Here is a 72,089-nt window from a genome sequence, read left to right as displayed (position 1 = left end):
TCCAGTTTCTGAGTCTTTTCCTCTCTCTCGACTCAAAAGACCACTGCCTGCTCCATTCAGGGGCTACGTAATTATATACTATGGGCTTGTTTTAATTCTCTTATATGTTATCTCTTGAGATTAGAAAACTTATCTTACTCATTTTGCATAAGCAAAGTACCCAGTGCTGTGTTAGGTGTTTTGAAGGTGCTCAGTAGACATCTGTTGAAGGAATGAGTAAGTGAGCGAGTAAATGACTGAGTAAACAATCAGAGAATGATTGGAGTGACCGTCAGGTGGGACCCTCCCCCGCCCTCACTACCCTGAGAGTTGGACCCTCAGCAGCCTCTGTGGCACTTGGATCTCCTGGGAAAGGTAGAGAGGGCCCTGGTGTAGACCAGTGACCATGCCTGTCATGGAAGACTCACTGGGATGGGTCCGCCTGGAGGCCTCACCGACCACTGCCCCTCAAGTCTCACCCTGTTATCACTCCCATTTCACCAATGGGGAAATTGAGGCTCAGAGATGGAAGTGAGTCCCTGAGGGTCACATGCAATCTGTACCTGCCTGGGGACTCAGACTGGGGTGAGGCTGACCCCACGGGTCTGTCCACCCATCTCATGTACACGCCATGTGTGAGCCCCAGGGATTCAAATGAGCAGGACACACCTCTGACCTCTAGGAGCTCACAGGAGCCTGGTGAACTGTGGCTGGAGACCAGCCCTAGGACACCATTGAAACCCCGGGCCCCACGTGCCCAACAGAACAGAGGCTAGATGGGATGGGGAGGGGTGGGAACATAAAGGAAAGCCACAAGGAAGCCAGAGGAAGCAAGCAACCCCTTTCTCTGCACAGCAAAATCTATAGGGTCCCTAGACCTTCTGAACTTCCTGTAAGACAGCTGGGATGAGGACAATGAAGCCTTATTTACAGGACAGCACACAGAGTCAGAGAGTGAAGAGAATATGGAGACCAGTGTGAATCTTCTTTCCCAGCCTTCTTTCCCACTAACCATTTCTCTTTTCACTGTCCTACAGGGAAATCCAGGGCTTCCCTGGTGGCTCAGATGGTAAAGAATCTGCCTGCAATGCAGAACACCTGGGTTTGATCCCTGGGTCGGAAAGATCCCCTAGAGAAGGGGATGGCAACCCACTCCCGTATTCTCCACTGGAGAACTACATGGACAGAGGAGCAGCCTGGTGGGCTACAGTCCATGGGGTTGCAAAGAAATCAGATACAATTGAGTGACTAACACACACACACACAGGGAAATCCTGTTCCAGAGGGTCAGCTCTTGGTTTTCAAACATACCCTTCTTTATTTGGCTGCCCAACCTTTGCCTGGGCCATTCCCCATGCCTGGACACTCTTCCCATCTAAACTTTCCAAGCCCCAGCTTTGTAGGACACAGCCCTGATCTTAACTTCCTCTCAAAACCTCTCCAGGTCTCCTCCAATCTGAATAAACCCCTCCGCTCACCCCAAAGAATCTCTCCCTATATCATGCTCTGATTTAATACTTCTTTATTATTTTTAAAATTATTTTTTAATTGAAGTACAGTTGATACACAACATTGTGTTAGTTACTGCTGTAGAGCAAAGTGATTCAGATACACACACACACACACACACACACACACACACACACTCTTCCCACATGGTGTTAGTGGTAAAGAACCCACCTGCCGATGCAGGAGACATAAGACACTTGGGTTCAACCCCTGGGTTGGGAAGATCCCCTGGAGGAGGGCCCCACTCCAGTATTCTTGCCTGGAGAATTCCACAGACAGAGGAGCCTGGCAGGCTGCGGCCCACAGGGTCACAGAGAGTTGTACACGACTGAGGCGACTTGGCACACACATACATACATATACACACATACATATGTGAGTATATGTATTTAGTTGTTGTTTAGTCACAAAGTTGTGTCCTACTCCTTTGTGACCCAATGGACTGTAGCCTGCCAGTCTCCTCTGTTGATGGGATTCACCAGGCAAGAATACTGGAGTGGGTTGCCATTTCCTCCTCTAGGTATCTTCTCGACCCAAGGATTGATCCCACATCTCCTGCACTGACAGGTGGATTGTGTACCATTGAGCATATATATATATTCTTTTCCATTATAGTTTACCATAGGATATTGAATATAGTTCCCTGTGCTACACCACAGGACTTTGTTATTATCTATTCTGTACATAAAAACTTAACATCTGCTGTCCCCAACCTCCAACTCCATCTCTCTCCAACCCTCGCCTTGGCAAACACCAGTCTGTGCTCTATGTCCATGATTCTGTTTCTGGTTTTCTAGATAAGTTCATTCAAATTTCTTTAAATGATAACACAAGTGCAGGGCCCAATGTCTGGCTCAGACCACACTCTCCGGAGTGAAATGGTGTTCTGCAAGTTTGGGCAGAATGAAGGTATGAATGAGTGGTGGGCCTTTCGCTGTCGTAGAGAGGATTCATTTCAGTGAGATGGCCTACAAAGTCTCCAGCATGGAGAGGGGCCCCGAGCAGGGGCCTGTAATAGGCTCAGTGTCATGAAGTGGTTGGAAGCAACGCGGTCTCCTAGACCACACCCGGCCAGCAGAGCTAGACTTCCTGATCGGAACAAATGCCAACACAGAGGCTCCCGTGGGCCTGGTGCCAGAGAGCTGCCCGCTGATTTCCAGAAGAAGCAAAGTCTGGCCCTGCACAGCCACCCTTCATCCTGACAGCTCCCGTCCCCACCTCCCCAGCTTCCTAGGCCCACAGTTTGGGGAAGAAAAATGAATAAAAGTCAGGTTCAACCAGATGGTCAAGCTGTTTCTTTATTCACCACTTGTGGAGTCCTGGGGCTGGGCTCAGGAGGTGTGGCTGCGAAGCAGGCCAGGGTGGCTCATGGTGAAGAGTGGAGGCCCTGGGTCTAGACGGATTGCTGGCCTCACGGGTACCAGCTGCTGTGACCCTGGGCAAGGCCATCTCCCTCTCCAAGGCTCAAATTCCTCACTTTACAAAGCACAAACAATACATTGCCATATGCTAGTCTGCAGACAAATACTGACTTGGGACATATAAGATAAAGAGAAAAAGGATGACAATGAATATTATATATTCGTATCATATATGATATATTCATATATGATATACATATAATATATATACATATACTATATATATTCTCTATATATCAACAATACATATGTATATCCATATCTATAGATCTCTATATATTTATTATGTAGGCAAATATACAGACACAGTGACATGGTAGTATTTATCACCACGTTAGGTTTTCAGTTGTCCTCCTTTAAGAAGAATTTTAGCCTTTATTCTGAGATTATATCTCTCCTTTACTATTTTTTGTTTTGTAGTTGAAACGGCTAAGGGTTTTCGTTCTTCATTCCCTCCGCCTGAAATCCCTAATCCACCCACCTGTCCACCCACAGGCTCACTCCCTCACCAGCTTCAGAACTTTACTCAAGCGTGTCCTCCTCAAGGAAAGCTTCCCTGACCTCTATTGAAAGAACACCCGGTCCCCTTCCCTGACCTGCTTTTCCTCCATGGTACTTAGCACCACCAGACCTAATATTTATTTCCTGGTTTGGTCCATTGTCTGACTTTTCCCAGGAGGACAGGGATTTTTGTCCATTTCATTCACAGCTGTATCCCAGAACCTGAAATACACAGTCGACCCAATAAATACTTGTCAGATGAATAAACAATTAAATGAATATTTGTTTTTTTAATGTGTTTCCTTAACAAAATTAAAAATGAGCAACTCACTTCTTTTTCAGATCCTGAAATCAGGAGAGGATTTTACAGATCTGTGAAACCGTTAAATCACTGAGCAAATGTATATGAAAGTTTTGGTAAAATTCTAACTGGTAATAACAATTCCACGCATCCTCCTGTGCCCCTCCCCCATCTTCTCCCCTCCTTTCCTCCTCGGTCCTTATCTGTCCTCACCAGAACTGTCCCCAGCCCTGCAGAACTCACAGGAACTCTCTGGCCTCTCAATTTGCCTAACTCATTTAGTTTCTTTAAAAACCCTGATTATAGGCCTGGCTTGGGAGAACCAGACTGTCAACAGGCTTTTAATGAAGGCTGTTCTGCCTGGGAGACTCAGGCACCTGTGTGGGCAAGACTGTGCTTATGCTTCCAGGCCACAGATGAAATCAATGAAAGGTGTTAGTTTATCTGCTTCTCAGTCCTGATCCTGCTGTTTCCCGAGCCCAGGTGCTCAGTGCTGAGAAGATGCCGGCCTCCGGCAGGAAGACCTAGGGAAACTGCTGGCTGACACCCTCTGGCCTGAGAAAGGGCGGGGCGGCTTCAGGACCTTGGACGAGATCCAGAAGGAAGCTCAGAGACTAAACAGATTGACTAAGTCAGTGTGTCGCTGAGCAGACTAAGGTCCGGAGAGTCTGGGACTGACTCAAGATCACACTTGGAGGGACTTCCCTGCTGGTCCAGTAGTTAAGAATCTCCTTCCAACACAGGGGACGCGGGTTTGATCCCTGGTCGGGGAACTAAGATCCCACACGCCAGGGGGTCTCCTGAGTCCCCTCACTGCAGCTAGAGAGAAGCCTGTGCACCACAACGAAGGGTGCGCGTGGGCAAACTAAGACCCGATGCACCAGAATTTAATTAAAGAGAGCCATCTCACTTGGAAAGAAGGAAACCAAAAACCTGATGTCTTTTTCCTGACTCCCTGTCCAGCACCCTCTGACTAGAACAAAAGGGACTTTAGCCCTGGGCCCTGCAGTTCAGAGGAGCCCACTTGGGCCTTCTTCCTTCCCCGCAAGTGAGGAGTCTCAGGGAACAGAGGAATGTGCCCATTTGGAGCCTACAGACCTCCCCTCCAGGTGGAACTTTGGGTTTCTAGGACTTTGGGATTCCCACTGAAGTGTCCGAACTCACTTCCCAGGGCTACGTAGGCATCTCCCCATTCTGTCTTCCCTTGGGTGGCCAGTGTGTGCCGCTTGCTAAGTGAGGGTGGAGGGGCATGTGGGGGCTGCTTCCCAGAAGCCGCTCACAGAGCCAGAAAACTCAGAGGATGGGAGGGCAGCTGGGATAAAACTGCAGAGTTAGGCCCAACTCCAGGTCACTAGGAAGCCCTGCACGTTGGGCCTTAAAACACACTGTAGTTGGCGGTTTCTTCACTTGATCTATGACTTTTGAAATAAGTAGACTATGGTTTATGACCAGATCTGGGATGAACCCACTGTCTGGAGTGTCACTGCTTCTCGGGACCCCCAGTGCGCCCTGCCTGAAGGAGACCCTCAGGCCTCAGGGAGGAGGGAGCAGGGAGTGAGCCTGTCACCTCCTCCCCCCTCACTCAGGCGGTTTGCCTCTTGGGCCCCTTCATTTCATATTTTCAGCTGAGGAAGCTCAGGCTCACAAGGCTTTGGTCAAGGTCACACAGCCAGGAACAGATGGCCAAGGGGCTCTCGCCCTTCCCAAACAAACAGCAAGTTAATTTTGAAATGACAGAAGGAGGGGACAGAAAGAGATGTATCTGCCCCACCCCACCCATCCGAAAGGCCCCTCCAGCATATGCAGGTTTTGCTGGCTGGGCATCTGCCTGGCTGCTTGACCTGGCCAGCTGGGGTGGGTAGGGGCTGTGTGCCGCCCCTCCTGACTACTGCTACGGTCCAATCATCTACCATGCTGCGATTTCTCAGGAAGAAGCTTGATTTAAGGGGGTGACAATGCAGGAAATAAAAGCTGGCACCAGATGTGCCAATGGATATGACACTGGAAAGGGGTTTCCTGGGAAGTTAGGCTTCCCTGTATCTTTCCCTGGGAGCCCCCAAATCTTTGCTAAGTTAATTTCCTATGGAAGGGAGACTTCTACTCTGCCAGAGCTTCTGTTTACTTGTTTCTGATGAAATGACCTGAACCAGAGTTCTCTATCAGACCTGACCCTCCCCTATTTAGAATATCTGAACAGTGGTCGCATCTGTTGCTTCAATTTCCTCTCTTTCCATCTCCCCTCCCGGTGCCCTGGGCTCCACTAACAGCTTCCTAAGCAACTTTTGCTTTTGCCCATGCTGCTTGCCCTGGGATGCCCTTTCCCTCCTTTCTCCAGCCGGCTGGAAAGTCCTTCTTTGGGAGCCAGCTCAGTCCCCATCCCCTGGGCCTGGTCCCTCCCAGTCGCCCCAGTTGTCTCCTCCATGCCTCCCCTGTACTCCCCAAGCCCCCTGTGCTTCCTTCCATAAAAGGACTCTACACTGAAGGCTGACGGCTACCTGTCTGTCCCCACTAGAGAAACTAGTGAACAACTTGGGGCAGGGACTAGACATTTTTCTTTCTTTGTCTCACTGCACAACTCAGGTCTGGAAGGCAGTAGGAGCTCAGGAAAGGTCAGCTGAGGGTGGGAGCCCTGGCTTTGCAAGGGTGTGTTCCTAGCGTGACCTTATCTGCTATTTACCTACGGAGGACTGATCAGAATAGCTATTATTATTCCCATTTATCACTCCGGAGGCTGAGAAGCACTGGACCATGCTCCTCTCTGGGGGCCCGGGTGTCTGCAAAGCAATCCTGGTTTTTCTCCTGCTTGGCTGGGGGCAGGGGAGCCACACAGCCCTGGCCACGTGCTTCCCAACCAAAGAGCAAAGTGGCCATTGACCGTTTTCTCAACAGTTGCCAGACTTTGCCCCAGGGCAAGGAGGATGGAAGGGTGAAATGGGAGAGCTGATGTGAGGAGGCCAGAGACCCTCCCTCTCCTAGGGACTGGCAGAGGCCCAGGCAGGGGGCATTTCAAGACGGGAGCTGGGTCCAGCCCCAGGGACACACCAGTGCAGGGCTGGGGAGAGAGGAAAGGTCGGTTGCAAAACCCCATGTGTGGCAGCCTGACTGCTGAGTCAGGCTCCTGAGGCCAGTCAGGGACCAAAGTCGGGGCTGCAAAGTCAGAGCCATCCTGTTGGCCTTGAGCCTGTTGATTCCCTGATCTTCCACGTCTAATCCTTCCTTGGGCCCGACTAATCTCCTTTAGTAGAGCACAGCTGTTGTTTTGGGGTTTTTTTCTCCAGCATACCCCACTCTTTGGGTGACAACATCCTGGTGTTCTGTGGACACCCTCTTCCCCACCGCTCTCAAGCTGAAAAAAGTCAGATTCTCTCCTCCCCGCTCAACACCAAAGCTGGTCACATGGCCCAGGCTTAGCCAATCAGAACGTGTTCTCTTGCCCTTGACAGGCTCCAGGATAAGAATGTGGTAATGCAATAACCAATGAGCCTCAGTTCCAAGATAGTCGCATGTTGCATAAAAAAAATGCTTTATTTTCAACAGGAATTGCTAGCTCTCTGGAGCAACTAGAGACTCTGCATGCCTGGTGGTTGCCTGAGAATAAGGTCACCCCAGAGATAAGCGAGGCTGAGAGGTGCAAGCAGGACACCCAGTCTTAGAGTCATTTGTGAAACTCAAAACGTACCTCTCGCTTTCAGCTACGTGGACTAATACTTGCCTCTTTGCTTATACATGTTTTAAAGTTGGGTCTTTGTCATTTGCAAATAAATAACCCAAATACCTCCTACTAATAATTATAACAGAGTAATGCTGCTGCTCAGAGAAGGCAATGGCACCCCACTACAGTACTCTTGCCTGGAAAATCCCATGGATGGAGAAGCCTGGTAGGCTGCAGTCCATGGGGTCGCTAAGAGTCAGACACGACTGAGCGACTTTCTTTTCACTTTTCACTTTCACGCATTGGAGAAGGAAATGGCAACCCACTCCAATGTTCTTGCCTGCAGAATCCCAGGGACGGGGGAGCCTGGTGGGCTGCCGTCTACGGGGTTGCACAGAGTCGGACATGACTGAAGCAACTTCCAACTCTTAGCGACCCCATGGACTGCAGCCTACCAGGCTCCTCTGTCCATGGGATTTTCCAGGCAAGAGTACTGGAGTGGGGTGCCATCACCTTCTCCGATAACAGAGTAATAGTAGTAATTAAATAACTGCTATTTACATGCACATCCTACTTGTTATAGCGAACCTGCAAATTGATGCTCTCTTTGGCCTGCTGAAGAGACCGAGGGTCACGGAGATAAGGGACAGTTAGCAAGTGGCAGGGCTAAAATTCAGTCTTCCACAGTCTGACTCCAAAGTGTGTGCTCTTTGACCACAGCCTCATCCTGCTTCGTTTAACTCTAGGCAGACCTAATTTCTCCCACAACAGTAGCAGATTTCGAGGGTAGAAACTTTTTGGTCCTTTGGAAGCACAGAACCATGAGCAGTCAGACTGTCGATTATCCTGGACTTCGGGACACTTTTTAGAGGCACTGGCTCTACTTATTTAACTTATATGCAGAGTACATCATGAGAAACGCTAGACTGGAAGAAACACAAGCTGGAATCAAGATTGCCGGGAGAAATATCAATAACCTCAGATATGTAGATGACACCACCCTTATGGCAGAAAGTGAAGAGGAACTCAAAAGCCTCTTGATGAAAGTGAAAGTGGAGAGTGAAAAACTTGGCTTAAAGCTCAACATTCAGAAACCGAAGATCATGGCATCCGGTCCCATCACTTCGTAGGAAATAGATGGGGAAACAGTTGAAACAGTGTCAGACTTCATTTTTCTGGGCTCCAAAATCACTGTAGATGGTGACTGGCAGCCATGAAATTAAAAGATGCTTACTTCTTGGAAGGAAAGTTATGACCAACCTAGATAGCCTATTGAAAAGCAGAGACATTACTTTGCCAACAAAGGTCCATCTAGTCAAGGCTATGGTTTTTCCAGTGGTCATGTATGGATGTGAGAGTTGTACTGTGAAGAAGTCTGAGCGCCGAAGAATTGATGCTTTTGAACTGTGGTGTTGGAGAAGACTCTTGAGAGTCCCTTGGACTGCAAGGATATCCAACCAGTCCATTCTGAAGGAGATCAGCCCTGGGATTTCTTTGGAAGGAATGATGCTAAAGCTGAAACTCCAGTACTTTGGCCACCTCATGCGAAGAGTTGACTCATTGGAAAATACCCTGATGCTGGGAGGGATTGGGGGCAGGAGGAGAAGGGGACGACAGAGGATGAGATGGCTGGATGGCATCACTGACTCGATGGACGTGAATCTGGGTGCACTCTGGGAGGTGGTGATGGACAGGGAGGCCTGGCGTGCTGCGATTCATGGGATCGCAAAGAGTCGGACACGACTGAGCGACTGAACTGAACTGGCTCTACTTTTAGTGTATCATTTTTCTTTCCCCCAAGACCCATACGCAGTTTTGCTGCCATGCTCTGATTGCTCAGTCTCTGATTGCACCAGTCTTCCCTGGTGGCTCAGATGGTAAAGCGTCTGCCTGCAATGTGGGAGACCCAGGTTCGATCCCTGGGTTGGGAAGATCCCCTGGAGAAGGAAATGGCAACCCACTCCAGTACTCTTGCCTGGAAAATTCCATGGACCAAGGAGCCTGGTAGGCTACAGTCCATGGAGTCGCAAAGAGTCGGACACGACTGAGCGACTTCACTTTCACTTTTCTGATTGCTCAGGCTTGGGTTGCCTAACAAGCCCTGGGCAGTCACTGTGGTCAGTTGTGCTGGTTGGGTTGCCTTGGATCGTCTGTTCTGTTCTGGGTCTTAGTTTCACCCAAACCATATGGGCAGAAAGTGGGGAGATGATTCCAGGGCATATCAAAGCACTGTTACCAGGAGAGATAGCTGCTCCTTCTCACCCTGTGCCCTAGACCTCAGCCATCAAAGCAGCAATCATTTATTAATATTTGCTTTCGCAGGGTGCCAGCCCTACACTGAGACCAGAAGGACAAAGAGGGGTGAGCACATCCAAATGGTGAGGGGTTTGCTGTCTGAGAATAAAAGTATCACGGATGAACCATCAAAATGCTGTAGGATGAGGTGATAGCCAAGGAAGCAGAGAGCACCCTTGAACAAATCATTTTCCTTGGGGATGGGAGAGGGGGCATGGGAGAAGCCATACTGAGGAGGTAACATGTGAGCTAGGCTTCAAAGGGTGTGGTCGCTTTTATCAAGAAGGAGTGGTGGGGAACAGTATTTCTGGCAGAGGGGAACAGCATGTGCAGAGGTACAGAGACATGAGAAATCTGGTATATTCTGGAAAGAGTATAGTTGGATAATAATGCAAAACAAAGAAGGGGAAGAGCGGCTTTTTAGCCTGAAGAATAAAGGGGGAAAAAAGCATAAAAACAATCACTATTAGAGTTTAGAGTGAACTTTCTTGGCCTTTTACCTAAGCTTCACTTAGCCCAAAAGGAAATTGGTACTTTCCCAATCCACAGCTTCCCTTGGGAGAGGAAGGGTTAATTCAAACAAGATGAAGAAATGCCTGGGGAGCTGAGCGTGGAAGGGAGACACCAAGATAGCCTGGAACCTGTGCAAGGGAAAGGGGGCTGCGAAGCAGGGGGCAGGCCACAGAAGGGACAGGTCAGTTGCTGAATTCAATAAAAACTTCCATGCTGAGCCCTCTCCTGGACCTTGCAAAATACAGAGATCAGTAAGACAGGGCTCACAGGCTGGCTAGAGAAACACACAAGAGGCAGCAAAGACAATAGGCTGAGTTCTATGGCTTGGGAGGTCCAGCAGGTGTCTATGGGGGCACCAGAAGCACCTACTCCAGGCCAGAGGCACGGAAACGTCCTCTTAGAGGAAGTGACGCTGCACCTTCCCCTAAGTTGGATTTTAAAGAATAATAGAAGTTTGCTGCCTAGAGACCGAGGGGCTCTTATCATTCCCTTATCCCCCCTCTTATTAAAACTGCGCACGGTAGCTACTTGGCTAACATCTGTCCTTCTTGCTGAATTCCATGGCAGCAGAGACTTTCCTTGTCTGGTTCACTGAGTTCTCTCCTAGACCTAAATGAGCGCCTGGCATAGAGTAGGGGCTCAATAATGTGTGTGTGTGCAGGAGCAAGCAGCCTGTGCAAAGCCTCAGCAGAGGGTACAGACAGAGGCAGCAGCAAAAAGTATGATTTGGGATAAGGCAGGTGCGACAGGCAGAGTCCAGGGCGGAAATGGCCTCGATTGCCTATTTGAGCAGTTTGGAGTTTAGCCTTTAAATGGGGAGAGACATGATCAGATTTGTATTCACCCACTTAGAAGCTCCAGTTTGATCCCTGGGTTGGGAAGATTCTCCTGGAAAAGGGAATGGCTACCACTTCGGAATTCTTGCCTGGAGAATTCCATTGACAGAGGAACCTGATGGACTACAGTCCACTGGGCCGCAGACAGTCAGACCTGGCTGAGCAACTAAGACTACTGCTGCTATTTATCTGACAAAGACGTATGGATTACCTACTATATACCCAGTACTGTGTTCGACCCTAGGGATATGACAGCAAGACAAGCTCCTTCCTCACAGGAGCCAAGATTCTTGTGGGAAAACAGAAAACATGTAAACTATTAAGAAATAGTATATCCTCAGCTAGTGTTGAAATGCTAGGTAGGAAATTGAAATGCTAGGTAGGAAAATTAATATGGGTAAGAGGCTAGAAATCACTAAGAGTGGGCAGTTTCAGAGCCAGATGAGGAACACGTCAGATACAATTATATTTACTGCAAGGAGCAAAAGACCTGGTGTGTAGGAGTTTATTTATATCTCACAACAGGAAGTTCAAGAGGTAAGCACTCCGGGGCTGGATGGGGACTCAGGGATGACGTCAAGAAAACATGTTCCTCCACCTTCTTGTTCTATGCTATGAGCTTTATCTCTGATGTTTTAATTTGCCTTAATGAAAAGTCATGCATTACATATTTACTTCAAGTTCATAATTAAAGACACAATGCTTTGCTGACATAAATTTCTCCATCCAGAAAAATTCAGAAAAGTCTGATGCTCACAAAAATGACTGATAGGAGTTTGGGGCAGTGGGAAATTGGAAAAAGGGCCAAAGCCACATCTGTATTGATATGGTAGATGATGGGATGACAGCAGTGTGTGTACAAAGTATTCAGTTCCTATCCTGGGCAAATTCAGTGGAAGCGGGTCTTCAAAACCAGAAATGGCCGTGAGTGTGTGAGCCCTGTCTCCCCGCATCTCGCACAAAGCAATGTTTTAGTGAAAGTGTCAGGCTTCCTAAATGTAATAGAATTGGAGATATGGGACAAGCTGACCGCGGCTGACTCTTGGTTTTGGGGAAGAAGGATGTGAGGAGCAAAGTCTGGAAGCAATAATCCTGGGAGAGATGGGGAAGGCTGGCCTGGGCAGGTGACAGGAATGGAGATGTGGGAGCAGCTTTGAGAACTATGAGGTAGAAAGCTGACCCTGTGGCAGTTCAGGGAGAGATGAAGGAAGGGCGACTGAGAGGAGGGGCCCAGAGGCAGCTGCAGGAATCAGTGAGCCATTCCCAAGCCCCAGCTTTCTTGGGCCCCCCTTGGATTGCCGCTTGTAAGAGGCGAATTCCAAGATGGCTTCCTGAATGCTAAGGAGTTCCTGGGGTCAACCTGTCCTTCTTTGATTCGTGGAGCCAGCCAGTCATGAGACTCAAATACTGACTGGGTACTGGGCATTCATTAGTGTCTTGGTAACCAATGACAAATCTGTTAAAAACAAAAACAAAAACATGGTAGCAGATATTTAAGGAACTTGGGGGAATGCAGGCCAAGGAACCCAGCCCTTGGGCCCAGTTACTGGACTCTTGACTTGGTTACTGTTTAGGGGAGATTTTGTTGAGAGGTGGTAAAAACTGCTTTAAAAAACCTGGGGCTGGGAATTCCCTGCAGTCCAGTGATTAGGGCTCCTCCATCTTACTGCCTAGGGCCGGGTTCGATCCCTGATCAGGGAACTAAGATCCCACAAGTCATGTGGTACAGCCAAAAAAATAAAAACGAAACAAAAACCTGAAAGAAACAATACCCTTAGGGCCATGAATATCATCTCCTAAACAAGGAAGGGAGGGTATTGGTCTTAGAAAGCTTCCTTCCTCATAGATTAAGACCTTTATTTTTCTTTAATGTAACTAGCTAGACTGGTTTCAGGTAAACAAACAGTCCACCCTGCCTAGGCCAGGCCCTAAAAACAAAACAGAAGAAATTCCTTCCCTCAGAATTCTGGTAGTAGGAGACACCCAAAGCCCTAAATAAACAAGTTGTCTGTATATGGTTTACTAGTGGTTTCCTTTTGTTTTCCTATGTTAAGCAGTGTTCTTGGAGCTAAATCTATCCTTTGTTGCATAATTCACTTATAAGTCATGTTGGGTTTTTTCCTTCTTCAATCATATAGTCAAAAGGAGATTTTGGTCCAGACGTGTGCCTGTCAACCAGCAATAGGAAAAGTTCTGGCTAGCTGTGGTCCCAAAGTTTCTCATTCTTGAATTTGGGAGAATTCAAAATGGAATCACTGAAGCCCCAGACTGAACTGTCCAAGGATCAGTCAACTGACAAACAAGAGCCAGGTTTCCCAGTTCACAGGCTGAGGTGGTGTAACTCACCATCACCCAATGCTGAGACTGCCTGTTCTACGCTCCAGACCAAGCTGCTGGCCCAGGGGTTGATACACAAGCTCGTGGTAAAGGCATTGTTAAGTATACAGCTCTTGCTAGGCCACATAGAATTTCCACATTTGTCACCTCACTCCACACAGACTTACTAAATTTAGTAAATGAAGTTACAAATTACCCAGTTAAATCTGAATGCAATATTTGGAACATACTTATACTTAAAAAAGTCTGTCTATTTGAAGTTTGATTTTAATTGAGTGTCTTAGTGCATTAGCGCTGCTATAACAAAATACCACAGACCAGGTGGCTTAAAAAACACACATTTATTTCTCAGGGTTCTGGAGGCTAAGAAGTCCAAGATCAAGGCACTAGCAGATTCAGAGTCTGGAGAGAGCCCTTCTGCGGATTTACAGATGGGTCCTTGTACGGGAGGAAGGATGAGGGAGCTCCGTGGGGTCTCTTGCATCACCACTCAGGCATTCAGGAAGCCTCTGATCGTGTGACCTATGTACCTCCCAGTGGTCCCACTTCCTAATACCATCACCTAGGGCAGTAGGATTTAGCAAAGGAGTTTTGGTGAGATATAGGATTTAGTCCATAGCACTGGGTGCTCTGTATTTTGTCTGGCAACCCTAACCCCACACTCTTCAGAGGCAGGCAGTATCAGTGTCCCTGTCTGATCGCTGAGGCTCACAAAGAAAATTGCCTAAGGTCAATCAACCAAGGTGGTGGCGGAACCTGGCCCCTGGGTTCACCCCTGGGTGTCATCTTTAAGGCATCAAGGATGTGCTGGGGTGGAGTGTGGGTATCTTGGGGCCAGAAGGGATGAACAATGCAAGCTAAGGCCATAGAGGGACCAACCAGCATGAGCTGTGGATCCTGTGGTCTTCACATTAGAGGGCAGAGAAGAGAGCGTTTCTGTTCTTAGCTGTAACTGATTTTCGGTTTTAGTTTACTGTACCAGGACCTGGGCACCCCAGCCAATAAGGCTGGAAACGCAGGAAGCCATCTGGAGCTGTGTGCTGAGTCATAGGGCCCAGAAAAAAACAAGAACATCATGATGGCAGAGGAGGAGGTGGGGAGCAACCTCCCTGGAGATCACGAATGGCCACCAGAAATAGAAACCGCTCCCTCTGAAGCATCTGTTAAAAGGGCCAAGATCACCATGCAACTGGAATCGCCTTTCTATTAAACACCGACTGAATGCAGAGCTCTGTTCTGTGAGAATGTCAAAAAGTCAGATGGTTAGTGAAAATTTCTAGCTTTTTTTGAGGGGTGGGGTGGGGTATTGGTTCTTTTTTTTTTTTTTTTTCAAATCCAGTCTCATCTTCTTCTGTTACTACCTGTGAGCCCTTGGGTGGTATACTTAAATTTTCTGATACCATTTCATCTTTAGGAATAACAATCCTCATCTCACTAAGATAGTGTGAGGGTTTCAATGAAATCACATTTTTAAAAAGTGTCTTGCCTAGGTCTAGCACACAGTAGATGGTCCCAAAAGAGTAGATTTTGCTGTCAGAGAGACATAAAAATATCTGCCTTTGGGGTTGGTGTGGGGATTAAATCAGATAATGTGGGGAGGGGAAACACTGGATACAGGTCTCAGGGAGAAGTCAGCTAAAGATGAGATGCCTTTTTCCTTGTTTTGCCCCTAGATCCTGAGATGGCTGGTTCTGGTCCCCCTGGATGCTGTTTAGTAAGGCTAAATACAAACACAGTGAAGGCTTATATATGTTCATTCCATCCACAAATGTCTCCTTTAACATTGTGCATATCACTGGTTCAGCCTCTGTGGAGGTAGAGACAAAATGAAGATGAATTCCTATTTGTCCATCGATTTCAGCAATTGTTTCGTGGTCAGGCACTCTGTGAAGAACTTTATGCGGATTGGATTTTCAGAGCAACTCTTTCAGATAGGTACTATTATAATCCCACTTTACAGATGGGAAAACTGAGGCTCAGAAGGATTCAATACATTGTCCAAAGGCACAGAGCTAGTAGGAAGCAGAGTCAAGGCTCAGTCCCAGGCCTGACTATCCCTACTATGGACCAGTTCCCAGAGGGAGAAAAATACTCAGTTGGAGATTTCAACTTATCCAGGCACAAAGGTGTCTACACAGCACAGTGAGATGAAATGTCAGAGGAGAGGTTGGTCATCAGAGTGACTGACAGCAGTTCTGGGCTGGAAGGGGCTCCCTGGGGGGCTTCCGAGAAGGTGGGGGTGGGGAGCAGCCCTAGACCGTGGGGAAGCAGATGGAAGAGAGTGTAGTGAAGGCAGGTGAGCAAAGGCACACGAGACTTGGTCAGGTGTGGGCAGGGATCAGCGACAGGCCAGCTGGCTGAGCCCAGGGCCTGTTTTAGACACAAAAGGAGGAATATCCAGTTGGGACAGAATTTGGCTGGGGCAGGCTGTCATCAGTTTCCAGAATGATAAACCCCTCAGGCCCAGCTGAAGCGACTTCTAGTCTTAAAGCATCACTGCCTAGAGGATCCCCACAAATCACATGCCGGCCCTGTCAGTGCTCGAAGGTGTACCCGTCACTGGAAATGAAGGGGCTTTCTGTAGGCAGCAGACATCACCTGTCTCGCCGAGTGACCTCAACCTTAAGTAAGCAGATAGTGACATTTCCTTTGTGTTCAGAGGATTCCATTAAGAAGGCCAAATGCTAAGGGTCATCAAAGCAAACTCAGAGATGGTACAACTGTTCTTCGAGCCAATCTGGCAATATATATCAAGAGGATAAACACGATCCCCGCTTTGATGCCACGATTTTACTGCTAGAAATTAATCCTAGGGAAATGGTCATGGAGGGATGCAAAACTCTGTGTGTACAAGGATGGTTGCTATAGTATCTCTTGCAAATACAAGTATCAGAAATGTCCCCCCTCCAACCCCAAAAAAGGAAACAGATCTGTGGTTAGCAAAGGGAGAAGGGGAGTGGGGGAGGGGTGGATTGGGATTAGGAAATGCAAGCTGTTATATATAAGATGGATAAACAATAAGGTCCTACAGGGTACTAAATTCAATATCCTGTGATAAAACATAATGGAAAAGGACATGAAAAAGAATGTATATGATTGTATAACTGAATCATTTGGCTATACAGCAGAAATTAATACATTGTAAATCAATTATACTTCAATAAAATAAATCAAATAAAAAAGAAATGTCCCAACTAGTCAATAACAGGGACTTAATTGAAAATGATGATATATCCATTCAATGGACTACCACACTACCATTAAAAGTCATTGTTTAGTTGCTAAGTCGTGTCCAACTCTTTTACAACCCTATGGACTGTAGCCTGCCAGGCTCCTCTGTCCATATGGGATTTCCCAGGTGAGAATACTAGAATGTGTTTCCATTTCCTTCTCCAGGGGATCTTCCTGACCCAGGGATCGAACCCAGGTCTTCTGTTTGGCAGGAGGATTTCTTACCACTGAGCCACCTGGAAAAAGTCATTGTGGTCACACCATATTAAGTGAAAACATCAAGTTGCAAACCATTAATATAGTATGATCTCAGCTTGAAAGTACATTAATAAAATCCACCCCCCCCTTTTTTTTTTAATTCCACAGACATTTATTGAGCACCTGTCAAGTAGCAGGAGCAGTCCTAGGCATGGAATACAGCAGTGACTATAACCCACGGGATGCCTGCCTCTGGGAGAGGGGTGACCACAAAGAACCAGTGAACACAAGGCTGCAGATGGTGGTCAGCACGGTGGGAGGGCAGCAGGGGAGCGGCAGAGGCTTGGCCAGGAGGGCTGTTCCCCAGTTAAGGAGGAGGCCCCAATACCCAAGGGGTCTGTGGGGAGGCACTTGGGGCCTCCTCACCTGCTGCTCGGCGCCCCCTGTGCCAGCCCATTTCTGTCCAACTCGCGCAGGCCTCAGGGAGCAACCCAAGGCCATGACTTCAGCCCAAAGAAGACAGCAGTGGGAGGGGGACCCTTGTTAATCCCCAGCCCCCACCCACCTACCCCAGCAGATAGGTGGGGCTGACCTTTTAGGCCTTGGGACTTTGGTGTGCAGCTAAAGGCACTTGAAGCTGCCTCTGGGGTTTGGGGGTCCCCAGAGGTCCCGGTGATGGCATGGTGGGGGGCCTAGGCACCAGAACCCAGTCTCCCCTGCAGAGGAGGGGCAGAGCCACATCCTGGACCGCAGCAGCCTGGCTGTCAGGAGAGTCAGTAGTCACCACATTGCGAGAAGCTATGGTGTACATGGAGGGCTGGCGCCCACAGACACGGTCAACAGCGCTCCAGCTTCGGGCTCTTGTACAGGCTGTTGTACAAGAGCACGCCGAACACCTGCACACAGGCGATGCCCAGGCCCATGGCCCCGCTGATCCTCAAGTTCTCCTGGATGAGGGTCTCCAGCTTGGTGATACAGCTGCCCCCACTCTGTAGACGTTGGAGGCGTGGTCCCACCGCCCATGGCCAGCAACCATGGTCTTGCAGCAGCTCTCGGGGACCACATGTCCACCTGCCTGGCCCAAGCGGATGCACTCACTGTCCTGCCAGTCCCGCTCCCTGTCCTGCCAGGCCTGCCAGTTGTTGCTGCCACAACAGAGGAACTCCTGCTGCAACTTGTCCACGGCGCTGCTCATGCCCTCGTGGCCCGGCTGGTGGTACCCCTTGGTCATGGTGTCCTTCAGGTTCTCCTTGAGCTCTGCGTTCAGCCACTGAGAGTAGACATAGACTCTTGCAATGATCTCCAGCAGAGTTAAGAAGGATGGAGGACAGACATAGCAGATTCCTCTGTTCCTTGAAGGTGGCACAGCAGCCCAGAACCCCAGTTACAGTGACGACAGCGCCCACCACCACCAGGATGCAGGCTGTGGCCAGGCAGGTGCCCCAAGCCAGCAGCTGATGCAGTCACGCCTGAGGGCCAGCGTCCAGATGCCCACAGCCGTGAAGGCCAGACCAGCCAGCCAGAAGCAGCAGCTGCAAGTGAAGAGCAGGCACTTGAGGCAGACGGTGCCCCATGTAGTTGTCGACTTCTCCCCGAACTCGCCCATCCTGGAGCCGGGGGGCGGGCTGGTGGGGAGGGCTCCTCTGTAAGGCAGGAAGACAGAAGTGCCCGCCTGAGGAAGCTCCACTAGAAGGCCAGGGACACGTCACAGGTCTGGCTCAACCAGCCCCGCGTCGGAGTCCGGCTGGCGGCGGGCTGGGGGGTCCGCGACTCTGAGCTCAGAGAATACGCAGCCGGCGCAGGCCCGGCCCGCGGCCAAGGAGGCCGCGATGCGGGTCGAGCAGAGCTCAGCGCATGGGCGGGACACCCACTCGGGCGGGCCCCCGGGGTCCACCCAAGGCGGCAGAGGCCAGGCGGGCTGTGGCCGGGGGTGCCCACAGCCCCACTGCGGCCCACGCCCTCTCCATTCACTTTTTAAGTAGCTAAGGTGCTGTGTCCCAGACAATATTCTGAACATTTCGGTGATGGAGGGCAACGAGGTGAGTGTATTATTTGGGAGGCAGTCAGATGACATACCCGGAGAAGGCAGTGGCACCCGACTCCAGTACTCTTGCCTGGAAAATCCCATGGATGGAGCAGCCTGGTAGGCTGCAGTCCATGGGGTCGCTGAGGGTCGGACAGACTGAGTGACTTCACTTTCACTTTTCACTTTCGTGCATTGGAGAAGGAAATGGCAACCCACTCCAGTGTTCTTGCCTGGAGAATCCCAGGGACGGGGGAGCCTGGTGGGCTGCCGTCTCTGGGGTGGCACAGAGTCGGACACGACTGAAGCGACTTAGCAGCAGCAGCAGCAGCAGCAGCAGATGACATACATATAGAATATGTTCAGGAATAAGCAAGGTAATTCTGAGAGTAGTACAGTGCCATAAAGAAGATGTAAGATGGGCTCGTTCAGAGGGAGGGACAGGTAGGGATGATCCGAGGAACTGACGGTTTGATTGCCTCCTGCATTGAAAAACATCTGGTCATGAGGATCTGGGGAGGAGCATTTCCAGCAGAGTGCCGAAGGCTTTAAGGACAACGCAACTGGAGTATTAGAAAAGAAAATAAAGGAAGAGAAGTAGTGCGTGAGCAGGGAGAAAAGAGGTGGGGAGAGTCAGGCACAGGCAGGATAACTAGTCTGAAAGCCAAGGTGAGGCGTTTACAGGGAGTTTGGATTTTATTCTTAGTGCAATGGGACCCTGCTGGATTTTGTCAGGCAATGATTATATTCACATTTACATTTTTGTAGCCAGAAGGAAATACATCAGTGGATTAATAGAGATCATCAAGGGGTGGAGGGGTAATGAACAATTTTTTCTTTGTTTCTGTGTGTTTTCCTGTAACGCCCAGACTTTGACAACTAGAAACAAACAATAATTTATCTTTTTAAAACCATGCACCAGAGAGCAATGCAAGCTAATGGCCACCATTTACGTGGAGCCATTTACAGGAAGAAAAGTCTTTTGCCCATCATCCCATTGCATTTTTGCAATAACCCCATGAGTTAAGTCAGACCATTTGGAAGGCGCAGAGACTCTAGCAGAAAATGTCAGAACTGAGACCAGAATAAAGTTTCTACAGCCTTTGCCCAGGTTGGCTGATTCTGCCACACAGTGAGGTCTCTGGGGCCCTTAGGTCTGCCTTAGATTCATCCAGATACCCAGAGGCCCAGGAAGAAGTCATGAGATTACTGCCCCGTACCCCTGTCTGAGGGAGAGTAGGGAGGGAACAATGCCCCCAATTGTACATGGCTAGTGCAAGAGCACGTGTGTGCAAGAAGAGGGGTCTTGCCCATAGGGTAGATGCTCCATAAACATTTGTTAATTAGTGAAATGACTTGCTTTCAGGAAAATGCTGCCTACTCTTGGGAGGTGGTTTAGCTGACTTCACAATTCATTAGCTGTGTGATCTCAGGTTAATTATTCTACCTTCCAAGCCCAGAGTCGTCATCTGTAAGATGAAGATAAAGCCTGTACTCATTCACCTCTGTGAAGTGTGATAGTTGGGGGCAGGCTCTAGAACCAGACTGCCTGGGCTTGAATCTGCTTCTACCCTCTTCTGGTTATGTCCTTGTGGAGATGCTTAGCCTCTCAAGACCTCAGTTTTCTCATCTGTAAAATGTGAGTAATAATACTTGTCTCCTAGCACTGATGTTAGGATTAAATGAATGGATGAGAACTTTGAAGAGGTCGTAGCACATAGTATGTGCTCCTTGAATGTCAGATAATATTAGCATTAGCATTATAGGGAGTTTGCATCAAGGGAGAAGCTTTCGGAAGCACAGAACTTAACACGGTGCCAATAAGGCTGCTACTGCCTTTCCACCCCATGCCTGCCATGATCACTGTTCCAGTGATTTTTCATAGGAATCATATAAATTCACCAGCCACCTTTTTGTTTAGAAAGGAGACCGCTTTCTAAAGGGGTCACCAGGAGGTCCTTTGCCAAGTTAAACAATAGATCTACTCTCTCTCATCTCAGGAGGTTTATCTGTTCAAGGTCATGGGAAGAAACCTCTGACATTTTTCCAGGGTCTCTGTCTCTAATTCATTTAAGGAGCCACTTTTTACATTTCAGGCTTGACATTTGCTGAATGACATGAATGGAGACTGCTCAGGTGAGCAGCCTGGGATCACATGACCTTTGACCTCTGCCCCTGTTTTCAAGCTTCAGTTGTTTGAAGACCACCAATAATTGTGCAACAGCTGTATACCCCTGGTCTACTGGGTCTCCTCTTCCCTCAGTATTTTTCTTGAATTTGTCTCACATTTAAAGCTCAAAATATGTTGATTCTAAAGGGAAGCATACTCATTACTATAAATGGAAAGCCACAAATAGAAGCTACTCATAAAAAGAAATATTATGCAAATGAAGCAGTATTACTGAATTCTAGAGGAACAGGGTCGCCCATTGAAGACTCTAGGCTCATGAAGCCTTTTAGATATTCATTAAATGGGATATCTAGAGAGGTGTGACAGAGGTTAGTGCCCCATTGAGTGTCTTCGTGGTGTAATAAGGATTGAGAAAGACTTTAAAGAGGGAAAAACTCTCTAGCCACCTGATTCTATCTTTTTATTTCTGCATCTGTTCACCTCCTAGAACTTTCTCCTGTCTGCTAGGGGCTCCCTTCTATGCTGTTCAGTTCTTTATTCAGAAAGGTAAGGAGTGAACAGCCCATTCTCTGCTTCTCGCTTGTTAGGTCTTTTTAGGAAGATTCTTAGCCCTCTCTGAAATGCCACTGCCATGCTCTTGCTTAGTTGTATCTGATTCTTTGTGATTCCATGGACTGGAGCCTGCCAGGCTCCCCTGTTCATGGAGTTTTTTAAGCAAGAATACTGGAGTGGATTGCCATTTTCTACTCCAGGGGATGTTTTTGACCCAGGGATCAAACCCGCATCTCCTGAGTGTCCTGCATTAGCAGGCAGATTCTTTACCATTGCATGACCTGGGAAGCCCCTCTCTGAAATGAGGGAGCTGGATTAGAAACATTCTTCTCTGATGATTTTCAGACCCCCAAAGTGTGCTTGGCTGCCCATCCATGTTTTTCACCTGCGGACAGAGCAGGAATGAAACCCACCCCAAGGATGGTCTCGTGGAATAGTTCAGGTCTCTGGATCTCCATGAGAAGCAAAGAAGTAGGATTCACCACATAGCCACGAATGAATGTATGTTTCCAGAGGGGTGCATTTTCTGCATGCTGAACTGAGCAGATGGCTGTGTTTGAATGAAAAAGGAAATACACCTTAGGAAGAAGTGACAAAACGACTTCAGGTTTCATCCCCTCATTAAGCAGCCCCTGCAAAAGTTTCCTTCATTAGAGATCCTGGGGTAAATGCTGCTGAGGCATCGCTCCTAAATGATTCCTCTTTCCAGGTCTCCTCCCTGCTTCTAAATTGCTTGGAATCTGTCGCACCTGTGTGTATTCAGATTCTTTAGCCTGACGTGTGAGCCCCTCCTCAGTCTGGTTCTAATCTGCACTTGCAGTTCTGGCTGCTGGAATGCCCCTTCCTTGAATCTCCTGCTTTGGGCAACCTGGTTCCCTGGCACAGAGTAGGTGTGAAAAAAATGTAATTGAAGAAAAGAATCTGTCTCATGCTGGGATGCCTCTACAGTCCCTTTCAACATGTAGTTCTTGAGTGTCAGGGACGAATGGTGATTGAAAGCTTCCTATATGCCTGCCGTGGTGGGATGACCACTGTCTCAATTTGCTGAGGATTTTCCTGATTCTGGCACTGGCAGACCAAGAACCAGGAAGCCCATGTGACAAAGGCAAATCAGGATGGTCGGTCACCCTGTGTGTTAAGACTGCACGTGCTCTCTCTCCGTGGGACCTCCGGCACAGTGGGGGAGGAGATAGTAAACAAATTATCCCACAAAGTCATTACAAGCTGTGGTGAGTACAAAAAGAAGGCAGCCCCAGGACTTCCCTGGTGGCTCAGTGGTAAAGAACCCACCTGCTGGTGCAGGGGACATGGGTTCGATACCTTGTCCAGGAAGATCCCACGTGCTGCAGGGCAACCTAGCCCACGATCCACAACTACTGAGCCTGGGTGCCTAGAGAAGTCCCTGCAGTGAGGAGTCCGCACACAGCAATGAAGAGGGGCTCCCTGCTTGCTACAACCAGAGAAAGCCCATGCACAGCAACGAAGACCCAGCACAGCCAGAACTAAATTAAGAAGAAGGCAGGTGTGAGCTGAGTGATGTGGGTACGAAAAGAAAAACACAGGGTCCCAGACCTGGAGAAGCTCCTGGTTGCAGCTAGGAGAGAGAAGGATACACAGCTTGTTTAATGTCAAGTACCGAGTGTAATGGATCAGAAATACACACTCCCTTTTCCCTCTTCACAATGCACCATTTCTATTTTAGTTGCGGTTTCAAGCATCAGAAACTCACTGGTAAATTAAATAGATATACATCAATCAAAAGGGCATTACAAGGAAAAGCTGAAAAACTAGGAGGCCTTGGAAGAGAGAGAAATGATGGTCTCTTAGGGAGCTGAGAGAGTAAAAAAATATGCCAGAACAAAAGAACATGCCTTGTTCCATTTCCATTAGAAAAGCTGACTCAAGTCATCCTCTGCCCGTGGGTTTCTCTGCCCAATATTCTAACTCCAGTAAGAAAGAATTTGATAGCCAAGCCTGGGTCTCATGCCAACCCCTTGGCTAGGCTAGGGCGGCTACCATGATTAGAAATCCACCAAAATAGTTTGTGATGGGGCCCTGGGGAGCGGGGTGGTTGCTAATGGCAACGGAAAAGCCAGGATGCTGGAAAGGTGAGGGCCTCAGTCACCTGTTTCCCTCTTCATGAGGCGGTCCAGACACTGCCTGCCCGAGGCCTTCCGGTACTGTGCTCACTGCCTTCCAAGGAGCTCTGCTGGCCTTGTGTCCAGAATATCCCGTTCTATTCTGTGACCATGGACAGCCCCATGCTGATGTCTGCCTTCAGCTGATGGCACCCTGGCTATGCCCACCTTACAGTGTGCACTAGGTCCTTGGGCATGGCCTGCACGTTTCCTGGCACAGAGGCATGCTACTGAGGACTTTCCAGAGAGTTATAAAAGAGCCCATTGCCCTGATGATCCCACCCGCCTTCCCCCCGGGCCACTGCCCTTGAGCCAAACCAGTCTTCTTTCGGCTTCTCATGCACTCAGCCTGCTTTGCTATCCCTTCTGCCCATTTGTCTGCTTTGCTGACCTCGTAGCTCAGCAGTTCTGCATCGGGGAGATTTTGTCCTCCAGGAACATCTGGTGACATCTGGGGACAGTGTTAGCTGTCACACTAGAGAGCAGGCTGCCACCAGCATCTTACGGGTCGAGGCCAGTGATGCTACTAAATGCCTCATAAAGCACAGAACAGACCCCTGACAGACCCCCCGACAGAGAGCCATCAGGCCACGCACACCCCTCAGGCTGAGGTGGAGGAGTCCAGGGCCGAGGCTGAACGCCCACGTCTCTGCTCAGAAGTTCTCCTCGCCAAGAGGCCTTCTCTCCCCATCCCCGTGTCTCTCTCTCGCCCCCTTTTGTATTTTCCTAAAATGACTGTGTCTGTGTATTCAGTTGCTTATTTGGGGCCTGTCTCCTGTACAGAAGGGTCAGGCCTAGGAGACTGGGCCCCCGTGGGCCTTGTTTCCAGCCTGGAAAGCAGCACCCGGCTCCCTGTGGGCTGCTCCACAAAAACGTGATGAGTGAATGTCTCATAGAGGAGAGTGGCTCCACCTCCTCAAAGAGCAGAGGTCAGAACACTGGGCTGTGAAGCCCCGCCCTTCTCAGCCTGGCCATCCTGGGATGTATTTGCATTTGTTTATTTCCCCAGCCAGTTCACATTTAGCCTCTGGCAAGTTTCTGAAGCCTCTTTCGACTCAGTTTCTGCATCTGTCAAGTGGGGCTATGTTTATTAGCTCCTTCCTCGCAGAGACGTGGTAGAGATAAAATAAATTAACCCACAAAACACTTAGGAACATGCCTGACTCAGAAGCGCCTTAGTAAATGCCATCTCTCATCATCATCATCACAATGACTTGGCCAGAGTAGGCGGTGAAGATGACAGAATGGGCTCTGGGGCCCTCCCAGAAGATTAGGGGATTACTGCAGCTTGCAAAGCCAAAGCTGTCCCCACTTGGTTTTGCCAGCTCCTTCTCTGTCCATGAAATAAACCAGATGAAGCCTTTATCCATCTCTTGTTTTGAGAAGGAGGCTATCAGGAACTGTGGATTTAATGTGGCAGATGGTGCTGTCCTTGAATTATGAAACCAAAGGAGGAAATTAAAGTGCTCCCTTGCAACAGATACGGGCCAGAAGGGGTAGAGGGCAGGGCCCGGGCCACAAAGGAGAGTGAAGGAGGTGTTTTATCAGCTGGACAATGGCTATTCCTGAGAGTAGCTGGAGTCCTAGAATAATAGAATTTTATAGCCTAAAATCATTTGAGACTGCTTTCTTCATTTTATATAAGCAAATGAGCCCAGAGAGGGAAAGTGACCCTCGAGGTCACATAGCCAGTTAATGACAGAGCAACCCATACCTCTTGTTCTGTTGATCAGGATTATGTTTTCTGTCCCAGGCCAAGACCACGGGCAGCCTCTGTCCCAGGGCGTCCAGACTTCGAGCATCTCTGCTCTGGGGCACGTGTACTCTATGTCTCTCCCCAGCACATCAGGGGAGTATGAGCCAGAGTTCTGGAACCCTGTCTGGGTCTTAGAACCTCAGTTTGCTTATCTATAAGATGGGAATAATAATAGGCTGTATCTCACAGGGTCACTGTGAGAATTTGGTGAGTTACTATCATATCAAGCATTTAGCCATGGGCTTGGAACATAAATGCTCTGTAAAATGTTGGTTGTTGTTATGGCTCCAGAACTGACTAGGGTCTGAAGGTCCCTAGGCTGCAGGCCCCTCAGAGGCCGTGCCCATCTACAGGATATCTTTTGTCCTCTATGTCGTGCCAGGCAATTATCACCTGCCAGGACCTCAGTAAATGGTAGTGGCTGACAGCTGGCCCCCTTAGAGACCCCCATTTCTCAATGGGAACAACAGAGCACCAGGAAATGCTGCCAGCAATGCATGTGACTTTGGTCACTAGTTTAGACTTTAATCCTAAACAGATAAAGCAACCCTCCTGTCCAGTGGTGAACCAGCCTCATGATGAGGGCTGTGTTTGTTTCCCATCCTTCCTCGGCAGGCAGTGTGGAATCTTTCCCCAACTAGCTGTGGGCTATTTGCATTTAAATTGGTTTTCTCTCATTATAGAAATCTCTTAGGTCAGCTGCAGTTTCCATTTTCCCCGGCATCAGTCTGGAAGCTCCATTTCTTGCTCGAGGGTCCCTCATGCCTTCCTCCTTCTCGCCGACAGTGAGCGGTGCTCACCTATTCTCATCGTGGACACCAGATAGCCTGAGAAAGTTGCCTGAATCCCAGGCAGGCTTGGCATGTTTCCTCCAGGAGAAGGTGGAGGCTGGGGAGGGGCTGGAGGATACTGGACCCTGCTATTGGAGTAAGGAGACCCTGGGGGCTTCACCTTCTGCACCTAGGCCTCATTTTCTCATTTGCTTAAAAAAAAAAAAAAAAAAAACACACATTGATCAAGTAAGTATGATGCTAGATGCTTGGAATGCAGAGATAAATAAGACACATCTATCACGTCCCAGGAGCTGCCTGTCTAGTCAAGGAGAGAGAAAAGAATACCAAAAAATTTAATATAATCAAATAATTGCTTTAATAAGGATCAAAATAGATTCAGCCAGAGCATAGGCTTTCAGATAAGGCTCATCATAAACCACGGTCATACACATGCACACACACACTAGCTAACATGTTTATAGCATTCCATGTGTGGCCAGGGATCTTTCTAAGCAGATAATATAGTAGATCTCTATTTACGTCTATATCTATATTATATCTATATTGAGCTTCCCAGGTGGCACTAGTGGTAAAGAACCTGCCTGCCGACACAGGAGACATAAGAGATGCGGATTTGGTCTCTGGGTCGGGAAGATCTACTGGAGAAGGGAATGGCAACTCACTCTAGTATTCTTGGCTGGAAAGTCCCATGGACAGAGGAGCCTGGTGGGCTATAGTCCCTAAGATCGAAAAGACTCAGACAAAACTGAAGGGACTTAGCACCATATATATATATGTATATATAATATATACGTGTCCGTGTGTACGTGTTCAGTTGCTAAGTCATGTCCAACTCTGACACCGCATGGAATGTAGCCTGCCAGGCTCCCCTGTCCATGGGACTTTCCAGCCAAGAATACTGGAGTGGTTTGCCATTTCCTCCTTCAGCAGATCCTCCCCACCCAGGGATTTAGTCCACATCTCCTGCACTGCAGGCAGACTCTTTACTACTGAGCCACCAGGGAAGCCCATAAGGCCTTTCCTTTGCTTTATTGCACTTCACAGATATTATGTTTTTCATAAATTGAAAGTTCGTGGCAACTTTGTGTTGAGCAAGTCTGGGTGCCATTTTTGCAATAGTAGTTTTTTAATTAAGGTATGTACATTGTTTTCTTAGAAATAATGCTATTGCATACTTAATAGACTATAGTGTAAACATAATTTATATGCACCAGGACACCAAAAAGTTGTGTGACTTGATTTGTTACAATATTTGCTTTATTGCATTGATCTGGAACCAAATGTGCTATATCTCCAAGGTATAGTTGTGCAAACACACAAATATATTTATACATAATATACAAACATATATTAAGTAATATACTGATTTAATGTTCATGGTAGGCCATAAAGGAAGTGCTATCATTATCATTGTTTTCCAAATGAGGGAATTGAGACACAGAAAGGTGAAGTCCCTTGCCCAAGGCCATTGCTAATCAATTGCAGAGCTGGATTTGCACGTAGGCAGTCCAGCTCCATGGCTTGTGCTGTTCATACTGTGTTATACCCACACCTGACAAAGATGATGCACTTATGTGTTTTCACCCTAATTCATCTTTCAAGAAGCATTCATCAAGGTCCACTATCCTGCTAACCTGACCCACTGATGGGCTATGGACCATGGTTGAATCGAACTGCAGAAGGAGGGTCCAAGTCTGCTTGGGAGAACTGGGGAGGGTGAAACAGGGAGAAGATGCTTGCAGTGGATTTGAAGGATGACTAGGAATTTTCTGGATGGGTAAGAGGAAAAGCAGAGTATTTCACTAAGGACAAGACTGTGCTGATCCCCCAAATATTAGCAAGTGTGGAAATCTAGGTCTCATGGCGAGTGGCGGTGGGGTGGGGGCTCAAATTGCATGACGGGGCTCAGATGTGATGTGGACTGAGCAGGTTTTGAGCCATGGGACAGGGAGACTAGCCAAGACCAAACCACGAAGGGCCTTGAATATCATGTTCATAGGCTCTGTCCTGGGGGCCAGGGGAAGCCATGAAGTGGTCAAGTTGGTTACAAGGATCACTCTAGCTCTGGTGTGGAGGACTGCCTGGACAGGGACGCCAGAAGACACTATAATCAACAGACGGAACCAAGAGGTGTAAGAGCTACAGTTGATCCAGTATAATCAATTGTGTTAGGTGGGGGCTTTCCAGCCAAGAGGCACCCCTGCTGCCCAGCGACGAGTGGTGGAGCTGCATCGACCCACAGAAGATATCCTTATCTAATTCACCCAGACACCTTATGGGCTGGTGGTGGCCCTCGTGTGTGATAGTCAAGAGGGGTGGGGAAAGGGCTGAACGAAGGCTGTGGCTTTTGTGGAAGAGATGGGGGACCAAATGTATGAGACAGTGTGGGGCAAAATAATCTGGTCTTGGTGACCAGCCTGATGCCAGGGCTTGAGGGAGAGCGAGAGATGGGATGGTGCCCAGTGTTCTGGTTGAGTTTAATCAGCTTTAATCCTACTTCAGTCTAACACCAGGGAAACTTCTCTGTAAAGGACCAGACAGAAACTATTGTAGATTGTGCAAGCCCTGTGGTCTCGGTTACAACTACTGAACTCTGCCATTATGGTGCAAAACACTCATAGGCATTATGTAAGGGAATGGTCGTGACTGTGTTTCAGTAAAGCTTTATTTAGCCTGATTTGGCCTGAGAACTGTTGTTTGCTGACCGCTGCTGTATGCCATCAGGTGACCCAACCACCAAGGCAACCAACTCACATAACCAGGCACCCATTGAGGAAGAGAAAGGCTCACACCGCATCAGGTACAGACAGGTCTCATATCTCTTCTTGAATGATGTCTTCCTGTTCACAAAAACTCATCTGAATTAAGGAGTAACTCCAACGTCTAATTCCCGGAGCTCAGCTCTGGCAGAAGGGATGTCGCTGTCTCACTGCAGCTATGCGGCCTCTGTTACAGTCACAGCGGAGGCCTGGGCTGGCGTTTCCATCAGTTACAGGTGCAGTGCTAAGAGACGCTAGCTCACCTCCACTGAGCACTCACTTTACACCAGACGCTGGGTCAAGGGCTTTACTTGGATGAGCTCCTTTAATGTTGACCAGACCTCAGTCAGGCAGATAATGTACAGATGAGGAAACCGAGGTACAAAGAGGTTCAGTGTCTCTGAGGCTGGAAACTGAGTAGTCCACCTCCAGAACCTAGGTCCCCAACCACTCTCCAAAGCTGACGTCACAGGTCTACATGGATGACCACGGTCCTTATGACAAACCCCCAAGCTAGCCCTAAAACACTGGAGAAAGCTGGCCAGGCGCTTGGGAAACTTTTGTCCTCTGGCCTGCGTGGCACTCTTATTAAAGACCAGCAGTCCAGCAGACATACACCTGCTTCTAAACCAAACCAAATTGACAGGGTAAGTCTCTCCAAGATCTCTGTTTTTGAGCAAAATGGTTGTCAGAAGCGAGTCTGGATGAATAGATTGATATCTGAAGGCATTGCATCTAAGGGGGCAGGGACAGAAAATCAGAGAAAACAGCTGATCTCCATGGGTTCACTCTGCAAACATCCACTGAGGGCCTTGTCGTTCCCTGTCCCTGCCCTCCTGGAGGGCACTGGCTGGGAGAGAGCCAGACACAGAGCAGACCATTGAAATGCCCTGGGCATCACACATGGTGTGGTGAATCCAGGGTAGGCTGCGGACATGGGGCAGGGACATCTGTCTTAGCCTGAACAGAGGCACCTGGAGCCCAGCCCAGACAATCTGGGGGTAGGGTGGTGGTAAGGGCTATTCCCAGGGAGGGAACAGCATGTTCCAAGGCAACGGGCAGGAGGTGAAGCCTTGCTGGAGTGAGGGAATCCTGTAGAAGGGATGTGGCTGGAGATGTGGGGAAGCTGGCCCCCAGCTGTTGGTCTAGACCACTCTGGGATGGAGGCCACCTCGTTCTCAGCTCCTTTCTGCAATTAGAACAGCCTCTGAGTTCTAGAGGAAACACAAATTGCTGGTCAGAAATGGCGATGCCAAGAACACTCTGCTGACGCTGCGTCTTGAAGTCATAAAAACAAATAATAGTAAATCACCTAAATCACATTGTCGGTTCCCCCCTCGCTCCCAGAGGCTGTGTCTTGCTTACATTCACAGACAGTTTGAAAGTGGGAAGATATTCATATTCCCATCACCTTGTTGTATCAGCCAAAATAGTAACAGCTCTCGTTTGGGGGCCCCTCACAGTGGCTAACAGTGAGCTAAATGCCTTTATAAATAATATCCTGTTTAACAGAGAAGCAATCTGAAGCTCAGGGAGGCATCACAACTTGCTGAAGTTCCTGTGTTAGGAAAAGAATAGAGCCAGGATCCAAACATACACCTTCCTGACCTCTGAGCCTGGAGACTTCCCGCTCAGCCTCTTAGCCTTGATATGAGAGAATTTAAGGACTTTGTGGATTTCTGAGAACATTTTCATCTTTTATTATATTGGCTCCTCCAAAGAACTTCTGAATTTAGCATGTAAAAAACCCTGGGCTTGGCAAGGTACAGTGTCCTCCCCAAGGTCACACAGCTTTTAAGTAAGGGGCCAACAGGAGACTTGAACATTACCATTCCAAAGCCAAAGCTCTATCTTCTTTACCATGGCTTCCAAGTCCACAGCAAAGAAGACAGACAGCTAACGTTACACCCTTGGATGATTCTTATTTTAAACCACTGCCCCCCACCCCCGAAACTCATGTTCTCTTAATCTCGACATTGGCTGGGACGTATTCATCAAGCAATCAAAAGACAAATACCTAGGAGAGCAGAACGTGCAGACCGCAGCCAAAATGACCTCACAAGGAGCAGGTTGTGCCAAGCAAATCTAATTTCCTCTGACAGAACGGCAGGCTGGGAGATAAGGCTAAAGGCCCCGACGCTGTCGTTTCCCTGGTTCTGAAGGACAAGTTCGATTAGCTCCACAGAAACACCTGCGGAGGGGGAGGGGGGCAGCTCACCCCACACACACCCAAAGAGGCATTCGCACACACAGACACGTCTCCAAAGACACGCGTGCCAGTCGAGAGATGCACACAAATGCATATGCACAGGCACACATCTATCCACACACCCCCAACTCAGACACACACTGTCACTCAAACACACACACACACGCTTAAATACAGACACAGTCAGAGATACACAGTCACACAGAGACATGCAAATACACATACACTTACATACAAACATGTCTGCCTCCCCTCCTCACGCAAACACAAGAGGTACATGCACACATTCACACACAGAAACAGAGACACACGTGTATGGTCACAGACACACATACACAAACCAAGACACATCCAGTACCCCTCACGGCCCAGAGGAGCGTACTCTTCTCAAATCCTCTTCCGTAGCCTGCAAATTACATCCTGCCCAGACCGGAGCCTCTGAAAGCTGTATGCCTCTGGTGTCCATGCGTCTTCTCGACTCTGCCTTGGCCTGGTGTCTTCACCCAGAAACTTGAAACGTACCCCAGCAGCTGTGTGCGGTTGAGAAAGATCCCACACTTCGGAGTCAGGCTGGTCTGTGTTCTATGATAGTTGAGGCTCTGCCAGTCACTAGGTGTGGGGACCTAGACAAGTTTCTTCACATTTCTGAACTTCAGTTTTCTCATCTGCAAAAGGGGCTGATAACCCCGGTGATGAGTCCACTGGACGGGAGCCCCATGAAGTTCTGGCATTCAGCAAGGACCTCTCCATGGCAGGTATTTTTGTTATTTGAATGTCTGTCTGCCTCCCCCACCTTGAGCCACCTTGTAGGTAGGGGTCTTGTCTGTTTCCACCCAAGTCCGTTTTCAGGGCTCAGCAGTGTCTGCCAGGCACATGGTAAATGAAAGTGAAAGTGTTAGTTACTCAGTTGTGTTCGACTCTGTGACCCCATGGACTGCAGCCCGCCAGGCTCCCCTGTCCATGGGATTCTCCAGGCAAGAATACTGGAGTGGGTAGCCATTCCCTTCTCCAGAGGATCTTCCCAACCCAGGGATCGAACCCAGGTCTCCTGCACTTCAGGCAGATTCTTTACTGCTGAGCCACCAGGGAAGCCCTGGCACGTGGTAGCTGTTCAGCAAATGCTTATGAAATAAACAAGCCTATATCCTTAGCTCCCAGGACAGACTGGGCACAGAGGATATGATCAGCTGCGGTTACAGAGTGCTGAAAAAAATGATACGTGAAAATATAATTGCAACCATGGACCAAGCTCTAATTGTATGTCAGGCATGTCTTTTACAGCATTCCATGCTGTCCGTGACAGGCATTCATTTTGTAGATGAGGAAACTGAGGTCCAAAGAAGCAGTTTACCAAGGTTATCTGGTTTCCTGAGGGTGGCAGCTCAAAGTTGGGAATCTGATTACTGAACCTAACTCTAGACTCCATGAGTAAATATTTTCCCTTGGTGACACAACTCAACTGATGATGTCTACAGCCAGCTCTGTCTTAGTTACACCATGGACTAACTCTTTAGAGTGAATTGTCGTCTTCAATCCCTGGACGTCTCAGTATATAGCATCTGTCTGGAATATCTCCCATATGGCCATGGTTACATTTTTTTAAATATACAATCCCAAACTCCTGACGTCTGCATTTTTCCTTGGTCCCTCTCAGCCAGCATCCATCCGTCGATCTGTCCTTCTATGACCTGACCATTTTCCATTTAAGGCCCATTCTGTCCTCAGATGTTTTTCCTCTGTTTGTAAACGAAAGAGCCCCAGCCTGGATCTGTCAAATCTGTTTTCCTCTCTCTTGCATTGGTACAATCCAAGGGTTTCAAATTCAACCCACCTGTGGGCCAATTAAGCTACTTTGCATGACAGCCGCATTCGGCAGTAATTGATGGCGCACATTAAGCATTTGCAAATCCTGAAAGGTTGCTGCACTTGCACCAGCCTTGCTTCGAAAACAGACTCAAATCCCCACCACAACCCCATCCCCCAACAATTTCCCTGAAAAAAAAGAATTTTATGAAAGATTTCTGCCTCTATTCAGGGCCATGCAAAATGGTAACAGCCACAGGGTATGGAGGCCATAATTACCTTTCCACACTAAGGAAAATACAAATGTCTAAAGACAGTGGCACCTTGCATGCAGGGGGCCAGGGCAGGCTGCAGTGACCCATCAGGCATGCCAGGCAGCCCCGCTCCCCCTGCAAGAAGGCTCCATACTCACTCACAGCTTTGCCAGGTGAATGAGCAGAACAGAGGCATCTGACAGCGGGGGAGATTCTATTTCTGGTAGCTTGAACCCTAACATGACACAGGTGGTTTTTAAGACTTTTTTTAGTTAAATCATCCTGGGAGGGGGGGCAAAAAGAAGTGAAAGTATTAGTCTCAGTCTTTGCAACCCCATGGACTGTAGCCTGCCAAGCTCCTCTGTCCGTGAAATTCTCCAGGCAAGAATACTGGAATGTGTTGCCATTTCCTTCTCAAGGGGATCTTCCTGACCCAGGGATCAAATTCAGGTCTCCTGCACTGCAGGGATCTTTCTCAACTGCACACAGCTGCTGGGGTATGTTTCATAGTCTTTACCATCTGAGGCACCAGGGAAGACCAAAGACATTCTCTTGCTTCCCAATCATGACTCTATTCATTGGAATAGTCTCTGTGAACAGATTTTTTTTTTTTAAATAATATGTACATACATTTGGTACATATATTAGCCAAGCAACCTGTATTTTGCCTACCCTTGCCACCTCAAATCCCTCCCCTAACTCTCTCCCTCAGCATCTGCATGAAATTCTACCACGATCAGTTCATTTCACGGGATTGAACTTGGTCCTGGTGTGGGTGTCGGGGGATGGATTGTTGGATAGAACAGCAACTTCTCAGTGTACAGAGCAGGTGGGTGGGAGGGAAGGCATGCTGAGATAGCAAAGAAAAGAGCCCCTGTGAGCCAGGAAGAGCACCAGGCACTTCACAAAAGTCATCTCCTCAAACACTCACAGTCTCCAGTCCCCGACTCTCTTCATTTTAGAGATGCTAAAAGAGACATTCAGAGAGAGGAAGTAACCTACCCCTACTAAGCACTTGCAGAAAGACCAGGATGCAGGTTTGTTTGGCTTCAAAGGCTAAACTCTCTCCTCATATCCCCATCACCTCCCAAATGTTTTACAGTCCTACTAAAATGCTGCTGAACACACCACACTTTGTCCACCCGGGGATGACAAATGTCCTTTCAAGTGCCAATGTCAATACACTGGTGGAACCACGAAAATGTCATATTTCCTGGGAAAATTGGTCTATTTCACTGAAACGGTAGAGCTGAGGATGCAGCACGCATGTGCGACCAGGAGAAATGGGTACAAAGACCTGAAGTGCAGAGGATGGTGGAGAAGCAAGCAGGCAGGCCCCGGGGTCCCTGCAGGGATGCCCGAGCCCCAGAAAGCAGCCCCGGAGTACTCTTCTTTGGTGAATCCTAGTTTTTTTTAATTTATTTGGGCCACAGTGCATTTTACAGTCAGCTGCTGCTGAAACATCCTAGTTGACCATGGTCCCTAGCAACTACAAGAAACTATTGGAGTTCCAAGGCTGCCTCTCTGATATACTTTTTTTTTGCATTTTATTGTATTGAAGTATAGCTGATTTTCAATGTTGTGTTTCTACTGTATGGCAAAGTGATTCACTTATACACATATATGTATACATTCCTTTTCATATGCTTTTCTATGATGGTTTATCACAGTATACTGAACAGCTTTCCTTGTGGCACTTATTTTGTACTATAATATTAAAAATGATCTGTTCTCCATGTTAGATTATAAACTCTAACATTTTTATCTTTGGTTCTCTTTTCTTTGATGGTACCTTAATAGAGTAAGAGCTCTAACAGTTGGAATAAGTCAATAATGCGTTAATTTAGTCATTTTATAAAGGAAGGGCTTTAACTAAAACAAGACACCTTCCATGTGATCCTAGGAAGAGGCGCAGGTGAAGACAGACTGACATGAGCTTTTCTGCTCTAGAGATTTCTGCTGAGAAGCATCCTAATTCACAGAATCCTAACTCCAAACTGGACTTAATCCAAACTCACTCTCACCCCCTCTCCAGACTTTCTCTTGGGGTCCCTGTCTTGCCAGCTCGGTAAAAGGCGCCATCGGAGCTTGTGGAGTCATGCTGAGCTCGTGGCTCTCTATGTCCCCACCTCCCCTCATTTACCAAGTCTGGGTGGCCCTGGCCTCCAGGCCCCAGGGAACCGGTCCCCTGCTCACCACGTCTCTGCACTGCAGCCCTCTCTTTCCTTGTCAAGGTGGCTGCGCCAGGTCCCTCCCTGCTCCTGTGACTCCAGCCCATCCTCCCCCTGGCTCAGAGAGAACACTCTAAATCACAAAGCCGGCCACCTCACCACATGCTTAAAAGTCCTCCCATGGATCTCCATTTTCTGAAGAAAAAATCCAAATGTCTAGACCTGACATCCAAGACCTTTTGTTACCAGATCCCTGCTCGCTTCTCCAGCCTTATCTATAGCTGCTCCCCAAGGCACAGCCTGCACTCTCCTCTGTCCAAACAGGTGGCAGCCACTCAGAGGCCCATCTCCATGCCCCACCTTTAACCAGGCTCTTCCCTGCTGTACGGCCCCTTCTGGCTTATCCGACTCCTCTCATTCTTCAGCTCAACTCTGGCCTCGAAGGCCCACCCCTCCCGTCTGGACGGCCCAGATGGGATGCCTCCTCTGGGCCTCCATGCCCTCTGGAGTCACTTATCACCTGGTGTCAGGAGTCTGCTTTTGGGTTTTTAAGAGGAGATACTCAGGAGGTCGGACGGAACTCGTGGCTTAGTTAAAAACATTTGGAGGAAGATATGCACAGAGCAAAGTGCTCCACTCTTCCCTGCTGGCCAGAAAAATGTCCCCTGGGCTGTGCAGAAAAGGACTGGGAGGGCGAGAATGAGAAAGTAGCTGCCCTGCCTAAAGAGGCCTGTGTGCTCTGCTCCCCGGGCCGGGTGTGAGGACAAAGACAAAGTCCCAGAGGAAGAACCCACGGGATCTCTGAGCAGAAGGGAAGGAGGACCCCCAGGGAGGAAGGAAAGCCCCAAAGGGCAGCAGGGTCCACATGGCACATAGGTGATTGGGAATTTAGACATCTCACAGAGTTTACCACAATCCTGTGAGGCATAAGAAGTGATACAGTGAGTCTTGGGAGCCCTAGAATGTCACAGAGGTCACAGAGTCACCTGATCTGAGTTAACTCACAAACAAGAAAAGGGACCACTCCATGGTGACCCGCATTGACCAGTGACTGAAAGATAAATGCCACTGAAGGTGACATCAGTGACCAGTGGTCTTCCTCCCATCATCTGTGCACACCAAGCATAGATGTGATTGCTGGGGAGTGGAGGGAATGCCTTGACTGTGATTGAGCTGAGACCTACCCCAGCTAAACGGAGACTCAAAATAGAAACTGAACCTAGGCATAATAAAGAAATACAGATTTTCTATGTATCCCACACCTGAGTCTGTAGACTGAAAATCCTACCCATTCCAAGTGAATGAAGGAAATAACAGTTGATAAAAGTAGCTTGGCCAGTTAGGCACACATATTCAGAGCTGGGTTGAGTAATATTTCAAGCACCCTTCCTTCCTGTGACGGGAGAAGGCAGGTCAAGGATGGCTTCTCTGCAAGAATGAGGCTGGAGAGGAATTCTGAAAAAATGAATAGAACTAGGCAGGGAGGAAGACAAGAGCTGCCAAGCAGACAGAACTGCACATGCAGAGGCCTTGTGGTAGGAAGGAGCTGGGTTCATTCATGGGCGGAAATAGACTCCTGTGTCAGAAATCCTGAGAGTGAAGGTGAGTGATGAAACAGAACACCAATTTGTGCTTCTGAAACTCTCCCTCCTCAAACCCCTGTAGTTGGGGCTGGACCTAGTGACTGATTTCTAACAAACAGGATAAGATAGCCATGGGATGTCACCTCTCAGATTAGGTTATAAAAGACTTCCCTCTTGCACCCACTCTGTCTCTGGCTTTATCACTTGCTTGTTCTGCTGAAGCAAGCTGCCATATTGTAAGCTACCCTACGGAGAAGCCCTCATGGCAAGACACTGAGAGAGGCTCTGGCCAACAGCCAGCGAGGAGCTAAAATAACTGCATGAGTGAACTTGGAAGATCAGCCTTGAGTTGAGGCTTGAGATGACCGCAGCCTCCTGTATAACGGTTTCAGCCTTGTGCAAAGCCCTGAGCCAGAGGACCCAACTTAGTAATGTACAGATTTCTGACCCGCAGAACCAGTGACATCATACACCCATGTTGTTTTCTAAGTCGCTGTTTGGGGGCCACTGTCACACAGTGATAGAGAAGTAATGCAGCTGATAAGGTAGGAAGGTATGAGATAATGCGATTATCAATTATTGATTTCGGCAGTTAGTCTTAGGGTTTTAGTAAATTCTCTGCATGGAACCTGTGTGCAATTCACCTGAGCTTCTGACTCTGAATGTTTCTGATTCATAAAAAAAATCCATGTAGCATTAGGAGTTGTATGTAAGCTAGTATCAGATTCTCTAACATGGAAGTGGTATGGAACAACGGGAAGTTGGAAGGGACAGGAACTAACCTTTGCTGACAACCTGAGGACCAGGTTCTTGTAAATTGCTTTTGCTTCCAGTGTTGGCCCAGGCAGACCTTTCCAATGAAACTGAAGAAGCTTTGGCTATGGCAGGGACAACATTCTACCCTTTCTCTTTACTAAAAAGAATCCCTATACTACTGGGGGGGATCTACTTACCCAGGACACTTTCCCAGCCTCCCTTGCTGTGTGCCTGTGTGGGGAGGTAGGCGATAAGATAGAAGCGGAAATCACTGGATAGAGGTTCTGGGAGGTTTTTTGTTTTGTTTTGTTTTGTTTTGTTCTTAAATGTTGATTCATTGGAGAAGTACACTCTCTTGTATTTCTCTCTCTCCTTGCTGGTGCCTGGAAAGCACGATGACTAGAGCTGTGGCAACATTTATGACTATGTATGCAGGTCAGGAAGCAACAGTTAGAACTAGACATGAAACAACAGACTGGTTGCAAATAGGAAAAAGAGTACGTCAAGTCTGTATATTGTCACCCTGTTTATTTAACTTCTATGCAGAGTACATCATGAGAAACGCTAGACTGGAAGAAACACAAGCTGGAATCAAGATTGCCGGGAGAAATATCAATAACCTCAGATATGCAGATAATACCACCCTTATGGCAGAAAGTGAAGAGGAACTAAAAAGCCTCTTGATGAAAGTGAAAGTGGAGAGTGAAAAACTTGGCTTAAAGCTCAACATTCAGAAAATGAAGATCATGGCATCTGGTCCCATCACTTCATGGGAAATAGATGGAGAAACAGTGGAAACAGTGTCAGACTTTATTTTGGGGGGCTCCAAAATCACTGCAGATGGTGACTGCAGCCATGAAATTAAAAGACGCTTACTCCTTGGAAGGAAAGTTATGACCAACCTAGATAGCATATTCAAAAGCAGAGACATTACTTTGCCAACAAAGGTCCGTCTAGTCAAGGCTATGGTTTTTCCTGTGGTCATGTATGGATGTGAGAGTTGGACTGTGAAGAAGGCTGAGTGCTGAAAAATTGATGCTTTTGAACTATGGTGTTGGAGAAGACTCTTGAGAGTCCCTTGGACTGCAAGGAGATCCAACCAGTCCATTCTGAAGGAGATCAGCCCTGGGGTTTCTTTGGAAGGAATGATGCTAAAGCTGAAACTCCAGTACTTTGGCCACTTCATGAGAAGAGTTGACTCATTGGAAAAGACTCTGATGCTGGGAGGGATTGGGGGCAGGAGGAGAAAGGGACGACAGAGGATGAGATGGCTGGATGGCATCACTGACTCGATGAACGTGAGTTTGAGTGAACTCCGGGAATTGGTGATGGACAGGGAGGCCTGGCGTGCAAAGAGTCGGACACGACTGAGTGACTGAACTGAACTGAACTGAATGATCTTGATGAGGGAAGCCACACTTTAAGGATAACAGAACAAAAAGATGGAAGGAGCCTTGGCTCCCTAGAAGGGATGACATGGGAGCCACCATTCCAAGCCTGGACTCTTTGCAGTGTCACATGAGAGAAAAATAATTCTTTATCTTGTTTAAGTCATGATTATCGAGGTTTTCTCTTACAGGGAGCTGATAAACCAGTCAGTCCTAAGTAATACTTGCATTCTGAGTAAGGTATTTAGCTATATTTTGGGATTTCACTTTTAAATTGCCAAGACTCCAGGCTCTCAGAGAAAGATTTTCCCTTTTGCCCCTCTTGGTTAACAGTCATTAGTATGTTTTTGAATTGTGGTGTTGGAGACGACTCTTGAGAGTCCCTTGGACTGCATGGAGATCTAACTAATCAGTCCTAAAGGAAATCAACCCTGAATACTCGTTGGAAAGACTAATGCTGAAGCTGAATCTCCAATACTTTGGCCACCTGATGCGAAGAGCTGACTCATTGGAAAAGACCCTGATGCTGGGAAAGATTGAAGGCAAAAGGAGAAGGGGACGACAGAGGAGGAGATGGTTAGATAGCATCACCGACTCAGTGGACATGATTTTGAGCAAACTCTGGGAGATAGTAGAGGACAGAGGAGCCTGGTGTGCTTGCAGTCCGTGGGGTCCCAAAGAGTCAGACGTGACTTGGTGACTGAAAAGCAGCAACAACAACGCTCTCCAGAGGAGAGGAGAGGGGGCTAAAACTTCCCGCACTTTACCCCACACAGCATACTCTATCCATCACTGGTACTTATCTCAAAACATATTTGTGAGCTGGGGCTATCATCCCATTTCACAGATGAGGAAGTGGAGGCTCAGACAGATTGCATCACCCTCCAGGGAACACAGCTAGAATCTGACCCCCGACCCGTCTGGCCCCATAGCCTGTACTTTTTCTGCTGTCTTCCCACTGTCTCCCAGTCTGGAACTCTGAGACCCAGTTCAGGCAGAAGATGGGGCAAGTCAGATCATCCTGAGATTCCTGGACCAGGCTGCCCGGCTCTCACTCAAATCTTCTGACTGCAGCTACCAAATGAAGGTTTCTCTACTGCAAGGTGACTGAAGCAGACGGCCCAGCTGGTCCTCTCTGTAACTCACTGCCATCCTGTTTACTGGCCATCTGGCCCTCATCTCTATGATTCTCTGACTGTCCCTCCTCAAGGACCCTCTTAAAGGGACAGAAACTCTCCTTGGTTTCATAAAGAACCTCCATTCCTAAGTGACTATATTTCCAACCTTGACCAGAGCAAGCCTGCCAAAGAAAAGGCCAAAACCACAGGGTTTTCTGGGAGCAACACAAGTCTATTTCTAACCTCAGATTACAGCATCCAAAAGGATTACCTGTTCTAAGCAAACACACTCAAAACCCGTGACAGGAATGCAATCAGAGCCACCTGACTCCTCAGCAGGCTCCAAATATTCCCCAGCAAAACTTGCTTTATCCTGTTCAAAACGCCTCCGTCTGTCCCAGGAGAGACTGGAAATACACTCTTTCTAGGAGCCGCTGGAAAATTAGCTCACATTAGGAGAAGCCTAGATGATGCTGAATTGGGGACAGAAAGGTCCATTTGAGAGAGGGAAAAAAAAAAAAAAAGTTCTTTGTAACCAGGACAAGGCTAAACCTCCCTTCTCTCCATTGGTCCAAATCTATGCCAGCCTCCCACTGGCATCCGTGGGTGTGCTGAGAACAAGCTATGGATTTCTATAGAGACTGTCGCCATGGTACTAGGGGCCTTATTCTGCTATTTCAAGAGGAAAATAATCAAAAGGTCAAAGGAAGAAAATCTACCATAGAGCTTTCACACTACAAATATTTGTTAATGCTTTAGCGAGTGCCAGCCATAGCAAGATGGGCTGGGAGAGATGACCTGTCTTGCAACCCCCAGGAGTCAAGCACAAGATTGGGCACTGTCCATCTGTGATCCGATGTCTTTCTCACAACAACCTCGAATGGGCAAAGCAGGACAATCCTCAATTTTTCAAGTGGGGGAAAAATAAATTAAGGAACTTGCCCATGAGCATCAGAAGTGTCATACTGGATAAGACCAAGTCCCAGTAGAGGGTCCATTTAGGGGGTGGGGGAGATGCTGAATATAAAGTACTGTTTAATCTGTTTATGGAGACATGGGATGAATTAGGGAGCTGACAGGCAGGGGAGGGAGAGGGAGGAATCAAGATGGCAGAGAAGTCGGACGTGGAGTTCAGCTCCTCCTACAAATAAATCAATAAATACACCTGCAAGTGGAACCATTCACACAGAACATCTACTGAACAATGCAGGAGACCTCAGACTTCCGAAAAGACAAGGAAACCTCCACATAACCGGTAGGCTAAGATCATGGCATCTGGTCCCCTCACTTCATGTCAAATAGATGGGGGAAAATTGGAAACAGGGACTCACTTTATTTTCTTCGGCTCCAAAATCACTATGGATGGTGGCTCCAGCCATGAAATTTAAAAAGGTGCTTGTTCCTTGGAAGAAAAGTTATGACAAACCTAGAATGTGTATTAAAAAGCAGAGACATTCCTTTGCTAACAAAGATCTGTATGGTCAAAGCTATGGCTTTTTCAGTAGTCACGTATGGATGTGAGAGTTGGATCATAAAGAAGACTAAGTGCTGAAGAATTGGAGCTTTCGAACTGTGGTGCAGAAGACTCTTGAGAGTCCCTTTGACTGCAAGGAGATCAAACCAGTCAATCTTAAAGGAAATCAACCTTGACTATTCATTGGAAGGACTGATGCTGAGGCTCCAATACTTTGGCCACCTGATGCGAAGAGCTGACTCATTGGAAAAGGCCCTGATTCTGGTGGAAAGATTATAGGCAAAAGGAGAAGGGGGAGGCAGATGACAAGATGGTTGGATAGCATCACCAACTCAATGGACATGAGTTTGAGCAAGCTCCCAGAGATGGTGAAGGACAGGGAAGCCTGGCGTGCTGCAGTCCATGGGGTCACAAAGAGTCAGACACGACTGAGTGACTGAACAAAACAAAAACTGGGTAGAACAAAAAAAGAGAGAGAGAGAGAGGGAGAGATAGGGAGTTGATAGGGGTGTTGAGTCAGCTGGGAGGAGCACAGAGAAAATCTCACACTGTCTGTTGGCCTGAGGGGCGAGGAAAGAAAACCTCGTTGTCAGCTAGTGGGGACTGCAGGGGAGAAAGCTCCCCTGGACCTGGAGCACCAGGAGCTGGGCGGAGAGTGAATGAGAGGGGTGGCAAATGGAGCCTCTCCAGCACAGGGACATCTACTGACCACACTGGGCCCATGCTGGCCCGGCTGGGTGGTGCCAAGCCCCATCCAAACAACTGAGGATGGAAGGGGAATGCTTCTCAGTAGGAACTGACAATCACTATGCTAATTCTGGTTAACAGCCACCAAAGCCAGTGGCTTACATGAACAGGCATTTTTTTTCTTGCTCGTGCATCTGAGGACAAATTGTGCCCCTGCTGGGGTCGCCTGGGCTAGGCTCCAGGCTCCAGGTTGAGTTGGGTCTGCGCCACTTGCTCCTCATCCGATGTGGATTTTCTCATCTCGGATGACAGGCATACAGACCAAACCGCACAAGCACGCTGAGACCCTCTGCTCACTTCGTGTCCACCATATCCCGCTGGCCAGTACGAGCCTCTTGACCAAGCCCAATAACAGTGCCGTGAGGGGATAAAATGCCAGCTATTTGATTGAGAAGCACTGAAAACCCATTAGTTGAACAACATGATGTATAACCCTGTCCTATAGGAATGAAGAATTAGAAGCAATATTTTAATCTACCATCTTCCCCCAAGGGAAAATAAAAATGTTAATACCAAAAGAATAGAAATAGATTCAAAACTACCCGTGTCAACCACAGTGGTCTCATGAAATGTGGCATTTGGACACACTGGGAAGTTTGGGGGGATGAGCGTGTTTGCTGGATTCTTGGAGTCAAGTCTCAAAAATTAGAGGTTATAGAGGTTGGAGCGGGGAAGATCTCTAGTGGAGATTTTGGGACTCTGAACCCAATGGCATCCTATTCGTGACATTTACAAATGACATGATGATTACATTCCAGAAATTACAAAGTTAGGGATCACAACCCAACTGAAATACTTGGATGTACTGAAATACTTGGAGCCCTAAAATACTGTGAGCGGCATGTATGAGAGACTGAATCCAATCACATGATGTTCACAGGGTAAGTCATTCCCACTAGGACTCAAAACTTGACCACAGGGACACTAGATTAGCGGCTTTCACTTAGTTCTGGGCTTCTAAGTACAGTCCCTCTCTGCGCCTCAGCGTCTCCTCTGGGGCTGATAAGACCTGCCTCAGACAGACAGGGGAGGGTTCTGAGCAGCACTGTGCGTGAACTGAGCCTGGAGTCTAGGAGGTGCTCCATGCATGTGGGTGCCTGCACACCTTTGCCTGAGGAGCAGCAGGTCTGCCTGCCACCTAGGGACTCCAGCTGACTCAAAGATGATGCTGCATGGGGTGTGCCCAGCAGAAAGGCTGAGCGGGAGCCCACTACAGGGGAGGAGCAGGAGCCCACTGCAGGGGAGGAGCAGGTCCCACTGCATGTTAGCCCTCATCTGCTAAGTATCTGAGGTTGATACTCACTCAACCTCAGGTATCTGGCTTAAAAGTGGGACCTTGACAAAAAGGATCAAGAAAGAGTTCCAGGGAAGGGAGGGGAACTCAGTATCTTTTCCAACCAGAAGATTTTAAGGAATTAGGCATCTTGAGTCATGATGCCAAACATTTGCCAGAGTGAAGTTGAAGGGAGTGACTTTGATTTGGGGAATGTGGCACGCAAGGCTGGATCCAAGGTTGAAGGCTGTTGGATGCCAATGACAGGCTGTGGATTTAGGCTCAAAGTAGGGAGGGACTTTGAACCCATCACTGTGGTCTGAGTTTGAAATGCACTGTCTTATCATGGGACTTCCCTGGTGGCTCAGACAGTAAACTGTCTGCCTGCAATGCGGGAGACCAGGGTTCAATCCCTGGGTCGGGAAGATCCTCTAGAGAAGGAAATGGCAACCCACTCTTATCATGGGGCTTGGGTCAGATAGATCTTGTCCAAATCCTGGCTTAGCTTACTTCCTGTGCAACCTTGGGCAAACCCTTCCATTTCCCTGGCCTCTGCCTGGGTCAGAGTTCTACTCACATACAATGCTAAGGAAGCGGTAACAGATGGCAAAGATTCTCTGATTCTGCCTGCCAGTAAGAATCACCTCTCCCTCCAGAACTAAGGGGGAAGCAGAAGCCATGTGAGGGGAACTACTGAAGCCCCCTTGGCACCAGGGAGAGTGAGACAACGAGAAGGTCGCGGTTTATTGCCCCTCTCTCTGCAGAATGGCAGTCTCTCGGGAGACAGGAAGGATGAAGGTGCTGTCGGCTTTTTGGGCTGTCCTTCCAGGATCTGGCGCTAGACCTGACATCGTGGAGACTCTGATCAACACTGAAAAGAAAGACAATGAGGGAGAGAGGGAGAAAAGGATTAAGAACATTCCATATACTTATCGCTCCTCCCTTACAGAATCTGATCTTCCCTTGAACCTGATAAACTAGGAATTGTCATCCCTCACTTTCTGAATGAGTGCAAATTGGGCTCAGCAAATTGCCTTTTGTAATGTATGAGACCTAGGCAAGTGACTTCCCTGTGCCTCAGTTTCCTCATCTGAAAAATGGAGGTGGTGATAGTATCATCTGGCTCATAGAGTTGTTATATGAGTATTGCATCATATATGTATCACATGATAAATCTTGACTAAATCAAGTGTTTGATTAGAAGATTTTTCCTTCCATGCCATGCACCTCTACAAACAAATATTTAAGTGGTTCCATCACTGTAATCAATGCCACATACATAAATTAATTTTCTTTCCAAGGTTGAGGCCTGAGCCCAATTTTGATAAACCAGAGCTGTCCACATGTTTCTAAGCTGGACTTTTTTTTTTTTGGAGGGCAGTGAAAATGCAGCACACAGCAAAGGAGGAAAAATCACTCTAATAAAATAGTGCTAAAGCAGTAAATGCAGATCATGGGATTCATGAGGATGACAACCCACCAGTGTCTATGAATATTTGATCAGGTTTGCTTTCAGGAGCGTGGTCTGGAATGTGCAGGCAGGCTGGGGTTCAAGCTTGCAAGTGATATACATGTAGGTATGAAACCAACTCCTGCACCCGGGCAGCCCTTCCGCCTGAAATTTCTGCCTTGCCAACTTGAAGCAGGCAGTGTGTCAACCGAAGGGACAAAGGGCCACCCCTCCCCACCCCAGAGTGACCCACATGGCCAGTGGTTCCCCGGCACTGATCTGAGATGACGCTATTAACAAGGGCTGAAAGCCACTCAACCTGCTAGAGAAGATCTGGGTTCGTGTGAACCAATGTCCACGTCCCAAGCTGTCCTCTAGCCCCTTTCAGGGACAGGTCTGGGAGCAGCTCAGGTTTCCCACTGCCGGGGCCTGTCTAAACAGATCCCGTTACACCCCAGCAATGCCTCCCTGAGCCAGGGACACTCAGCTGGGGGAGGTCAGCTTTTGGTTTTCTGGACCTTGGGATGAGAGCATGTCGATGGGGTCTGGCAGCGTCCAGCCCTGCATCCAGGCCTATGGCTGCTACTTGAAGCTGCACATAAGAGGGCATGCCAGGTTTGAATCCTAGATCTGCCGCTTTCTAGGTCTGGGGCTTGAGCAAATCCCTTAGCCTCTGAGCCTCAGTTTTCTCATCTCTGAGTGTGAAGACATAAAAGTATCCAGCTCTCACATTTATTAAGAGACGCAAGTGATATAACCACACAAAATGTTTCTAAGGATGCTTAACCCACACTGCTGCTGCTGCTGCTGCTAAGTCGCTTGAGTCGTGTCCAACTCTGTGCGACCCCACAGACGGCAGCCCACCAGGCTCCCCCATCCCTGGGATTCTCCAGGCAAGAGTAATGGAGTGGGTTGCCATTGCCTTCTCCATAGCCCACACTAGTGCTTAATAAGTCTGAGCTACTTTTATCATTTCTTCCCATTGTTACTGCTCAGGGCATGTTCCTAGGAAACAGTTCCACACTGTATTGGCCAAATTCATCTCTGTTAGACCTAAGTGGAACAATGAGATAGTCTAGTGCCCAACCATTTTTTAGAGATTGAGACTTTGGGGCCTACCTGATAGGCAACTTCCTCCAGGTTACGCAGGTAGCTGGTGGCAGAACTGAGCCTGAATCCAGGCCTTCTGAGGCTCCTCCTCCTCCCCTTCCTCCTCCTTCTTGTCCTCTCCCCATCCCCCTCTGCACTGCACTCTCCAGCAGACAAAGTGTTTGTACACGTAGCTGTCCCCTCCCGTGGAATCAGGGCCATGCAGCCTTGTCTCATTTGCATCTGTCCTTCTCTCCTGCAATGCATTCTGGGAAGCTCCTCTGAGCTCTGGGAATTAGGATCCTTCTGACAGACTTCTTCAGGTCCAAAGGAAATCAACACCTCTCTAAGATTTCTATTTGCCCTCAAATTTCAGCCCAAGCCTCAGTAATATCTCTGTTCCTCACTCCCTCCATTTCAAAGGAGAGCTACAGAAACACACCTGCCTCTGGCTTCTTTCTGTGAAAGCTAAGTAAATGTTCAGGGCACAGGGGCTTTTCTCCTCACAAGGAAGAGGAAAGGAAGAGCAGGGTTTGTAAAAATCATGCCCCAGGCACTGAGCCTGCTGCTAAAACATGAAGGTCACTTGTGGTATTATAAATGTTATTTTTTCCATAAACCTGAACTGAATTGTAGTCCAATGTTTGCCTCAAAACAAAACAACACAGGCTTTGAACCTAGACAGATGTGAGTCTGACTCCCAGCTCTCTGCCATGCACTGACCTTGGGACCTTCACCACTTCATCGCCCATCTCCAGACCTCTGTCTTCTCATCTGAAAAACTGTGACAACACTATCCACCTCCGTGGCTCTTTGTCAGAGCCTTTAAGCAAAATGAGATGATATATGAAAAGTCCCAGACATAGGACACACAATCAGTAAGAGCTTTCATTAAGTGACTGTCACCATGGGGCCCTCAATCCTCCAGCAGCATATAAAGCAGAGTTTCAGGATGGTTCTGCTGCTAGGAGGAAGCTTGCTTGCTTGAAAAATCACTGAACCTCTAAACCTCATTTTCCAGATGTGTTGCGCTCTGCTGCTGCTGCTGCTGCTAAGTCGCTTCAGTCGTGTCCTACTCTGTGCGACCCCATAGACAGCAGCCCACCAGGCTCCCCCATCCCTGGGATTATCCAGGCAAGAACACTGGAGTGGGTTGCCATTTCCTTCTCCAATGCATGAAAGTGAAAAGTGAAAGTGAAGTTGCTCAGTCGCAACTGACTCGTAGTGACCCCATGGACTGTAGCCCACCAGGCTCCTCCATCCATGGGATTTTCTAGGCAAGAGTACTAGAGTGGCTTGCCATTGCCTTCTCCTCGTCTGCGCTCTAGAGAGGTAAATTAGAAGAGAAGTAGGGGAAAAAAAGCTGGAGATAACACAGAAAATCTGTTTCAGGGCCAAGGGGCTGCAGAGGGACAGACAAGATGACCAGGAATTTTGAGACCTATTTACAAAGTCACAGCCACAACCTCAACCCCAGTGACCTTAGTGCCACAGCCAAGCACCCAATTGAGCCCACCAGAGGACTTGCAGTGGGGTTCAAGGCTGTGAGCAGGCTGACTGGTCAGCAGAATGTATCCTTAGGCCAGTTCCGTTGCCATGAAGTGAGAATAATACCTTCATCCCAGGCTTGTTGTAAAGACAAACACTTAATGAAATAAAAGTGCTGTGACTCATCCGAGTGGGGGGGGAAGGCATTGTGCCGGGCTCACCCAAACACTTGGTCCTTTGAGCCAATAAAATTTATGTTAAGAGGAATCCTTCTCTCACAGTAGCAGTTGGAAAATAGGTTTCACTTGCTATAGATAGATGATCATCATAAAAATTTTGTTGTTATTGTCGCTCAGCTGTGTTTGATTCTTCGCTACCCCCTGGACTGCAGCACGCCAGCCTCCCCTGTTCTTCACCATCTCCCAGAGCTTGCTCAAATTCATGTCCATTGAGTCAGTGATGCCATCCAACCATCTCATCCTCTGTCGTCCCCTTCTCCTCCTACCTTCAATCTTTCCCAGCATCATAGTCTTTTCCAATGAGTCAGCTCTTCACATCAGGTAGCCAAAATATTGGAGCTTCAGCTTCAGCATCAGTCTTTCCAATGAATAAAATAAAGTCTGCCAGTGTTTCCACTTTTTCCCCATCTATTTGCCATGGCAAGTTTGGTTGTGGCAAACTTCTTGGTGCCGGAATCCTTTGTTCTTACAACTGTCTGCCTAGGTCTGGCCACAATGTTACTAGACCTCCAACCTGCAAATGTTGTTCTCTGTTCTGAAAATTTTATCACTACATGAATGGAAAAGTGTTATGCTTTTAAAGGTCAGACCCTTGAGAATGGGCTATCCTATATTCTTCAGATTATAGGCAACATTCTTAACTGGTAGCTAAAGCAACAGAACACAAAGGTTAAAGGAAAAGAAACAGATCCAACATGGCGTCAGAACTGTTCTTGCCTAGGGCAGTGTAAGACCACCCTCCCTAACACCACTGAGTGGGTGGGCAGGTGGGACAATGGAAGGACAGTCTTCTTGCCTCCCGTCTTAGTCAGCTAGGGCTCTCACACCAAGCACTAATAGGGAGCTTAAACAACAGAAACTTATCTCATTACAATTCTGGAGGCTAGAAGCCCCAGATCCAGGTGTCAGCAGCACTGGTTTCTTCTTGTGGATGCCCAGGGTCTCCATGTGCCTTCGAATGGCCTTCCCTCCATGTCTCTGTCCTGCTTTCTTCTCTTTATAAGGACATCAGTCATATCAGACTTCATTTTTGCCTAGTTACCTCTGTAAAGACCTTATCTCCAAATACAGTCATGGTGTGGTCCTAGGGGTTAGGACTTCAATAACTGAATGTCAGCCCTAACCCTTCTCCTGATTGTGAGAGGTCAGGGTGCCCGGCTGGCCTCTCAGCTGCAGGGGTCTCTGAGCCCAGGGCTCCCAGTGGGATCCGTGGCCATCACACATGGGCAGGGCCTACTCCACCAACATTTCCTCAGAGGCCTCTTCTACCCATTCTGTCTAAAAAGGAACCCCTGTCCACTCCCACATACTCTCTGCACAGAGGTTATCATTACTAGAACTTTCTATGAGTTATTCATTTGTTGGTTTCTTGTTTAAGTCCTCCACTAAAATGTCAGATTCATGAAGACAGAAATTTTAATTTGTCCCAGCTGTATCCCCAGCACCAAAAATGGCACCTGGGTCAGGGGACGGGACAGGGGAGGCGGGTGAGTACGTGGGGCACAGGGGATTCTGACCGCAGTGAATCTACTCTGTGAGACTCTACAGTGGATTATTCATGTCGTGATGCATTTGTTCAAAGCCAGAGAACACACAACACAAAAAGAGAATCCTAGTATAAACTATGGACTTCAGTTAATAATACTGCATAAATAATAATGTGCACGTGTGCTAAGTCGCATCAGTCGTGTCTGCCTCTTTGCGACCCCATGAACCGCAGCCCACCAGGCTCCTCTGTCCAGGGGATTCTCCAGGCAAGAGTAATGGGGTGGATTGCCATGTTCTCCTGCAGGGGATCTTCCCGACCCAGTGATTGAACCTGCATATCTTATGCCTTGGAGAAGAAATGGCAACCCACTCCAGTGTTCTTGCCTGGAGAATCCCATGGTTGGAGGAGCCTGGTGGGCTACAGTCTATGGAGTTGCAGAGTCGGACATGACTAAGCAACTAACACACACAAACACACACACACACACATCTTATGCCTCCCGTGTTAGGAGGCAGGTTCTTTACCACTGGCACCACCTGGGAAGCCCAATGTATCAATTATCAATAATAATGTGTCAGGGGAACAAGTAATAGCAGTAAAACAAGAATCATGATGAGGAATCACTAAGACCCCAAAAGTGAAGGTCTCTTGCCCAAGTCTACTTGCAGTGGATAGAGAGCCAAAGGGGATCCTGACCTAGTCTGTATAACACCAATGCCTGTAAGGTCCCGTGCACCCACAAACCCCCACGCTGGTCAGTGAGTGTGGAATCTGCACTCTGCTGCAGGTCCCAGGACTCCCAGGGAGTTGATACTAGAGGTCAGGTGAGAAGGCCACTGAAGTAATCCATGAGAGTTTCCTGGAGGAGGTGCCCCTAGAGCCTTCACGAGAAAGCACAGATTCCGGAGTCAAGCTTGAGTTTGTGGTTGGATTCTGTGGCCCTGGGCAAGCCGTTTGACTCTGGGTCTCAGTGGTCTCACTATGGGAGTATGGGGCCTGCCTCCCAAGACGGTTATGAAATTTAAGAGGGGTCCCAGTACTGTCACATGCAAGCTTAGAAAAGATTTTTAGTCTCTCCAAACCACAGTTCTTTCATTTGTAAAGTAGCAATAATAACAGTGCTTACCAAAAAGAATTGTCGTGAGAAGTAAATAAGGTAGCACGCGTGAATTATGTTGCATGGCTCCTGAAATATAGTGAATGCTCATTAAATACTGCGGTAGCTTTAATCAAGAAATTTGTGGCAGAGGAGTAAATTGGTACCAACAATTCTGGCTGACAGTGTGGCAGATTGAATGTAAAATGCCCCCACCTCTGAGCCAGCAACCCCACTTTTAGGTGTTCACTCCACGGATGTGTCAAGATACACACGTGACGATGGACGTGTTTGTATCTTGACTGGAGCATTGTTTGCGGCAGCACGATGCTGGGAGCAACTGAGACACTCGTTGTCAGGGGAATTATCGATCTAGTCACACCAATCGCAGCTAGACCACGAAGAACTGGCATGCAGGTGTTCCAAGGCAAAATGCAGCTTTGTGCGCACATACAGAACGAGGTCTGTAAGGGGAAAAGCAAGCAGTGGGAGAGTTGTACATACTAATTCATCTTTGTTAAAAAATAAAGGCACACACATGTGCTTAGAAATATTCTAAAAAGATCTACAGGAAGCTATTAACGGTGATTCTTCTAGAGTAGCAGTTCTCAGCAGGGCTAATTTAGCCTCCCAGGGACATCTGACAAAGTCTGGAGACATTTTTGGTTGTCACACGGTGGCGGGGGAGGGTGGGGCAGGGGGAGTGTGCCACTGATGGTAGAAGCCAAAGATACCGCTCAACATCTTGCGTGGAACAGGTACAGAACAGCCCCCACAATGAGTTATCTGGCCCTAAACGAGAAACTCCACTTGAGAGAGAGATGAAGGCTATTGAATTTGGGGATGAAGACTTATTTTGAATACAATGCTTTTGTAATGCTTGAATGTATTCCATTCAAGGGAACAGCAACAGAATCTGCCCGCTCTCAACTGTGAGATCAGGCATGTAAAATGCCAGCACAGATGTTTGCTCACAGGGTGTTCTTTCCATGAGTTTCAGTTTCTGCATCTGCAGAGTGGGTGTGCTGAAGCCTGCTCTCAAGACTCACAGAAGACAAAATGTACCAGGTTGAGTGCAACCCACATCTCAGGGCTCCGCGGTCACGCTTCAGGGACAGGCGGAGGCCGCCCCAGAGATGCTCCTGGAGTGTTTCAGCCTCGGCCTGAGCAGGGGGCCGGCAGAATCGGAAGACGGCTGTCGGCAGCCGGTGCTGAGGGCCACGGAGCCTGCCGCTGTCAGAGGCAAAGCGAGCAGGGGCTCCAGGGCTGATCCCCGGAAAAACAGTCCAGTGTGCAGCCTGCCAGAAGCCACTGCAGGAACAAAAGACACCGGCTCATTCAAGAAAAACAGAGTCCTGCACAGGGAGGGGTGATCACGTGGACCTCAGAGCCCCCACCTGCCAGCTTCAGCAAAGCAAAGCAGGTCCAACAGTTTGGGAAAATGTTTTTATCTTTCCTAAATGCCTGACAATAAAAAAATCTAACAGAGGGGTACTTCCCATTGACTCCTACATTTTACATTTTACACATGTTTTCCTACTTTATGCTCACACCACCCAAGAACCAAAGAGCCATCATTTTACAGATAGAGAAACAGGTTCAGAGGGAAGTGAGATCTTCACAATTTCAGGTCAATCACTCAAGCCCAGGTGGTCTGTCTCTGAGTCACCGACCTGCGGGAATGCGGCCGCCCCACATCCTTTCTGCTGCTCGTTACTCCAATCAAGTGTCTCCACCCACTTTCCAGACCAGGGGTGCTTCTGAGAAACACACCCTGAGTCTGACTACCCACATCCTTGTCTGGCAAAGAATTGTCAGGAGCCCCACTGCTAAAATCAATTTCCCAAAGCACTAACCTGACTCTGCTGGGTCCCTGAGAGACAGGGCTGCCAGGTAACATACAGGACACCCTTCTAAGTGTCCCTGCAAACTGTCCTGTTGTTGAAGTTGTTTAGTTGCTAAGTCATTTCCGGCTCTTTTGTAACCCCATGGGCTGCAGCCCACCAGGCTCCCCTGTCATGGAATTTCCCAGGCAAGAATACTGGAGTGGGTAGCGATTCCCTTCTCCAGGGCATCTTCCCAGCCCAGGGATTGAACCCGCATCTCCTGCACTGGCAGGCAGGTTCTTTACCACTGAGCCTCTAGGGAAGCCCAAATTGTCCTATATTATACTAAAAAAAAATTATTTGTTATCTGAAACTCAAATGGAAGTGGGTGTCCAATCTTTTGATTTGCCAAATCCGACTACCTGTCAGAGCAAGGAGGAGATTAGCTCTTCCTCAGTCCCAAGAAGCTGGTCACATCCTGGAGAGTTTGCATCTGTTTCATCAGAGGTCATGCTCACTTAGCAACTTAGTCTCACTTAGAGACTGCTGGGAGGCCAAGTGGTCACTGCCTGCGCCAGTTACTCGAGCTGTTTGAGGGACTTTTCTGGAGGCTGTTCAGCACAGGAAGAGAAGGGATTTAGAGCAGAAAAAAGAAACTAATGGACTTAAAGTCCATTAGTTCAGAGGCCTTCTCTGGCACAGGTCCTATCTCAGACCTTATTTTATATTTGTAAAGTCTGCTCTCTCTTTCTCTTTTTAAAAGACGTTTTTTCTTTCCAGAGCTGTTTTAGGTCTACAATAACACCGAGAAAGAGGTGTAGAGATTTACCACATACCCCCTGCCTACACACATAAGTAGTCTCTACCTTTATTAACATCACTCACGTGGGTGGTACATTTGTTGTCAAGAATAAAGCTACATGGACACATCATAATCCCCCCAAAGTCTATAGCTTACATTACGGTACACTCTTGCTTTGTTCATTGTATGGGTCTGGACAGATGTAAAACAACGTGTATCTGTCATTATAATATCCTACACACTATTTTCACTGCCCTAAAAATTCTCTGTGCTCCACTTATTCATTACTCCCTTCCCTGAACCCCTGGCAACCACTTTTTACTGTCTTCATAGTTTTGCCTTTTCCAAATGTCATATACTTGGAATCATACGGCATGTAGCTTTTTTTGGATTGGCTTCTTTTACTCACTAATATACATTTAAGTCTCCTCTGTGTCTTTTCAGCGTTTGATAGCTCCTTCTTTTTTTTTTTTTTTAGCTCCTTCTTTTTAAGGTATGAAAATATTCCATTGCCTGCATGTTACACAAGTTTATTAACCCTTCACTTACTGAAGGACATCTTGGTTGCTCTGAAGTTTTGGCAATTACAAACAAGTCTGCTATAAACATGTGTATGCAGATGTTTTGTGGACAAACATTTTTAACGCTTTAGGAGAAATACTAAGGAGTATAACTGCTGGATTTTATGGTAAGAGTATGTTTAGTTTTGTAGGAAATAACCAAACTGACTTCCAAAGTGACTGTCCCATTTCGCATCCCCACCAGCATTATCTGAGCATTCCTGTTGCTCCATATCCTCTCCAGCATTTGGCGTCTGTGCTTGAATTTTGGCCATTCTAATTGGTATGGTATCTGTAGTGGTATCTCACTGTTGTTTTCATTTGCATCTTCCTGATGACTTAGGATGTAGAGCATCTTTCCATATGCTTATCTGTCTTCTGGATATCTTCTTTGCTGAGGTATCTGTTAAGGTCTTTGGCCCATTTTTAAATGGATTATGTGTGTTCTTACCATTGAGTTTTAAGAGTTCTTTGTATATTTGAGATACCAGTCCTTTATCACACGCGCATTCTGCAAATATTCTCTCCCAGTCTATGGCTTGTCCTCTAATCGTCTTGACAATGTCTTTTGCAGAGCACAGGCTCTCACTGTAGTGAAGCCCAGGTTATCGGCTCTGTCTTTGATGGCCCTGTCTGTGGTGTTGTACCTAAAGAGGCATCACTATATGGAAGGTCATCGAGGCTTTCCCCTCTAGTATCTTTCAGGCATTTTGTTTATTAATTTTTATTTATTTATGTTTGGTTGAGCTGGGTCTTCACTAGCACACACGGGCTTTCTTTGTCGTGGCAAGCCGGGGCTACTCCTCATTGTGGTGAGCGGGCTCCTCATTGTGGAAGCATCTCCTTCTTCGAGCACAGCCTCAGAGTTGTGGCTCCCGGGCTCAGAAGTTGTGGCCTGTGAGCTTAGTTGCTGCATGGCATGTGGGATCTTCCCAGACCAAAGACCAAACCTGTGTTCCCTGCATTAGCAGGCAGGTTCATAACCATGGGGAAGTCCTTTGAGGACTTTTATAGCTTTATGTTTTATATTTAGGTCTATGACCCATTTTGAGTTAATTTTTGCGAAGGGTGTAAGGTCTCTGTCTAGATTCATATTTTTGATATGTGGATGTCCAGCTTCCAGCGCCGTTTGTTAAGAACACTATATGTGCTCCATTGTTTGCCTCTGTTCCTTTTCCAAAGATCCGTTGGCTGTATTTATGTGGGTCTATTTCCGGGCTCTCTATTCTGTCCCATTTATCTGTCTATTCTTTTGCTGTTACCACACTGTCTTGATTACTTTGTAGCTTCCGAGTGAGTCTTGAGTTTGGGTAGTGTCGATCTTCTAGCTTTACTTTTTGTCCTTCAATATTGTGTTGGTTACTCTGGGTCTTCTTCTCTCCATATTAATTTCAGAATGAGTTCACCAATATTCACAAACTTACTTGCTGGAATTTTGATAGGGATTGCATTAAATCTATAGATCAAGTTGGGAAGAACTGACATTTTGACAATATTGAGTGTTCCTTTCCACCCACAAACACTTACTTAGTATTTTTATTTCATTCCTCGGAGTTGTGTGGCTTTCCACACATACTTCAGTCAGTACAGTCGCTCAGTTGTGTCTGACTTCTTTGCGACCCCGTGGACTGCAGCACGCCAGGCTTCCCTGTCCATCACCAACACCCAGAGCTTGCTCAAACTCATGTCCACAAGTTGGTGATGCCATCCAACCATCTCATCCTCTGTCATCCCCTTCTCCTCCTGCCTTCAATCTTTCCTAGCATCTGGATCTTTTCTAATGAGTTAGTTCTTCACATCAGGTGGCCAAAGTCTTGGAGTTTCAGCTTCAGCATCAGTCCTTCCAATGAATATTCAGGACTGATTTCCTTTACTATTGACTGGTTTGATCTCCTTGAAGTCCAAAAAAGATGTCCTTTTCATTATAGGGGCCTGGAATGCAAAAGTAGGAAGTCAAGAGATACCTGGAGTAACAAGCAAATTTGGCCTTGGAGTACAAAATTAAGCAGGGCAAAGTTTTGCCTTTGGCAAACAATTTTGCCAACAGAATGCACTGGTCATAGCAAATAGCCTTTTTCAGTGAAACAAGAGAAGACTCTACACAATGGTCAATACCAAAACCAAATTGATTATATTCTTTGCAGCCAAAGATGGAGAAGCTCTATACAGGCAGCAAAAACAAGACCAGGCGCTGACTGTGGCTCAGATAATGGACTTCTTATTGCAAAATTCAGACTTAAGTTGAAGAAAGTAGGGAAAACCACTAGACCATTCAGGTATGACCTAAATCAAAGTCCTTGCAATTATACAGTGGAAGGGACAAATAGATTTAAGGGACTAGATCTGATAGACAGAATCCCTGAAGAACTGTGGATGGAGGTTCATGACATTATACAGGAGGCAGTGATCAAGACCATCCCCAAGAAAAAGAAATGCAAAAAGGCAAAATGGTTGACTCAGGAGGCCTTACACATAGCTGAGAAAAGAAGACAAGCTAAAGGCAAAGGAGAAAAGGAAAGATATACCCATTTGAATGCAGAGTTCCAAAGAATAGCAAGGAGAGATAAGAAAGCCTTCCTCAGGGATCAATACAAAGAAATAGAAGAAAACAAGAGAGTGGGAAAGACTAGAGATCTCTTCAAGAAAATTAGAGATACCAAGGGGACATTTGTGCAAAGATGGGCTCAATAAAGGACAGAAATGGTATGGACCTAACAGAAGCAGAAGATATTAAGAGGTGGCAAGAATATACAGAAGAGCTATACAAAAAAGATGTTCATGACCCAGATAACCATGATGGTGTGATTGCTCACCTAGAGCCAGACATTCTGGAATAAGAAGTCAAGTGGGGCTTAGGAAGCACCACTACAAAGCTAGGGAAGGTGATGGAATTCCAGTGGAGCTATTTCAAATCCTAAAAGATGATGCTGTGAAAGTGCTGCACTCAATATGCCAGCAAATTTGGAAAACTCAGCAGTGGCCACAGGACTGGAAAAGGTCAGTTTTCATTCCAATCCCAAAGAAAGGCAATGCCCAAGAATGCTCAAACTACTGCACAACTGAACTCACCTCACACACTAGCAAAGTAAAGCTCAAAATTCTCCAAGCCAGGCTTCAACAGTTTGTGAACAGTGAACTTCCAGATATTCAAGCGGGATTTAGAAAACGCAGAGGAACCTGAGATCAAATTGCCAATATCCACTGGATCATCGAAAAAGCAAGAGAGTTCCAGAAAAACATCTATTTCTGCTTTATTGACTATGCCAAAGCCTTTGACTATGTGGATCACAACAAACTGTGGAAAATTATTCAAGAGATGGGAATACCAGACCACCTGACCTGCCTCCTGAGAAATCTGTATGCAGGTCAAGAAGCAAAAGTTAGTACTGACTGTTGGAACATGAAACAACAGACTGGTTCCAAATAGGGAAAGAAGTACGTCAAGGCTGTATACTGACACCCTATTTGTTTAACTTCTATGCAGAGTACATCATGTGAAATGCCGGGCTGGATGAAGCACAAGCTGGAATCAAGATTGCCAGGAGAAATATCAATAACCTCCGATGACACCACCCTTACGGCAGAAAGCAAAGAAGAACTAAAGATCCTCTTGATGAAAGTGAAAGAGGAGAGTGAAAAAGTTGGCTTAAAACTCAACATTCAGAAAACGAAGATCATGTCATCCGGTCCCATCACTTCATGGGAAATAGTTGGGAAACAATGGAAACTGAGAGACTTTCCTCATATAAATCTTGAATATACTTTGTTAGATTCATACCTAAGTATTTCATTCTGGGGGTTGCCAATGTAAATAGTATTGTGTTTTTAACTCTGAATTTTACTTATTAATTGTTAATATAAAGTGAGTGAAATGAAAGTCGCTCAGTTGTGTCCGACTCTTTGTCACTCAGTGGACTATATAGTCAATGGAATTCTCCAGGCCAGAATACAGGAGTGGGTAGCCTTTCCCTTCTTCAGGGGATCTTCCCAATCCAGGGATCAAACCCAGGTCTCCCACATTGCAGGCGGATTCTTTACCAACTGAGCTAAATATCAGTTCAGTTCACTTCAGTTCAGTTGTTCAGTCGTGTCCGACTCTTTGCGACCCCCATGAATCGCAGCACGCCAATATAGAGGAAAACAATTAACTTTTATACATTAACATTGTGTTAATGTTAATGCAATATGCAACCTGCTATATTGGTTATTAATTCCAGAATGGATGCTCTTTCTTAAAGAGGGATCACAAACTGTTCAAATCCTTGCTATGGGGGCAGTGTTCAGGATGCTGCTGCCCCCCAGGACTTGTGGGAAGAAGAGGATCTCCTGCAGGTCCAAGCAGTACAGGAAAGGGTTGACCCCTTAGGGAGGGCTAGGACCCTAGTCAGGGCCAGAGCAGAAGACGGTTCTAGAACTAGAAATAAAAGTTACAGAATTAAGCTCAACAGCTGAAAATGTCATCAAGCACCAATCTGATGCCAGGCACTGTTGCTAAGAGACTCCATGAGCATAATTTTATTTAACCCTCTCGCAAGCCTGTGGGGCCAGTTTGATTGTGAGCTGTGTTTTGCCCAGAGAGATGCTATGGGTACCCAAGAGCACCACATGGTTAAACAGAACTGGGATTTGAGGTCAGGTCTCCTGAGAGAAGGGAGGAGCCTGGGGAGTTAGGAGAGAGAGAGTGCTGGGTGGCTGTATGGGTAGGTCAGGGCCTGCTGTGTTCGTTTCAGATACAGCTGTAGCAAATTGCCACAAACATAGAGGTGGAAACCATGCAAATGCATTATCTTCCAGTGCTAGAGGTCAGAAGTCCAAACAGTCTCTCTGGGCTAAAATCAAAGTGGTGGCTCAGTTATATTTTCTGGTAGCTTTAAGGAGAGAATATATTCCCTTGTTTTTTTCCAGTTTATAAAGGTTACCTACATCTCTTGGCTTATGTTCTCTTCCTCCACCTCCAAAGCCAGCAGCACAGTATCTTCTGATCTCTCTCACTTTCTACCTCCTTCTTCCATATTTTAAGGACCCTTGTAATTATCTGAATCCACTCCAGGATCACCTCCTCACTTCAAGAGCCTTAATTAACTTCATCATATCTGTGAAGTCCCATTTGCCATATAAGGCAACCTATTCACAAGTTTGGGGGCTTAGGGCATGGATGTCTTTAGAGAGGGCATTTTTCTGGCTACCACTACTTCCTTGGCCTGCTGTGATCTATGCCTTTGTTCTGGGACTTGGGGTGAAGTCACTGGGCTGGAGTTGAAGGTAGGGATGTGGCTGGGCTGGCGAATAAACGGAGGCCATGGAAACAGGTGATCCTGAGGTTAGGTCATGTGGGAGGGATCAAGGATGATCCTCCCTGAGAAGTCTCTGACCAAGACTCTGAAGACAGTTTATGCCATCTTTCAAGGAAGGGGTAACTCCTACCCACTGAACCATGCCTGGGGCCACGTGGTAGGGCACAGTTCTTCTCAGGGTTGTCTTCCAGATCTGTGGTACTGCAGGGAAATGGGGAGGAGCTCAGACAGAGCAGGTGGAGTGTCCTGCTGGTTTACATCTGAATAGTGTATCCTTTTGACCTAGAAGTTCCATTCATCTGAATTTTTCCTACAAACAGACTCGCCCATTCATGAAGAGATGTGTACAAACTTAATTATTCCAACTGCGTGCTCAGTTGTGTTCAACTTTTTGCGGCCCCATGGACTGTAGCCCACGAGGCTCCTTGTCCAAGGAATTTTCCAGGCAAGAATACTGGACCAGGTTGCTATCTATCTTCAGGAAGTGGGACAGAAAGGTGGCTGCACCCAACTCTGGGGTGTGTGGGGCTTAGCTTGGATTAAGGTCAGAGGAGGCAAACAGTCATTCACACTGAGTATTCAGTTCAGTTCAGTTCAGTCGCTCAGTCGTGTCCGACTCTTTTCGACTCCATGAATCGCAGCACGCCAGGCCTTCCTGTCCATCACCAACTCCTGGAGTTCACTCAGACTCACGTCCATCGAGTCAGTGATGCCATCCAGCCATCTCATCCTCTGTCTTCCCCTTCTCCTCCTGCCCCCAATCCCTCCCAGCATCAGAGTCTTTTAGTGTTACACTTGGCTATAGTATCTTGCAGCCTACAGTCAGATTCCCTGAAAAGTTTAACTGGTATTTGCGGCAAGAGGGATTGAGTGTCCCTTCAGAAAAGACCACGAGTTCAGTGACTGTAGCTGAATCTTTCTACAAAACTCCTTTCCTAAAAGGAACATCCTTTCTGTTGTGGTTATGAGGGCCACATTGATTCTACAAGAATGGTTGCTTTTTTATGTTGATGGATTCCCAAATGGCTCAGTGGTAAGGAATCTGCCTGCTAATGCAGGAGATGCAGAAGACATGAGTTCGATATCTGGGTCAGGAAGATCCCCTGGAGGAGGAAATAGCAACCCACTCCAGTATTCTTGCCAGGAAAATCCCATGGGCAGAGGACCCTGGCGCACTGCAGTCCATGGGGTCACAAAGTGTCGGACACGACTGGACACGCACGTGGTTTATGTTGATGGCTATAATTAATCAATCATTAATTATTTGTTCACCTAACTTTTACTGAACTTTTTTTCTGCAACAGGCCTTGGGCTGTGCACTGAGAGTATAGAGGCTAACACACAGCTGCTGCTCTCATGGGGCTTATAGTCTAAAGGGAGGACCAGGTCCAATTATAATGCCATGAGCTAAGGGATAAGATGGGAGGGGGGGAATCTTTCTACATGGGGCTGTGGAGCCTGGAAGAGGGGTCCTGAAATTTAGCTGAGGGGTCTGATCTCCAACCTTCAGGAAGAATAGAAGCCTGGAGAGGAGAAGGGACAAGGAAACAGCATTTGGAAAGATGAAAAAGTGAAGGAATGTAGAATGCTTGGTGGACTAACTTTACTTAAGGTTAAGCCTGAAAATACTAACAACAAAGCCTACAAACTCTAACCCTGCCTAATAATATCCCACATTCCTTGACTTCCTGCTGTGTGCCAGGCATTGAGCCAACCCTTAGTTAATCTTCCAAAGAACTCTAGGAAGTAAGCACTAATGTTCTGTTTTATGGATGTGTTAATGCTATGGATGTGTTAAAACCCTAACTCCCAATTTGACTGTATTGGGAGATAGGGCTTTTAGGAGATAATTAAGTTTAAATGAGCTCATAAAGTGGGGTTTTAATCCAATGGGACTGGTGGCCTTCTAAGAAGAGGAAGAGAGAGATCTCTCTAGCTTTATGCGCACCCACCAAGGAAAGGTTATGTGAGGACACAATCAGAAAGCAGCCACCTGCCAGCCAGGCAGAGAGCTCTGCCAGAAGCTGAACCCTTGTACACCTTGATGGCGAAATTTCCGGCCTCCAGAACTGCAAGAAAAGATATCAATATTTACATTGTTTTTACACCATCCAGTCTGTGGTATTTGTTATGGCAGCCTGAATTAACTAATACAATTAGTATTATTTTTATTTTCATGATTATCATTATTATTGGTTTAGTAGACATTTTGTCTTCCACATTTATTGATATATAATTGACATATAGCACTGAATAAGATAAAAATGCACAGAATAATGATTTGACTTATGTACATCAGGAAATTATTACCATAAGTAAACATCCATCATCTCATAAAGATATAAAATTTAAACAATAGGAAACATTTTTTTCTTTGTGATGAGAACCCTTAGGATTTACAACTTTTGTGTATAACATACAGAAGTGTTAATTCCATTCATCATGTATATTACATCTCTAGTATTTATTTGTCTTATAACTGGAAGTTGGTACCTTTTGGCGGCTTTCATCCAATTCCCCCTCCCCCCACTCCCCACCTCCTGGTGACCACAAATATGATCTCTTTTTGTGTAAGATTGCTTGTTCTTTTGTTTTGAAGTTTAACTGACATAGAACACTATGTTAGTTCCCGTTACACGACATAGCTATTTGATATTTCTATACATTTCAAAATGCTCACCATGATAAGTCTAGTTGCCATCTGTCACCATACAAAGATATTACATAATTTTTGACTGTATTCTCCGCACTGTACATTTTATATCCATGACTCATTTACTTTGCTACTAGAAGTTCCTATACATCTTAATCCTCCTCCGGCTATATCACTCCTTTCCCCACATCCCTCCCTTCTGACAATTTGGTTTCTTCTGGTAATTATGACTCTTTCTGTTTTGATGTTTGTTCATTGTTTTATTAGATTCCATATATAAGTGAAAATCATATCGTATTTGTCTTTCTTTGACTTATTTCACTTAGCAATATACCTTCTAGGATATTCATGTTGTCTCAAATGGCAAGATTTCATTATTTTTTAGGTTGAGTAACATTCCATTGAGTATATGTGTGTGTGTGTGTGTGTGGTGGCTCAGATGGTAAAGAATCTGTCTGCAATGCAGGAGACCCGGGTTCAGTCTCTGGGTCGGGAAGATCCCCTGGAGGAGAGCATGGCAACCCACTCCAGTATTCTTGCCTGGAGAATTCCAAGGACAGAGGAGCCCGGTGGACTACAGTTCATGGGGTTGCAAAGAGTTGTGCACAACTGAGTGCCTAACATTTCCACTTTCACTTCAAATATATATATATATTTATACTTTATCCATTCCTCTTTTGATCGGCACTTAGGTTGCTTCCATATCTTGGCGATTGAAAATAATGCTGTGATAAACATTGGGTACATATATCTTTTCTCAGTATTTTCATTTTTCTCAAATAACTATGCAGACGTGAAACCGCTGGCTGGTATGACAGTTCTTCTAGTTTTAATTTTTTGTGGAATCTCCATAGTATTTTCCATAGTGGCTGCACCAATTTACCTTCCCACCTGCGCAAGTGTTCCCTTTTCTCCACGTCATCCCCAACACTTGTTACTTGTCTTTTCTATAATAGCCATTCTGAGAGGTGTGAGGTGGTATTTCATTGTGGTTTTGAGTTGAATTTCCATGATAATTAGTGATGTTGAACATCTTTTCATGTGCCCCTTGACAACCTGTATGTCTTCCTTGGAAAAATGTCTATTCAGATCCTCTGCACATTTTTTACTTGGCTTAGTTATTATTATTATTTTTTTGGATGTTAAGTCTCATGAGTTATTTGTATATTTTAGATATTAACCTCTTATCAGACACATCATTGCCAAGTATGTTCTCCCTTTCAGGAAGCAGCCTTTTCACTTTGTTGATAGTTTCCTTCACTGGGCAAAAGTATTTTAGTTTGATGTGGTCTCTTTGATTATTTTTGCTTTTATTTCCCTTGCCAGAAGAGACAACTCCAAAAAAATATTGCTAAGGTCAATGTCAAAGAGTTTAAGTACTGCCTCTGTTTTCTTCTAGAAGTTTTATGGTTTCAGGTCTTACATTTAAGTCTTTGATCCATTTTGAATTTATCTTTGTATATGGCGTGAGACAGCAGATGACATGATACTATACATTGTTGTTGTTGTTCAGTCATTAAGTTGTGTCTGACTCTTTGCAACTCCATGGACTGCAGCTTGCCAGGCTTCCCTGTACTTCAGTAGCTCCTGGAGTTTGCTCACATTCATGTCCATTGAGTCAGTGATGCTATCTAACCATCTTATCCTCTGCTGCTGCTGCTGCTGCTAAGTTGCTTCAGTCGTGTCCAACTCCGTGCAACCCCATAGACCACAGCCCACCAGGCTCCCCCGTCCCTGGGATTCTCCAGGCAAGAACACTGGAGTGGGTTGCCATTTCCTTTTCCAATGCATGAAAGTGAAAAGTGAAAGTGAAGTCGCTCAGTCGTGTCCCACTCTTAGCAACCCCATGGACTGCAGCCTACCAGGCTCCTCCGTCCCTGGGATTCTCCAGGCGAGAGTACTGGAGTGGGGTGCCGCTGCCTTCTCCGTCTCATCCTCTACTGCCCCTTTATCCTTTTGCCTTCAATCTTCCCCAGCATCCGGGTCTTTTCCAATGAGTTGGCTCACCAGGTGGCCAAAGTATTGGAGCTTCAGTTTCAGTATCAGTCCTTCCAGTGAATATTCAGTGTTGATTTCCTTTAGGATTGACTTGTTTGATCTCCTTGCAGTCCAAGGGACTCTCGAGAGTCTTCTCCAGCATCACAATTCAAAGGCATCTCAGCCTTCTTTATGGTCCAGCTCTCACATCAGTACATAACTACTGGAAAGATCATAGCTTTGACTATATGGAAAGACTATATGTCTTTGCTTTTTAATACAATGTCTAGGTTTGTCACAGCTTTCCTTCCAAGGAGCAGGCATCTTTTATTTTCATGGCTATACTATCTATAGAAAGTCCTAAAGATATTATTCCAAAATTATCAGAACTCATTAATGACTTTGTTAAAGTCATAGAATTCACAATATACAGAAATCTTTTTCATTTCTATACACTAACAATAAACAACAGAAAAAGAAATTAAGACGGTAATCCCATTTATAATTACATCAAAAAGAATAAAATACTTGGGCAAAAATCTAACTAAGAAGGTAAAAGATCTGTATTTGGAAAACTATAACATTGATGAAAAAAATTGATAACACAAATGGGAAGATATATCATGTTCATGGATTGGAAGAATTAATATTGTTAAACTGACCAGAAGTCCCAGGGCAATCTGCAGATTCAATGCAATTACTTTCAAAATGCCAAAACATTTATCACAGAACTAGAACAAATAATTCTAAAATTTGCACAGAAAAAAAAGACCCCAAATAACCAAAACAATCCTGAGAAAGAAGAACAAAGCAGGAAGGACCACACTCCTTGATTTCAAACTATTATTACAAAGCCACAGTAATCAAAACAGCACGGTGGTGGTGTTCAGCCCCTAAGTCGTGTTTGACACTTTGTGACCCCGTGGACTGCAGCACCCCAGGCTTCCCCATCCTTCACTATCTCTTGGCGTTTGCTCAGATTCATGTCCATGGAGTTGGTGATGCTATCGAACCATCTCATCCTCTGCCACCCCCTTTTCCTTTTGCCTCCAACCTTTCCCAGCATCAGGGTCTTTTCCAGTGAGTCAGCTCTTTGCCTCGGGTGGTACAAAAACAGACACAGATCAGTGAAACAGAATAGACAGCCAGAAATAAATCCATACTTATGTGGGTAATTAATCTATGACAAAGAAGACAAAATACACAATGGGGAAAGATAATCTCAATAATAAACGGTGTGGGGAAACTGGGCAGCTATATGCAAAAGAAACAAGCTGGACAGGTGGACATTTCTTGACCAACATTCATCTTGCTCCTTCCCTGCTCCACAAGTAGCTGACTCAGGTCTCCATTCCATTGGTTGCCTGTACTGCTCTGGCTAGGGTACTCTCACCCCTCACCTGGAATTCAAGGGGTGTGTCTGATTTGGCCAGTGACCTTCTAACTCCTGCCACAGTGATTTGATCAGTCTTTTTTTTTTTTTTAATCTTTTCCTGGTTCCTCCCCATTTCCCAGTCTCTATACAGGATAACGCAGGACTCAGTCTTTGCGTCTCTTTGATTCTCTGCTACACTCCCTGCCCAGGTAATCACAGCCAAATTCATGGATTTAAATCCCATTTCAGTGGTTCTCAACCCTGATTGCACAATGGAATTCAGTTCAGTTCAGTTCAGTCACTCAGTCGTGTCCGACTCTTTGCGACCCCATGAATCACAGCACGCCAGGCCTCCCTGTCCATCACCAACTCCCAGAGTTGACTCAGACTCACATCCATCGAGTCATTGATGCCATCAGCCATCTCATCCTCTATCGTTCCCTTCTCTTCCTGCCCCCAGTCCCTCCCAGCATCAGAGTCTTTTCCAATGAGCCAACTCTTCGCATGAGGTGGCCAAAGTACTGGAGTTTCAGCTTTAGCATCATTCCTTCCAAAGAAATCCCAGGGCTGATCTCCTTCAGAATGGACTGGTTGGATCTTCTTGCAGTCCAAGGGACTCTCAAGAGTCTTCTCCAACACCACAGTTCAAAAGCATCAATTCTTCAGCGCTCAGCCTTCTTCACAGTCCAACTCTCACATCCATACATGACGACTGGAAAAACCATAGCCTTGACTAGACGGACCTTTGTTGGCAAAGTAATGTCTCTGCTTTTGAATATGCTATCTAGGTTGGTCATAACTTTCCTTCCAAGGAGTAAGCGTCTTTTAATTTCATGGCTGCAGTCACCATCTGCAGTGATTTTGGAGCCCCCAAAAATAAAGTCTGACACTGTTTCCACTGTTTCCCCATCTATTTCCCATGAAGTGATGGGACCAGATGCCATGATCTTCGGTTTCTGAATGTTGAGCTTTAAGCCAAGTTTTTCACTCTCCACTTTCACTTTCATCAAAACGCTTTTTAGTTCTACTTGGGTGCTTTTAAAATTCTCAGTGCCTGGACTGAGTTCCAAGTTCCAGCAGATGCCAAGGACTCAGCATTATAGTCTTTAAAGCTACTCACATGAATCCACTGATGTTAGGTTGGAAACCGCTGCTGGAGGCAGGAGATAAAGCAGGGGAGCCAGTTAGAAGGCCCTGCAAGACCTGGAGATTATCTGGGACTTTGATGAGGACAGCAGTGGACATGAGAAGTGGTGCATTCTAGATATGTTTTGAAGGCGGAGTGAACAGGCTCTTGTAAAGAATTGAAGGTTTGATGAGAAACCAAGAGACAAGTTAAAGACAATGCCAAGGTTTTTTCCTGAGGACTGGAAAGATGGGGAACCCACTCATTAAGATAGAGGACACTACAGGAACAGCAGGTTTGGTGGGGGGTGGTCAGGAAATTTGATAAAGGCCAGGCTAGGTTGGGAGATGATTATTATGATGATCAGGCATCCAAATTGAGACCTGGAGGCAGAAGTTGACTGAAACATGTATCTCCAGGGACAGTTCTAAGTCAGAGAGAAGGATTTGGCCTATAGACACGTTTCTCAACTTCAGGTATACACTGAACTTTTAAAGATCCTAATTCCCAGAGCCCATTTCCACTTAACTACATCAGAGCATCTGGGGGTGGGACCCAGGCATCTATATTTTTAAAGCTCTCCTAGTGATTCCAACGTGGAAGCAAGACAGAAAACTTCTGTTTTAAAATTAGATCTTATCATTTTTCTCCTCAGAACCTCTATGGACTTACTATTTTACTCCAAGGAGAAGCCAATATTCTCACCACAGTTCTCAAGGGCTGTTCCCCCTGCTGTTCCCCTTACCTCCATGACCTCACTCCTGCACCCTCCTCCTTGGTTTAGACACTTGGCTTCCTTCTTACTCAAAAATATCAGGCACATTCCTGACCCAGGGCCTCTACACCAGCTGTTTGTACATTCCTGACTCAGGGCCTCTGCACCAGCTGTTTGTATATTCCTGACTCAGGGCCTTTGCACAGGCTGTTGGCACTGCCTGGAATACTCTTCCCCCAGATGCGCTCACGGCTCACTCGCTCACCTTCTCTGATCCCTGCTTAGACTCTCATAGTTAACACTGCAACTTGCGCTTTCCATCTCTGCTCTACTTTATTTTTCTCCAAATTTCTCTCTACTTGGCATGTGCTTGCATACTTAGTCATGTCCAAGTCTTTCCGACCCTTTGGACTGTAGCCCGCCAAGCTTCTCTATCCATGGGGTTTTCCAGGCAATAATACTGGAGTGGGTTGCCATTTCCTTCTTGAGGGGATCTTCCCGACTCAGGGATCGAACCTGCATCTCTGTGTCTGCTGCACTGAAGACAGATTCAAAGTACCACGTGTTTCACTTGTTTCCTTGTTTTGTCTATTTCCTCCTGCTAGAATATAAGTCCATTTTTGGAACTTTTGCTTGTTTTGTTCATCACTATGCTGAGGTTCTAAAATATTTGTTGAAAGCAAGAATAGCTTAATCCAGTATTCAGCCAAAAAGAGCTACAGGAACTGATTTGGAAATGGGTATGTATTGAAAAAGAATGACATAATGCCTTTTGCAGCAACTTGGATGGTCCTAGAGATTATAATACTAAGCAAAGTAAGTCGGGAAGAGGAAGACAAATACCATATGACATCACTTACACGTGTAATCTAAAACATGACATAAACCAACACATCTCTGAAACAAGAGCAGACAGTGTTTTGTGGTTGCCAAGAGGTGGCGGCAGGGAAGGGAAGAATTGGGAGCTCGGAATTAGAAGAGGCAAACTCTTATATGTAGAATGGATAAACAAGAAGTTCCTAGTGTGCTATACACTATGGAACTATGTGCTATAGCACATGGAACTATATTCAATATCCTGTGATAAACCATGATGGAAAAGAATATGAAAAAGCATATATATACATATATATATGTATGTATAACTGAGTCACTCTGCTGTAAGTAGAAATTAACACAATAATGAAAATCAACTATACTTTAAAAAAATTTTTGTTTCAAGAAATGAGCATGTGAGTCCATTTGGGCCAATGAGATGTGAGGGAGGTGGACTGGGGTCTTCTAGAACAGCTACAAGAAGAGACAGTGTGTGGATATGAAGGCTACAGTTGTCTTGCCATCGTCACCTTGTGCGTTAGGGAATCTAGATGGAGATCAAAGCCATCGCACCAGTAGGTTGGAACTGAAGGTGGGGAGGTTCTAGGTTTGGAAAATCCCTACACTTACCATTTCCTTGTTTCAGCCAGTCTAAATTTTTGGGTTTCTTGTCTTTCTGTTTGCTTTTATTTTTAAGATTACTAACTGTATGAGAAGTAGGTATGGTGTTTTTAAAAGAAATTAAAAGTAATTACTAGAGCAATGTAACTGAAAGCCAGAATGAGGAGGACTTCCCTGGCGGTCCAGTGGGAAAGAATTGCCTTGCAATGCAAGGGACTGGGTTTGATTCCCTGGTCCTAAGATCCCACATTCCCCTGAGCAACCAAACCAGTGCTCCACAACGACTGAGCCTGAGAGCCACAATGAGAGTCTGTGCTGCGATGGAAGGTCCCGCATGACCTGATGAAGACCCTGAATGCTGCAACTAAAGCCTAATGTGGTCAGATAAATAGATTAAAAAAAAATTTTTTTAAAGACAGGATGAGGTGCCACTTCACACGTGTCAGAATGTCTATCATCAAAAAGTCTACAAATAGCAAATACTGGAAGGATGTGAAGAAGAAGGAAACCTCAAACGCTGTTGGTGGGAAGGCAAGCTGGTGCGGCCACAATGTAAAACAACATGGAGGCTCCTCAAAAGGTTAAAAGTAAAACTACCTCATGATCCAGCAATTCTGGGTACATATCAAAAAAATTGTTAATCTGAAAAGATACACGCACCCCAGTGTTCATAGCAGCACTGTTCACAACAGCCAAGACGTGGAAGCAACCACAATGTCCACTGACAGATGAATGGATAAAGAAGATGCGGGACGGGACTTCCCTGTTGGCACAGTGGTTAAGAATCCACTTCCAATGCACGGGACATGGTCTGACCCCTGGCTGGGGAACTAAGATCCCACACGCTGAGGGGCAGCTAAGCCCGTATGCCTCCATTAGAGAGCCTGCATGCTGCATACTACAGAGCCCACCTGCTCTGGAGCCTGTACACCACTGCTAGAGAGAAGCCCATCCACTGCACTGAAGAGCCTTACCTAAGGCCTGATGCAGTCACAAATAAACAAAAAAGAAGATGTAGTGCATACATATAACGGACTACTACTCAGTCATACGAAAGAATGAAATAATTCCATTTGCAGCAAATAGATGGACCTACAGAATATTAAGCTTAGTGAAATAAGTCAGAGAAAGACAAATAGTATATGATGTCACTTTTATGTGGAATATAAAACACAATACAAGTGAATGCATATACAAAACAGAGACAAACTCACAGACAAATGAAGCAAACTTATGGCTGCCAACGGGGAGAAGAAGCAGAGAGGGACAAACCTGGGCCGTGGGACTAACAGACACAAAATGAAAAAAGTAAGTTAGAAATAAATTTCAAAAAATTTCAAAAATACAAATTAGTTTCTAAATGCAACCCAAATTTTTCTTAAATGTTTCTAAAGGCTTCATTCCTGGGCCCAAGACTGACTTTAGAACAGCAGGGCGGGAAGCCAAGAGGCCCAGGAGCGAGTGCCGGCTCAGAGCTAGCAAGTCTCTTTCCCATTCTGAGCCTCAGTCTCCCCATTGTCTAAGGCGAGAAGTGTAAGTGATCCTCATGGGCCCTCCCAGCTGGCCGAGTCCATACTTAGCTGGGGTGATTGGATTTTGCCCCTTAGCCTCATCTTCCCAGCACTCATATGGTAGGCAACCAGGCTGTGATCATCAATTCGCGCCCCCACCCCAACCAAGGAAAAGAGAAGAAAGCATTCCCTGTTCTCTGTGACACGTTGCTAATTTCATCCACGACGTAGCTATAACCCAGTGGTAGTGATGGTGCAGAAACAGAGAAGAGAGCGTGTCAGAGAGGCTCTCCACTCCCTCCAGCGTCTCAGTGAAGGGTGGAGTGAGAGTGCATGTATGTCCCTTCCTGCATTTGACAAGCACCTCAGGAGTTCACTGTGGGAGGGTACAGGCTGCAGCTGCGCGTGCCATTAGATCTACCCTGTGTCAGCACTTACACAAGCATGAGCTCACTCTGTCTTCACCATATCCCACTAGGGTCCCTACTGTTTTTGTCTGCTTTGTACTGAAGAAAACAAGGGCTCAGACAGGGTGAGAAATGTGCTCTGAGTCAAAGGACAAGAAAGTATCACACTCAAGATTTGAACCCAAGTCGTCAGCTCCTGACTCCTGAGCTATGCTTTTAAGTTCTTCATAATTGCATTTGCCATGGGAGTCAGATCCCATCCACCCATCCATTGGACACAGGCGTGTATATTTTGGGAGCATCTACTCTGTGCCTAGTCTTGTTCTTGAAGCTGGGGGTTTAGCCAAGGATCAGACCCTCCAGAGCCCATGGAGGGGCTCTGAGATCTCGTAGAGTCTACCTAGTGAGATGGACTTGAGGAAAACCAGAGCCTAATGGTGTGGTGCCAGGCATGGAGGCCTGTTCCTACTCGGGCCCAGAGAATTTGGCCCATTCATTCATTCTCACTCACTGACTCATTCACTGACTCATTCATTCATTACCTCACCCATTCATCCACCCAGCTCCTGTGCTCTATGCTGTACAGGCCCCCTGCCAAGACCTGGTACAATTTCCCCTCGCCCTCTCTGCACTGCACAGCATGCAGGGTCTTAGTTCCTCAACCAGGAGTCGAACCTGTGCCCCCAGCAGTGGAAGCTCAGAGTCTTAACCACTGGACTGCTGGGGAATTTCCAGTGCTGGTACAATCTTGAACAGGAGAAACCCAGTCATAATCTCATAGACTTGAGGGTCTATTAGGAGAGGCAGACAGTCAACACAGAAGAAGATGGCTGGTTCTGATGAGGATAACGCTGTGAAGACAATAAAACCGGATGAGGAATTAGAGCGACTGAAGGGGTCGGTGAGGCTGGCCAGGGAAGGGTCCTGAGGAGACGACTTTTACAATGCAGTCAGAGAAACGAGAAAGGGCCTGCCAGAGGGTGACGAAGCCAAAGCCCACAGAGGTGGAGAGAAGAGAGGGGTGTAAGGGGTAACTGTTTGGACCCAGAGGCAAGTGGCTCCCAGGAGGCCCCAGGGCATGGTCAGGCCCGAGACCCACAGAGCCTATATCTAGTATATGAGGAAGGCTTCAGAGTTTTTTCCAGGAGCCTCTCTTGACAATATTCCAGACAGCTGTGACTGTAGTCAAGGCCCTTCTTACCCCTGGCTGGGGCCAGGCCCATGTCACCAATCCCTGCTATCACGGGTCAAGGAGTGGGGCCTTCCTCAGAGGACAGGGCTGCAGATAGCGCATTCTTAGCTGGGCCTCCATGTGCCTCAGATCGCGTATCCCCTCACCCGCCTCCAGGGCTGTGGCAGGCCTCATCGACAAGCCAGGGGCAGCACTAGCGGTGCTGACGGGCACGTTCTCCGCAGCCAGGCAGCAGACTAATTACAGGCCGGCTCTGTCATGAGAGGCAGGTTGGATGACAAGGAGTGGCCTGGGGTAGAGAGGGGTGGCAGTGTGCAGGCCTGCGGGAGCGCTCCAGTGGGCCACCCGCTCAGCATCTAGCTGGCTCCAGACCCCACACGCACTGGCCCTGGAGAAGATGAAGGAAAGGGAGAAAGAATTGTGCTGAACCCTGGCTGTGGGCCAGGTGCTAAGCTGGGGCTTTTACCTCTGCTTTCTCCACCTAGAGAGGCAGGTGTAATTTACTCCATGTGAGATGAGAAAATGCAAGTTTCCAAAAGTGAAGCAAATTGCTCAGATGCCTAAGAATGGTGGAATGAGGATTCAAACAGGGTGAACCCAAAAGCTTGTTTTCTTCTAAGGAGGAAATGAAGGAAGAGGCGGGTCCATTCTGGAGCTGAGA

The 72,089-nt window shown here is 46.9% G+C and overlaps 2 long non-coding RNA genes and 1 pseudogene across 2 annotated transcripts; all 3 read right to left on the bottom strand.

Annotated features, from left to right (window-relative positions):
* Positions 1 to 17,609: 17,609 nt before the first annotated feature.
* Positions 17,610 to 18,379, bottom strand: LOC113878838 (annotated as a pseudogene).
* Positions 18,380 to 27,168: 8,789 nt separating this feature from the next.
* LOC113879178 lies at positions 27,169 to 32,067 on the bottom strand. The gene is made up of 3 exons (XR_003507226.1): positions 31,494 to 32,067; positions 30,944 to 31,082; positions 27,169 to 30,140 (listed from the first exon to the last, which is right to left on the bottom strand). It is a non-coding gene; the product is annotated as an uncharacterized LOC113879178 (long non-coding RNA).
* A 12,352-nt stretch (positions 32,068 to 44,419) lies between these two features.
* Positions 44,420 to 46,666, bottom strand: LOC113879066. The gene is made up of 2 exons (XR_003507182.1): positions 46,272 to 46,666; positions 44,420 to 44,573 (listed from the first exon to the last, which is right to left on the bottom strand). It is a non-coding gene; the product is annotated as an uncharacterized LOC113879066 (long non-coding RNA).
* Positions 46,667 to 72,089: the final 25,423 nt, after the last annotated feature.

This window comes from Bos indicus x Bos taurus, chromosome 20, assembly GCF_003369695.1.
Source record: "Bos indicus x Bos taurus breed Angus x Brahman F1 hybrid chromosome 20, Bos_hybrid_MaternalHap_v2.0, whole genome shotgun sequence".
NCBI lineage: Eukaryota > Metazoa > Chordata > Mammalia > Artiodactyla > Bovidae > Bos > Bos indicus x Bos taurus.
This window is presented reverse-complemented; position numbering and strand designations above follow the sequence as displayed.